Genomic DNA, 70,374 nt, shown 5'->3' on the forward strand with positions numbered 1-70,374 from the left:
TTAGCACTGGGGTTAACAGCCTTACTATTGCAAAAGGCAGTGAGGGAGCTGGCTACCTGCGTGCAAGCCCACCCGAGAGCCGGGGCACTTACTGGGATGCTAGTCCACGCTGCAGCTTGGGCTGCCCCAGAGTCACTGCTATTGGTACCCCGTCAGCTGGGTTCAAACTAGTTCGGGTTTGTCTGCGCCTGCAGCAATCGCACCCCGGACTGCAGTGTAGACAGACCCTAAGACGCGAGGGTTCTGGCTGCACCAGCACACTCCAGGATCACTTTTAAAACTGAAACGTAGCCTCTGTCAACCGTGGTGGCCAAACCATTTTCAATTCCAGGAATCAATGCCTATTGGCTACCGTGGGTCATCTCCCAGTGTAGACAGGGTTATCTGGATCCTTGGTGGCTTTGTGAACCCCCAGAGTCACATAACTAGGTTTGAGTCCTTTAACCCTTCATTTCCAATGTACAGGGCCAGATTCTGCTCTGTGTCACACAGGTGTATGGCTGACTGCCCTGAAGCCAACAGCAATCTCCACCCAATGGGGTGAGCCAGCTGCAAGGCTGGTTTGCACTGCAGGCATGCGGGCGTGTGATGCTTTCAGTGAGTCATTTGTGGGGGAGGGCTCCGCCCGCTTTTCCTGGAGAGGGTTGGTTCTTTGACTCCAGTCTGGAGCTGTCAGTCAGGATTGTGCTGTTTGGGCATGTGCCCCATGAAGGTTCCCCTAGGACTGGCAGCTGGGAGGGAGCCAGAGCCCCTCCCCAGGCCTGAGGGGCAGATGTCACCTCCCAGAGCCCAGCTAGTGGGAGGGATGGGCTCTGTGCCTGGGGAGCTGGGAGGGCCTGGGTGGCCAGAGGATCACTGGCATGGCCATGCCTGGGATTCACACTCCTGCCAGGCAAGGGCAGCGCCAGCCAGGCACCAGCCTGCCACAGCACCAAGGTAAGGATTTGGCCCACAGTGACCGGAGGGGAGGGGGGAATCCTAGGGAATCAGGCTCCTCGGCAGTTGCTAGTGGAATATGGAGCCACCTATCCACACCCAGCTCACGCTGGGGGAACAACTCTCTGCTGGCAGCTTGGTGGCCTCAGGATTCAATGAACTGGGCGGACTCCGGACAGCGTCTTCCGAGTAGAAAGGTGTGAACATTTAAAAAAAGAAAAAAACGTGGCATTAATGGGCCCCCCGGTTAGTTACTTTAGCATGCAGGGTGATCTAGTGGAGGGGGCAGTGGGCTGGGCACCAGGAGACCAAGGTTTTATTCCCAGCTCCACCAGGGGCTTTGGGCAACTCACTTCCTGTCCCACGGAAGCTCTTTGGGGCAGGGGCTGGCTCTCACTGCATGTCTGTGCAGCCCCTCGGGCACTGGGGCCCTGATCTCTCAGCACCACTGGAATAGAAATAATAATACAGAGAGGCCAGGGAGCAAATGGGCCCCAGTGTGACAGAGCTCCTGTAACAATGATCCTTTTGAGGCACTTGCCAGGGCAGCCCGGAAGCAGCTTGCCCTGGCATTGCCCACGCTTACTGCAACGTGGCAGCTCCTCTTTGGAGACAGGCCCCAGCAGCATCTTCTCGGCACCCGCCCGGCAGCTTCTGGGTTCCTTTATCAGATTGGATCCCCGCACAGCTGGGGAGCAGAGCGCCTGTGAGCGAGCGCTGTCTGTCTCCTCAGGTTTCTCCACGCACAGGGCTGGGGGGTTGGTGGTGATGCAATACGCTGCAACGCTGGAGGAGGGCTAGGAAGGGGCTGAGAGCAGCTGAAATCACCAGGGGTAAGCCGATGGCATCACAGCTGGGGAGAATACGGCCCTGCTCCTCACCAGTGCCTTGTTCCAGCTGCAACAGCCGCACATGCCCTCTTGGTTCCAGAGAGTCATAGGGCACAGGTTGCCTTATGTGGTGACCTATGCACAGTGAACTGGCCCCAGCCTCATCTTCTAACCTCTCCCGACAGGGGGTAGCTGGGAACAAGGCTGGCCTGGAAGACCCTCGACACCAGGGCACGGCTGCAGTTCCCACTGCTCCTTGCCCCGCTGAGCGCTGGTGCCAGGCAGCCTGCAGCAGCAGTGTTTGCATTGGAGGAGAACCCAGCCACCTCTCCATGGGCAGCCCCCCTCTGCCTGGGAAGGGGAGACAAAGGGAAATTCAGGCAGGAAGTGCATGGGGCATGGAGCATGGCAGCACAGTTCTCCCTTTGCTCCATGCTGTAGGCAGGTGCCTTGCCCATCTCTCCTCTCACAGGTGGGTACGTTTTCCCACGGAAGCATGGCCTACTGGTCAAACCAGAGGGCTGCCAGTCAAGAGATTTGTGTCCTGTGCGTGACTCACCTTGCAATCCTGGGGGAGTCTTGTCACCACTCTGTGCCTCAGTTTCCCCATCTGGAGGTGACAGTTATCTGCCCTAGGTGGGTGCTGGGAGGATGACTGTGTTAGTACCAGTGAAGCACAGGAGGGGAGGCCCACAAAGCCTCTTCTGTAGAGCATTTTGCTCTGCCACTAATGATCAAACTCCCCCTGCCACACAGCTGAACTTTTTCTTTTTAAAATGTACCCTAATTAACCCTGTGCTGGTGCAAAGGGGCAGAGCTGACACTGGAGAGTGAGGGTCACTCCCCCCATAACAGGTGTGGCCCCGGGGAGAAGCTTCCCTCACCTGGACCCTATCACTGTGCCTCCCCGGGTGACCAGGAGGGGAGAGGCCAGTCTGTGGCCTCGCAAAGGGACGCTGCGCAAAAGGACCCCACATAGTCACCCCGCCACAAAAACGTAAGGAGGGGGAATGCTGCAAAAGAACTGGGATCAGAGAATTACTGGGGCAAAGAATGCAAAAACCAGGCCGCGACAGGGCTGCTGGAACAATCTGTACAGTGCGGGGGCTGAGAGCCACTGAGCCAAAGTGTAAACCCTGGAGATGATGGAAACCACTTCAAGCCAGGGGTTGCCGCACCCCTAGTTCCAGCACCTGTGGGGAGGGGAGGTCAGAGGAGAACAATGAGGGCACGAGGGGGGGACACTGAGCAGAACCCTGGCCGCTGCTCCGAGAATCCAGCAATCGGCAGCTGTGCTGCCCAAAGTGGGGGGCAGCGGGGCGTGCAGTCCCCCATTGCCCACACTCGTTCCTTGACCTCTATGCTAATGGCAGGGCGCCGACGAGCACCCATCGGCGGTGGACTCTGCGACGTGAACGCCCGTCCTCCAGCAACTGATCTGAGCCTCCCCCAGCCCCCTCCCCTCCGGGTCCCCAGGCGGTCACAAGCCGGGGAAAAGCCCTGACAGGCCTGGCCTTGAGCCTCGAGGAGAACAAACTCCGTGCTCCGGCTAGGAATCCCCTTTGGGTCTGCCCTGCCCTGCACGCCAACTGAAAGGGGCAGCGTCACACACGGTCTTGGGCCTGGGCGTCGACTGGCCAAGCCCCACGGGGGAGGAAGGCCCTGGCCGCTTCGCTCAGACCACGCGCGCGCCAAGGTGGGCCTCTGCGCTCGCGTCGGAATTGCACCGGCTCGAGGGCAGGGCGCCCGGAAACAAGAAGCGCATCAGGAAGGGGCGGGGGGGGGGCCGGGCCGCTGTGCCGGCTCCGCACAGGACGTGAGTGGGCGTCAGCGAGGTGCTCCCGCTAGCCCAGCGCTCGCCGGAGCCCCGGCAGCTGCTTTCCTGGTAACTGCGGCAGCTGTGAGAGGGCACGTGGGGGGCCGTGGCGGGCCGGGGAGGGGAAGGGCGTGCGTGGGCGGGAGGGGAGGGTGTGGGTCGCGGCTGGTCCAGCGGCAGGTGAGTGGGAGTGGAGGAACGGGGCTCAGAGGAGCAAACAGGACGCCGCAGAGATCAGATTACTCACCTCCAGCTGCAAAGCGCAGCAGCTAATAAAAGACTGAAGCTTCCTGTTGTTCCCTCATTAACACCCTCCCCCCGGCCCCCCCCAGCCCCAATGTGCAACGCCAGCTGCAGCGAGAGAGACATGAGCGACAGATACACAGCCCAGGGATGGCGTATGCTGAGAAAGGCCTGGCCTTGGTGCCCACTTCCCCGAGCGGGGCCAAGGGGCATTGGCGGAGGACTCCGAGAGCCTGGCACTAGAAAGCAGGGGGTCTAGGGTGCTCAGCCCAAGGGGTACGCCTGGGACTGGCCCAGAAGTGCCTGCTGCATGCTGGTCAAGCTGCACTGGGAGGCCTACGACTCAGAAGGACCGAGCCACGTTGGTAGAGATCGAGCCGCACCTGCCACGCCTGGCCACTGCTATGGGTCTATCATCTTCCTCCAGGGCTTTAAACATTACTGCCCCCCCCGCACCCCCGCAACCCCCAAAGGGATTGGAGTGCCCGCTGCAGACTCAGATTACAGCAAGAGTTTAAACCGTGAAATTCTGGCTGCAGCACGAGCGGGAGCCCCGGGTCTACCTGCAGACCCAACACCTGCCTCAACTTGCCCGGCCCGAGGCAGCTCCAGAGGTGCCTTCGATGGCTGGGATATGGTCACCGTGTCAAAGAGCGCCCCCCCCGCAGCACAGCCAGGGCTGACATGGTGGGGGCCATTCCTCCAGCCTGGGTCAGCGCCTGGGTCAGCTGGCCTTTGGGGGCGGCCAGGTGTGGGAAGACAGGCCAGGTCAATGAGCCAGCCACAGCTGCCTTGCCATCCTAGAAGGCTACAATCAAACACTACAGCTATGGCGGGAGGATGGACTGGCAGTTTTCTAAGGAGCTTCCTTGTAAGCCAGGTTCAGAAACTAGCTCCATCTCCACCTCCCATGCAGCCAAAATCCCCGTTGCCCTTGCATCTCAGCGGCTGGGCTGGGAGGGCTGGGTCCATCAGCTTCCTGAGGCTTTCCTGGGAGAGACACAACCACACCCTGAATCGAAGTGGGTGAGGGGCCCCTCCAGACTCAGTTCCAATGCTGGCCTCATTGGACCCTCCCTCATTAATCTGGCAACACCCAGAGCTTCCAACCCATTGTGCTAGGTGCTGTACAGACACATGCTCCCTGCCCCAAAGAGCTCACACGCCACCAAGAAGACAGGCAGAGGGTGAAATAAGGTGTACATTTTAACAGCGCGGGGTAAGTCACCACTGGAACAACTGACTGCGGGTCGTGGTGAATTCTCCTTTTACAATCAAGATTGGAGGTTTAGCTGTGCTAGAAATGATTTTGGGGTCATTCTCTGGCCTGTGTAAGGCTGGCTGGTCCCTTCTAGTCTTTGAATCTATGGACCAGACAGAGGGAGGAGGTGATGTTTTCTAAGGTCAGAGAACAGAACCCAGGCCTCCTGACTCTCAGGCCTGCACCCCTTCCACTAGGCTACACTGTCTCTCCAGGCAGCCACCCACTGTTAGCGCCTCAGCTGTCCTCAGGGGAAAGCTTGGAGCCAGATCAGCGCGGCCCCTCCCTACACACAGTGAAACAGCCCAGGGGCTCTACCCACCCCTTGAGAGAGTGACATGCCAGCAGATCTTCCCATTGCTCCTCCTCGCCGCAGGCTCTGACTCACCCTCCTCCCATCTCTCGTGCACCTGTCTCTCTCACACACACACTTCCTGTTGTGAATCACCTGGAGTTTCCAACCATCATGGGGCGTTTTAGCTTCTAACCTCAATTGAGAGGCTGTTTTCCTGGGGCGGGCAAGTGCTCTTTTCGTCTTTAATTGAAAGGATGCCCGTCAGCAATTGTTCTGAACTGGTGGCAGGTGCAGAGACACAAGAGGAGAGAGACCCCAATGGGGAAAATGGACAAATTTGGAAGCCAAAGCCACCATGGAGTCTTTTTTAAACGACCCTTTCCAGATTCTGAAGGGACTCGACTGGTGCCAGACACCCGCCGCACTGACAGGGCAGATTGGGGATGGGCAGCTGTGCCCATAAGCCATAAAGCAAGGGTGGCCCAGTGGCGAGGGCACAACGCAGGAGGCCTGGGTTCAGTTCTCTGCTCGGCCACAGCCTCCCTGCGTGTGGCTTTTACTAGAAGTTAGGAGCCAGCTTACAGAGGGAAGGCTGGGGTGAGGAAGACAGTAAAGGCTTGGAGATGCTCAGCTGCGTAGGGTAACAGGGGCCAGGTGCGCTCTCCCAGCCGGGTGTTCGGATGGCCTGTAAAATAGGGCTGGAGGGTTTGGTACGATTTGGGGTATCGGGGAGATGGGAGGCCAGGGAAAAGGGGGTTTTGTGATTAGGGACTGTCTCACTAGTGCAGTGGGTCTCAAACTTTTGTACTAGTGACCCCTTTCACACAGCAAGCCCCTGAGTGCGACCCTGCTTATAAATTAAATGTACTTTTTTTTATATATTTAACACTATTATAAATGCTGGAATGAAGCAGGGTTTGGGGTGGAGGCTGCCAGCTCGTGACTCCCCATGTAATAACCTTGTGACCCCCTGAGGGGTCACAACCCCTAGTTTGAGAACCCCTGCACTAGTGCTTAATCTGCATCCGTCACTGGCCTCCTACCAGACACCCATCCCGCCCTGCTCCCCTACGCGCCCAAACTCCATTTCCCCCAAGGGTTCAGGACCGGGGGCTACCCAGGGTCCCGCTCGCTGACATTGGTGCCAGAGAAGCGTCGGTCAGTGGCCAGAGCACAGGAGCCCTGGGGTCTGCTCTGCCACCAACTCCTGGTGCGACCCCAGGCCAGCCCCCTCTGGGCTGCGTGCTTCGGTTTCCTGGCAAGTGGGGATGAGCCAGTCCTTCACTTCCTTTGTAAGTGCTTTGAGATCCAGCCATAAGGGGCCATCAGCAGGGGGGCTAAGCCAGTGTGTGGAGGGGATGGGGTGGGGTGGGGGGGCTGGAGAGGCCCAGCTTATTTACAAGGCCTGGCCCAGAGCAGGGAAATGAAGTGACGCTGCGATCGAGGCCGGGGCCTCACCGCCCAGCTAACAAGCTTCACAGCAGGAATTGAGCAACTGCAGGTGGGGACGAGGGAAGAAATCGAGAGCTGCCTTTGAGTGCACTGACGGCAGAGCCCCTCGGGCCCTTCAGCACCCAAGGGTGGCAGTCGGGCTGGGGCGGGGAGGGGAGTGGCAAGGGGGCTAGAGCAGAAAGAGCTGAACTCCAGCAAGTGCAGGGAAAGGCCCCAGCTCCCCGGCAATGTGAGCACCACGTCCCGCCTCCCGGGCTCAGGGACACTGTGGCACATGGGGCAGGTGCTGCCGGATGCAGCAGGCAGTTGGATGTCTGATGAGCCGATGGCCACCCCTTCCCTGCTCCCTCGAGGACTGGAGGGGTGGGTCAGGCAGCAGCCATCCTTGGGGCAGCCAGCACTCCCACCTGTTCCAAGAGGCAGGCAGTGGCCCCAAGGGAGCTGGCCGGGAGTCATAACACAGGCTCGAATGGCACCATGTTTGCATGTGCCAGACAGCTGGGTGGGGGGTGGGCCAGCCCCAAGGACATGAAAGCAGGGAGCAGGGGTCAGCTGGGCACGGACAGAGAAGCCCACGCTGCTGTGGACACGAGGAGAAGCCCACATGCCAAGTTCACTCCTGCTGTAAGTTCGCTGACTTCAGTGGAGGTGGCGTTTGGTTCACTGGTTAAATGCGACAATGGTCCTCATCAGACTTAAACTAAAGTCCTGGGAAACACCCTCCCAGGGGCTTTCCCATCTCTAAGGGCAATACCCTCCCCGCCTCCGCCCCATGGCTCCTCAGGCAGGAACAGAGTCTGGGATCTTTATCTCTGACAGCTTAAGCCTCTGGTGCTGGAGCTGAGGGAGAAATTCTACTAGCCGCTCACTGCAGTAGGCTCTTATCCTCTTAGGTGACTAGCCATTAGAGAGGGACATGAAGCTCCTACTAAGCCACGCTCCAATCATATGATGGAAATTACAGGCCCCTGAGGCCCTAGTCTATGCCGGTATAGTTAGGTCAGGATGGCGTATTCTCCAGTGCTTTGGCCAATCCATTCTTCAGCGTCCCAAGCCACAGCATGGCTGCTGAAAGACTGCACCTTTGGTCCCACTCAGTCTGGACATTCAGCCCCAGTGTCCCCTTTCTAAATGGCTTCTCTTCAGTGCTACTTGGTCCCCGTCCTAAATTGAGCATCGAGCTGGGAGTCAGGACGCCTGGGTTCTAGTCGCCACCACATTGCGGCGTGACCCCAGGCAAGTCACATTCTCTCTCCGTGCCTCAGTTCCCCACCCCGTAAAACGGGAATAATGATGGAAACCAATCAGAAATGGACAGCTCCCAATGCAATGTATTACTATGGGGAGCTATACCCCCTCAGACATGGGGTTCAGCAGTATTGGTTCACATATATCTTTTCCCACACACAGTCTGTTTTGGATGGACACCCTGGAAATACTTAAGCTCAGATAGTCACGCAGGTAGGGTGGCGGGTGGGGATGGGGCAGGGCATGTGGAAGGAGAAAGTAAAATCAACAGCTAAGATTAGCTGTGGCAGTTTTTACTATACCTATTATTATGATAGAATATCAGGGTTGGAAGGGACCTCAGGAGGTCATCTAGTCTCACCCCTGCTCAAAGCAGGACTAATCCCCAACTTTTTCCCCAGGTCCCTAAATGGCCCCCTCAAGGATTGAACTCACAACCCTGGGTTTAGCAGGCCAATGCTCAAACCACTGAGCTATCCCTCCCCCTGTAATTATGTGTATTACGGTAGCAGTGAGAGACTGAGCTGAGGTCAGGGTCCCGCTGTGCTAGGTGATACGCAGACACATAGTCAGAGACAGTCCCCGCCCCAAAGAGCTAGCCTCTAAACCACCGAGGCAGACAACGAAGGTGGGAGGGGGAATTATTAGGCCCATTTTACAGATGGGGAACTGAGATGCAGAGGATGGCCAACCTAGTGACGTCCACGGGGACTAGGGCACACAGACCAGCAGAAGGCAAGTGCAAAAAAAAAAACACAAACAAAAAAAACAACCACCCAGAATGCCGCCCCTGGAATTGTGCAGCCCCAAGCTTTGGTTGCTGGTGTCTAAAGCCGGTCCTGCCTGCATGGGATCCTCAGCCCTTGCCCTGGTCCCTGGTTGGCGGTGACAGAGCCAAAGAGAACATGAAGGTAAGTAACCCGGATGACACTTAGCATAATAGGGTCTGTAGACTCTGATTGTGCCCCAGAGGGAAAGCAAAGATGCCATAGAAGGAGCTACAGGCGGCTGCGTGGCCTAGTGCAATGGTTCTCAACTAGGGGTCTGGCACCTCTTGGGGGGGCCACCAAGCAGGGCCGGCGTTAGACTTGCTGGGGCCCAGGGTAGAAAGCTGAAGCCCCGCCGCATGGGGCTGTAGCCCGGTGCCCCGAGCCCCGCCACCTGGGGCTGAAGCTGAAGCCTGAGCAATTTAGCTTTGCAGGGCCCAGACACTGGTCTGGCTTGCTACCCACTAACGCCAGCTCTGGCTTTGATATGCAGAAAACCAGCTATTGTGGCACAGGTGGGCTGTGGGGTTTGTATAGCAGGGATATGTGTGTCAGACACAAAAAGCTTGAGAACCCCTGGCTAGTGGGTAAAGCGCTGGACTGGCACTCAGGAGACCTGGGTTCTGCTCCTAGCTCTGCTGCGGGCTAAGCTTAGGTAAGTCACTTCCCTCCCTGTGCCTCAGTTTCTCCATCTGCAAAGTACTTTGAGAGCCGCTCTAGATGAGCTAGGTATTGTCCTGTAGCGCAGCAGCTGCTAGAGCTAGGGAAAGCACACAGGCAAGTGCTGTGCAAGCCTCTGTCCTCCGGCAGAGCCAACACACCACCCTGCTGCCCTGCTCCAACCCTGCCCTTGGTGCCCAGAGCCCTTGGGGAGCAGAAACACTCCATTGTGCAGGAGGCTCTCGAGAGGAGACCACTGGTGGTGGGAAGCCAGGCTGAAACCCACCCAACTCCCTGCACTGGCGACCCACCCTGTGACTCATAGCCACAGCTGTGACATGCACCAGCACGGATGCAAACCAGCCCACACAGCCTGAGCGTCTACTCCACGGGGACTGCTGCACCTGCTGAAAGATAAATAACCTGATTAACCCTTTGGAGGCTACAGGGCCAGAGATACCTGTCCTCCCGGCCTACAAAATAGAAGCATTAAGAGCTCTTGGGGGCCAGGGGGACTAGCAGAGCTTTTAGAAACAGAGAGTAGTTGAGATGGGCACAGAAATCTGGCTGCGATTGTGCCCCGCATTAAAGCCAGTTGTAGATGGAAGAGGGAAACCCCTCCCTCCAGATACACGGCCGAACAATGTGAGTAGTTATCATTTTTATGGCAGACATAAAACCTAGGCCTGGATTCTCGGGCCCGCTGCTCAAGGATTCCAGGGGCACCTTCCCGGTCGAAGCCAGGCACACGGCAAGCTTTCACGCAGATGAGTTCTGAGCCAGCGGCTTCTGGGCCTATCTCCCACCCCCGCCCCAAATCAAAGCAAAACCCACTCCCATGCTTATCAGAATTCAGCTAAGAGGCCTCTATTAAAAGCCCCTGGCTCTTAGCCATTTTGCCACCTCCACAGCATGATTCACGGGCAGGGCGAAATCTCTGAAAACACCCATGTTTTATTTTGAAAGCCCTTCAATAAATCCCATCACCTACAAATGCTTAGGAGGGTCGGATGAGTTGCGTGACTTGCTAGCCGTTGCTGCATTGAGCCCAGTGGCTAGTGTGCCGACATCACCGCCACGGGGGACCCAACACCGGAGCCCAGATGAACAAGGCGAATTCCAGGGCAATGAACGGTTCAATCAGTTGCCCCGATTCAAGAGGGACAGGCTTGATTTTAAAACCTGCCGTGGCCACATTCCTCCCTCTCCAAATAATCCATCTTCACCCCTACTTCTCTCCCCACCCACTATCCCCATTAGCAACCTTTGCACATGAGACTGGAGCCGTATGACACTCCTGTGCAGACATGACCTTGGGATTTCTGCTGCACGGTCACAGATGGGGCCTGGAAAGCTGGCCTCAAGCAGAGGGGAAGATACAGGGGCAGGCAAAGAGGATGAGATCGACGCTGAGGTGCTGAGGAAAGAGGCTGGCCTCTGGCATAGTTTTGGGGGAGGGGGTTGGCCTGTAAGTCCCCCATTCTCCTGGAAACTGGGGCTCAAAGTCTAGGGGCAGCTGCACTGCAGTGGGGCTGGACGGCTGTAATTTACTAAGTGCCCTCCGGGGATGAAACGTAAGCCAGGGTGAGTCCCCTTTGCTGGGCCCCAGCCAAGGTAACTTCCACGGAGACTCAGGGCAGACAGGCTCCGCCAGACTTTGGAGGGAGCTTTGGTGGGTGGTCAGGTTTATGGCTCTTTTCCTCCTCCCACACACCAGTTCGGCCTCCCGGCCAAGAATCACAGCTCCTGGCTGCTGACAGGAAGAGCCGCAGAGGCGCGGTTACTGTGCAGGGACTGTACTGGGGAGTAGTGCCCTCTGCTGGACAGAATCAGAACTTCCCACAGGGCATCATAGATTCTATACTGCCAGTGATGAGCTGCCAAAATCTTAACAACCGGTTCCCTATGAAAAGTTCTGATGTAAGGGATGTGCCCCAGTATGTATTTTTTGTACCAACAGGGTTACCATACATCCGTATTTTCCCGGGAGGAATTTTTAAAATTTAAAAATTTCTCCCGGACGGCGATTTAAGAACCAAAAAGCCTGACCTATCCGGGAAAATACAGGTTTGTGTTAACCCTGCCTAAAGTTCTTTTTTAAAAAGATGGGCCTGAGCTAGAAACGAGCTCCGTTTCACATGTGTGGGGCCCCGCCACTCCCCGGGGGTGTGCTAGGGGGACCAGATGTCCTGATTTTATAGGGACAGTCCTGGTTTTGGGGTCTTTTTCTTATATAGGCTCCTATTACCCCCCACCCCCGTCCCGATTTTTCACACTTGCTGTCTGGTCACCCTAGGTTGTGCACATGTGTGGGTCCCAGCTGCTCCCTGCCCCCCTCATTGAAGCAGGTGTGCAGGGTTACTGCCCTAGGAACTGCAGGGCACCAGTGGACATGGGGCCAGCTGCAGACAGGGGCATGGGGCAGGGCTAGCTGGAGGCAGGCGGTGCAGGGCTGGCTGCAGGCAGGGCAGGGGGTGTGGAGCTGGCTGGAGACAGGAGGGTGCAGGGCTGGCTAGAGGCAGGACAGGGGCTGACTGGAGGTAGGGGCTGGCTGCAGGCAGGGCAGGAGGGTACAGGGCTGGCTGTGGACAGGGCAGGGGGTGCGTGCAGCAGGGGCTGGCTGCGAGCAGGACAGGGGGTGCGGCAGGGGCTGGAGACAGGGGCTGGCTGCAGGCAGAGGGTGCGGCAGGGGCTGGCTGCGGGTGCAGGGGGTGGCTGCAGGCAGAGGGTGGCTGGAGGCAGGGGGTGCGGCAGGGGCTGGCTGCGGGTGCAGGGGTGGCTGGAGGCAGGGGGTGGCTGCTGGCAGGGGGTGGCTGTAGGGGCGGCTGGAAGAAGGGGGTGGCTGGAGGCAGGGGGTGCGGCAGGGGCTGGCTGCGGGTGCAGGGGTGGCTGCTGGCAGGGGGTGCAGGGGGTGGCTGCAGGGGTGGCTGGAAGAAGGGGGTGGCTGGAGGCAGGGGGTGCGGCAGGGGCTGGCTGCAGGTGCAGGGGTGGCTGCTGGCAGGGGGTGCAGGGGGTGGCTGCAGGGGTGGCTGGAAGAAGGGGGTGGCTGGAGGCAGGGGGTGCGGCAGGGGCTGGCTGTGGGTGCAGGGGTGGCTGGAGGCAGGGGCTGGCTGCGGGCAGGCGGTGCGGGGGTGGCTGGAGGCAGGGGCTGGCTGCAGGCAGGGGGTGCAGCAGGGGCTGGCTGCGGGTGCAGGGGGTGGCTGGAGGCAGGGGCTGGCTGCGGGCAGGGGGTGCAGGGGGTGGCTGCAGGCAGAGGGTGCGGGGGTGGCTGCAGGCAGAGGGTGCGGCAGGGGCTGGCTGCAGGCAGGGGGTGCGGGGGTGGCTGGAGGCAGACCAGGGCAGGGGATGGCTGGAGGCAGGGGCTGGCTCCAGGCAGGAGGTGCGGCAGGGGCTGGCTGCGGGTGCAGGGGGTGGCTGCAGGCAGGGGGTGCAGGGGTGGCTGCAGGCAGAGGCTGGCTGGAGGCAGGGGGTGTGGCAGGGGCTGGCTGCGGGTGCAGGGGGTGGCTGCAGGCAGGGGGTGCAGGGGTGGCTGCAGGCAGAGGCTGGCTGGAGGCAGGGGGTGTGGCAGGGGCTGGCTGCGGGTGCAGGGGTGGCTGGAGGCAGGGGGTGGCTGCTGGCAGGGGGTGCAGGGGGTGGCTGCAGGGGTGGCTGGAGGCAGGGGGTGCGGCAGGGGCTGGCAGCGGGTGCAGGGGGTGGCTGCAGGCAGGGGGTGGCTGCAGGCAGAGGCTGGCTGGAGGCAGGGGGTGTGGCAGGGGCTGGCTGCGGGTGCAGGGGTGGCTGGAGGCAGGGGGTGGCTGCTGGCAGGGGGTGCAGGGGGTGGCTGCAGGGATGGCTGGAAGAAGGGGGTGGCTGGAGGCAGGGGGTGCGGCAGGGGCTGGCAGCGGGTGCAGGGGTGGCTGCGGGCAGGGGGTGGCTGGAGGCAGGGTGGTGGGTGCTCATGGGGAGCAGCCCGAGCAGCAGGACGCAGCCCAGGCCCAGCAGAGCAGCCGGGGACCCACCCAGCAGCAGCGGGAGCCTCAGGGCCGGGGAGCAGCAGCAGCACCAGGGCTCGTGCCCAGGGCCAGGCAGCAGCCCACGTGGCTCCCGCAGCGCAGCGCCCCCAGTGGCCAGAGGAGGAATTACATCACTTCCCAGCCAGAGCCCAGCAAAGCCTCAGCGCCCCCTGCAGGGAAGCGGGTTAACAACCGGTTCTAAAACGGCTTCAAAATTTAACAGCTGGTTCGCGCGAACCAGTGTGAACCAGCTCCAGCTCACCGCTGTACTGCTAACGGGGATCACCTCTGGCTCTAGTGGCAGGAGTCCGTGCTCTCAGGGCAGGAGGAACCCTACTGGGAAATTGCTAGTGGCTAAGGGTGCAGATATCAAGAGCTATCAAGGATTTGTTACATCTGAAGCCCAGTTAACTCCCCATTTCTCTACCCAAGCACGAAAGCCATGGGCACTTTACACTCATGTGCCGAACGGGCAACGGCTTGTAACTGCAACACCAGGTACAGGAGCTGTGAGCAAGCCAGCGCCTTTGGCTTCTGGAGGTCACTATGCACTCCCCCTTTTACCTTGAGCCCCTCTTACATCACGTCCCCCCTCCCCACATCATGCCCCGACACAGGCTAGGAGCTGCATCAGCACAGAGACACGACCACATACATCAGCCCAGACACAACACGAGCCCCTGCCATCAATAAATCAATCCTTTCATTTATTCAGCGCAGCCCAGGAGACGCTGGATCATTTCAGAGGATCAAAATGGCACGGGCCAATTAAGAACAAGGCCAGCCCCACCCGTGTGAGCATCAATTTAAACGCCACCTCTCTGCCCCGTGGTCTCCCTGCTGGTGCAGTGCCAGACTCTGTGCCCAAGAACTGACCAGACTGGGTGGTGGCTACTGCTGTCACGGGGGGCAGATTGCGGGGCTGGCCCTTTAAGGGGAGCTGGGCTCAGCCCCATCTGTGCCTAGCTATCTGCCTTCCGGGTGGTGGGTTTGGGCACATGCAGTGGGCAGGGCAGCATGTGATGGGAGCTCAGGGGAGCTTGTCAGAGGGAGCTGGCTGGGTTAGAAAGACCAGGGAGGACACAGGGCCAGGTAGAAATAGGAAAGAAGATGATCTCCTGCTCAGCTAGAGGGCAAGGCCGTGCTGGAGATCACTGCAGTGAGGGGCAGGAGCAAACTCTTCAGAGGGCACCAGCAGGCCCTGAGGAAGCAATAGACATGTACACGGGTGGGGGAACGGCAGGTTCCTGGGGAACTGTAAGTGAATTAAGTGGCTGGGGGGTGCTGCCATTGGCTGGGAATCCCAAAGCAGGGGTGGGACCCCTAGGACCATATGAGTTAGTGCAGCCCCAGGAAGGAGTGCGGGAAAGCCTTGGGCTAGCATCACTCTCCTTTGGCCAGCGGGGGCTTGGAGCAAGTGACTCCTCAGTGCTCCTGCCCTCACCAGGCAGTGGGAGAGCAGAGAGTAAAGGACAGGGTGCCCTCTGCAGCCAAGCAAACAGCAGCCTATGAGAGGTGTCTCCTCCCCAAACGTGAGGGGTGAGGCTCCAGCTGGCAGCAGGGGAGGGCTGCAGCCTTCCCAGGGTTGTCTAGCAAAGCCAGGTGGAGAGAGCAGCACGTTTGCTGGGCACCTCTGTCCAGGCCCTCCCAAATCCAGCAGCAAAGGAGGCTGAAAACTCTTGGCCTTGCCTTGTGTTGTGGCATTGAGGTTGCCCCATCCCCTGGCCAGTTCCGCTGGCCCATGTCTGACAGATGCTGCGGTGGCCGTGGCAACGGAGCGAGGAAATTCTCCAGGCGGTTAGCAAGCAAGTTACCCCCTCTCCTATGCTCCAGCCTCCCAGTGAATCGAGGTGACCCCAGAGGATGCTCTGGAGGGAAGGGGGGCATAGGTGCGAGCAGATCAGGACGAGGAGCCAGCAGTAGCTGGTGATTGTGTGGGATCAGCTCCGGGAGGCTTCCTCTTCAATCAGGGCCAACGAGATCAGGGCTAAACCCCCCCCAAGCCTGGAGGCAACGGCAAAGCTCCCAGGACCGAGGGGTGATCTCTGAACCCTGGTGCCTTGCCAGGGATCAGACCCAGAGCAAACCCTTGGACATCCCCAGCGCTATGGCAACTGCCCATTAACGCAGGGCAGGAAGGGAATCAAGGGGCAGTTGGCCCAGTGCAGAACCCATCACATCTGTGAATCAGGCTGTCCAGCTGGGTCCAGAGGTGGCTGGGAAAAGAAAAGCCACCTGCACTCCCAATAGTCATGTAAAATGAGGTGTGAGGCTGCTTCCGTTCCCATGGCAACTGCTGGCGGGTGTTGATCGCCATGGCTGCCAGACATACTCCCTTCATGACTCTTGTTCAGCTGCGGGGCAGATGGGACAGGCCACGCCGGTCCCCTTTTGGCCGCAGTATCCCTTGGGGGTCTTGTGCAGGTACTGCTGGTGGTAATCCTCTGCGTGATAGAACTCCCCGGCCGCCTGGATTTCAGTGGTGATGGGCCCCAGCTGCCGTTTAGCCAGCTCCTAAGGAGAGGAGACAGGAGGAAAGGATGTCAAGCTTAGTGCACCTGGAAAGGGAGCAAGCGGCATCACCAGCTGGAGCCAAGCCTCCAGGTTGACAGGCATTGGGGGGGAAGCTTACACGCTTCCCCACTGCTCCAGTATAGGACCTCGGGGCAGAGGCTGTGATGTGATCTGGGGAGAAGAATCTGGGGCATAGCGAGCAGATCGAGGGACGTGATCGTTCCCCTCTATTCGACATTGGTGAGGCCTCATCTGGAGTACTGTGTCCAGTTTTGGGCCCCACACTTCAAGAAGGATGTGGATAAATTGGAGAGAGTCCAGCGAAGGGCAACAAAAATGATTAGGGGACTGGAACACATGAGTTATGAGGAGAGGCTGAGGGAGCTGGGATTGTTTAGCCTGCAGAAGAGAAGAATGAGGGGGGATTTGATAGCTGCTTTCAACTACCTGAGAGGGGGTTCCAAAGAGGATGGCTCTAGACTGTTCTCAATGGTAGCAGATGACAGAACGAGGAGTAATGGTCTCAAGTTGCAGTGGGGGAGGTTTAGATTGGATATTAGGAAAAACTTTTTCACTAAGAGGGTGGTGAAACACTGGAATGCGTTACCTAGAGAGGTGGTAGAATCTCCTTCCTTAGAGATTTTTAAGGTCAGGCTTGACAAAGCCCTGGCTGGGATGATTTAACTGGGAATTGGTCCTGCTTCGAGCAGGGGGTTGGACTAGATGACCTTCTGGGGTCCCTTCCAACCCTGATATTCTATGATTCTAAGAACCACAGCAGGGACACCAGCGCCAAAAACCCAGGGGCAGCTGGCGGGAGAGAGAAATTAAAGCAGCTCACCAGGATCACTTCCCAGAGCAGGGGCAGGGGGCGTGGGGACTGGTGCTGGGCATACACAGCAGTAGGCCGGGAATCTGATTGGGGGGGGGGAGGGGCGGTAAGCATTTTCTATTCACTTCCATTCAGGGACACTCTTGGCCAACAAGTCCCAAGAGCTCCAGCCCCGGGCAACAGTTAAACCCTGCAGCACCCCTGGGAGGCAGGCAGCAGGTGTGAACCCTGGTTTACATTGGTATATGGCCTTGGACAAGTCAGTTGAAGGGCTGGGAATAGAATCCCGGAGTCCTGACTCCCAGTCCCCTGCTCTGACTGCTAGGCAAGTCCCCCAAAAGGAAGCCACCTTAAAAATAGGAGCAGGAACTTGAAGGAGTTGGTGAGGAAGAGACCTGCCAGCAACTGCTAGTCTCACTGGGAGACCAGAGGTGTTTGTGTCAAACTAGCTCTTTAGCCAACACAAACCCTACCCATCTAGAGCTCACACAGACCCTTCCCAGCGCCGGCCCAGCCCGGACACCTCAACAATGGGCCCACCCTGAACATGTGTCAGAACAATAGAACCAGAGCGGATGAGCACGATCCAGGCTGCCAGAGAAGAAACTTGGGACTAGGGCTTCACCCCGCACCCTCTTTCCTTAGACAGCCACTGTCATCGCCAAGCTAACAGACAAGAACCGGGTTTCCGAGGGGATCCTCCAGCCCCTGCTAGGACCACCCTGGATACCAATAGGAACTGTGCAGGGGTTGCAGTACACCAGACTGGCCACAAGGGGGCTGTAAGATACCCATTTCCCTAACGGGTTGCAAGCCTGGCTTGGCGGCTACCCGGCTAACACCCCCAAACAGAGGCATTATGTGAGCAAAGCCCCTGGTGCAGATCCATCACTCCAGTGTGTGTGTGAGGGGGGAGGCTGGGCTCATGGGATCTCAGCAGGGAAGGAAAGAGAGGGGGAAGGGCAGGGCAGGCTGTGGGGTGAGAAGGGAGCAGTTCACCCCCACCACCAACCCCCTCTGCAGGGTCTGAGCTCAGACCAAGCCAGGCCCCTCCATGCACGCTCTGCAAAACACAAGGTGCGCTGAGCTGAGAAAGCCACCTAGACAAGGCGAGAGAGGGGATCACTGGGGCACCCCCTCCAGTCTGCCAGGAACTAATCCCTCTGCGTCTCAGACAGCGCCTTGCCGAATGCCTGCTCCGCCACACGAGCCAGGCCCCTGCCAGCAGGAGTGGCTCAGCCAGCAGACGCGTGGCTTGGAATGGACAGAAGCGAGGAGCGCGCCAGGGTGGAAATGCCGCTGCTGAAAAGGGGGAGGCTAAAAATGAATCTGCACCTGCCCGGGGAAGGACTAGTTCTCGCACACCACAAACTAATTCTTACAGTGGCTCCCGGTGCCGAGGCGCTAAGGCCCCTGGGATACGCCCCCTGAAATCCTAGCACTCAGCACGGTCTGCTGGGTAAGCCGTAGGCACGACTCTGTACATTCGGCTCTGTGTGAGAGCCAGGAGAGGGGTATAGCCTCAGAGTTGGATACACTCATGGAGGCAGGTCTCTTACCGCGATTGCAGGGGTGAATGCGCACATCAGAACTGTCCCTCCACGTCACTGCCTGGGGACCTGGCTTCTCCTCCAGAGCCTGCGCTTCGGTGACCATGGGCAGGGGCTCCCAAGGCTGTGACTGGACCCTTGCTATGCTTAACAATTTCTGCTCCTCCGCTTTCCGTGTGTGATGGTGGGTGACTGGGGATTTCACAGTTTACATGCAATACCACCAGTCTCTAGTAATCCACCGTACACTAATGTTGGGCTCTGTCTCCCTCTAGTGGCTGGCCCACATCAGATGTTTATGAGTGTACGATTGCAGCTGCCCTTCTGACACAAGGGGCCTAGCCTTTAGCGAAGGCAAGAACGACTCATGTTTTTAAATCCAGAGGCCTTTGGTTCAAGCCCTGCTCTAAGAACCTGAGTGCCCCCCACACTCACTGGGAAGAGCTCAGTTCTCCAACAAAGGCTTATGTGGGGAAAGGGATGGAGGGGGAAAAAAAGATCACGAGAACCACTATTCTTCCCTTAAGAGAGAAGCGTGTCCTAGATCCATAGGGGAGTGTTTCCACATTAGATCCCCAGTATTCCAGCTGGCTTCCATGGAACCAGTAACCCTGCAAGGGCCACCGTCCTGGCTGTGCAGCTCTTCATCATGAACGATTTGCTCTTTGAGCACCCCTTTCATCCAAGGACTTCAAAGGCCTTTACTAAAAGGTCTTCCAAGCATTCTCTCTCTCTCTCTCTAGCGGCCACATCAGGGCAGCATCTGAGCCATCCCTGGGTGGGAGCTAAGGATTGTTAGTTTCATTTTACAGAGAGGGAAACTGACTTGCCCAAGGTCAGGCAGCGACAGAGTCAGGAATAGGACCCAGGAGTCCCAATCCTCAGCACCTACGCTCTGGTCAAACTCCCTCGCTAGCACTCAGAGGTCTTAACTTTGTAGTCTGCTGCTGTAACCACTAGATCACAGTGCCTTCCTGCCAGAGTGCTGGGGAGTCTGTTCTACTGCAGCAAAAACATACAACGTACAAAAACAGAAGAGAATTAGACAAATCAAAGCAGCATCATTAAGGAGGCAAGAGGGGCCAGGAGTCTAACCTGGGGACCTCTGTTAATTTTTACCAAATCCTCTTATAGAGCGTGGATACATCCAGGGGCAGCTCTGCTCCCTCTGAACTTTCCTGTTGCTTGTCTCCATAGGATATGTCTACACTGCACACGAAGCCTGGGTTCTCACCCACTTCGAGCCCAAGCCCCACTTCCATCCACACACAGATGTGTCTGACTTGGCTCAGCAAGCACTCGGGACCCAGGTCGTAGGACCCTGCTAGGGGGTGGAGAAGAGCCCAAATCCCACTCTTGACTCAGGTCTCAGGCCTGTCATTTTGCAGTGTGGACACATGGCAAGCCACAGACCCAAGTCACAAGCTCTGCACAGCGCAGTGCGGACGTGTTAGCATGACAGAGCACTGAGGTCGGCCATTGTAAACCCAGGTTTCCAATGCAGTGTGGACACTCTAGTGTGGGCCTGGAAACACCGAGTTTACAAGCCCGGGCTTACTGCGCATGTAGACATAGTCTCAGATTGCAAGCCCTTTGGGGCAAGGTCCGTACCGAACTATGTCCATACCAGACCTGGTACAATAGGGCACCCAGTCCTACTGGCTATTTGCAAAGGCTCCCTGGTACCATTATCCCCATTTGGCAGATGAGGGGAAACTGAGGCAGAGATGGCCCAGTGTCAGTTTATGGCAGAGACAGAATAGAACCCAGATCTCCAGCTGCCCTGGAGCCCTGTGTTCTAGCCCCTGGACACAGCTACCTCTGAAAGGGGTGAACTGGCTGCTCCAAGAAAAGGAGAAACGCCACTTGTCAGGGCCGCTCTCAATCACTCACTGAGCCAAGCCGTGATGGGCGGAGGTGCTGAGAAGGGGGTTTTATGTCAGGGCGCAGGTATCTACTAGGAGGAGGATACTGGGGAAGGGGAGGGGCTGATTTAGAGGCAAGTGGGGTTTGTCTCCAGTTGGGGAAAAGCCCCTTGTGGCTCCCATCAGCTGTCAGCCAGCTCTTTGATGTGGGGCGCATCGTTAATTGCATTAAAGGAGTCGGTGGCTGTGGAGACTTTCCAGCGGATGGAGGAGATGGAGGGGGGAGACTTGCGTTTCTTCGGGGCCCAGAACAATGCAGCTTATCGGCAGGCAGAGTTAATTCACATGTTGGGGGGGGAGGGGAAGACGCCGGGTGCGGGAGCCGATAAGGAGGCCCAGTTAATTAACTGGAACCCAGCAGGGCCTGAAGTTGGGGGAGGAGCCGTGGTGGCAACCGAGCGAGCAGCAGCCCCAAGCTACAGGCCACTGCAAATGAAGGGAGGGGGATTCGAACCCCCTGCTGGTGACAGCCCACGCAGAGATGAGATGGGGGCCCTGGAGAGCCACAGACTTTACCCCAAGAGCAGGGTACCTCACCCCCATGCCTCAGCCCTGCCCTCTAGAGCAGCACATGGCCATGGGATCAGTGTCCCTTTCCTGCCCAGATCACGTCAGACCCCTGCTCCTCCCTGCCTGGTTAAGCTTCCCCCTGCCCAAGGGCAGAGGCCAGCGCCTCTCTGCCTAGGTGGGGGCTTTGGGGATTCTTGCAGAGGAAATGCAGGTCAGGGAAGAGGGCTGAGTTTAGTGGCTGGCTAAGGGGCCAGGTAAGCTCTTATCTAGCACTTTTCATCCACAAAGCTCAGAGGAGAATGACAGAGGTGGTCAGGGGCATTATCCCCATTTTACAGATGAGGAAACTGAGGCACAGAGCAGGGCCGTGACTTGCCCCAGGTCAGAGAGCCAGGAACAGAACCCAGGACTGGGGAAGGCCGTTGGCAGCACACCTGTCCCCACAGCAGCTGAGGAAGATGCCACACGACTGTCCCGGGAGAGATGGACAGCGCTGCGCTGGGTGCTATTCTCATTCCAGTGGAGGTGGAATCTGGGTGGTGAGAGGAGAGAGAGCTATGGAGACAGGATCCCAGGAGGCACTTGCCAACCACGCTGCTCGGCTCCCTCAGTCCCATTAATAAATGCAAAGTTGTTGCTGTCACTGAGTGCAGGCCCAGGCTGAGCCTCGGGAATGGGGTGATGGAATATTTTCCCCCCTGCCCAGGAATATCTTTGCATGGCTAATAGGCTGCGGGAAGCCAAGCTGTTGGCACTGAGTCTCGTTACATGTCACCGGGGATTCCCGAGACATGGATGGATTCTGATCTCCGGCACGCTTCTGGAAATCCACCGTAACCCCCTGGAGATGGAGTGACTCTGGATCCGTGCCAGCATGGCAGCTCAGAGCTGGGCCCACTGTCACCGTGGAAACGGCAGGATTCAGCCCATCACCACTCAGGAAGGCTGTAACCGTATGGGTTGGATTTTCACGAGCACGGATGCTACGCCGAGCAGCCACCCCGAGTTCCTGGCGCTCCGCACCTCTGAGAATCAGGTCCTACATGGATCTATTTTATGGCAAGTGTCTATGTGGCTTAGCCATTAAGGGACCGATGGACAATTCTCCAAGGAGATTCCCCGGCGTGTCCCTGCTATAGAGAAGAGCCAGGACTAGGCTGTACAATAGAACAGGGGATTCTTTCGTGGCGGGGGGGCTGGTACAACCTGCGATTCCCTGACTAACACCAGCAGGAGTCAGCCCAAGTCCTGGCCTGGATGAAGCAGTTGTAGACGGCTGACGGGGGCAGCACATGCGGAGTGCATTCGCTCCCCGAGGTGCAGGGAGATTGGCACCCACGTTTGGAAGCACCTGTACTGCTGCGTGTGAATGGGAAACACCAGATCACCTTTGCTTGGAAGGATGAGCCCCCCCTCGCCCCCCGCCCCAGGGAGATGTCATGTGCTAGAGCAGTGCTAAGGCTCACGCTGTCTGGGGAGGGGGTAAAATCCCTCGCCTTGCTCTTTCCATCAGTGGATCCTGACCCATTTTAGAGATGGGGAAACTGAGGCACAAAGAAGCAGTGACTTCGGCCTTGTCTATACTTAGGTTTTAGGCCCTCGTGTGTCTGCACCAGTGCAGGCCCCTAGTGTGGACAGGATTCACATAGGTACAACACTATCTATACCAGTGTGGCTTTCCCCAGCATCAGTCCAAGGTGAGCTGCAGCCATGGCAATCGTGCCTGTAACTTTGTGCCAGTGGCTAAAATACTGGTTCAGACAAGGCCTGGCCCATGGTCCCCCAGGAGGTCCATGACACCTCCAGGTCTAGAACTTGGCTCCCCTGGCTCCCAGCCCAGTGCCCTGCCGCCGCAGGATTTTCTCAACCCACAAGAGTCTGCGGCACAGCTCTGTGCTCAGCAGCGATCGCAGGGGCCGCTGTTGCAAACACAGCCCCTTGATCTTGCAACGGACTAGCCCAAGGCTGCGCAGCCCACCAGAGACTCGCTCCACCGGCCTTGCCCGCAACCCATCATGATCCCCCGCACCCCACCCAGACACACACACGCGCCGCATCTGCCCGGCACGTGCAGGATTTAAACAGGTCGCCTTTAATTGTCCCAGCAACGGCGGCTGGGGGCAAACCGCTTAAGGCCGTGAATCATTTTCGGGGGATGCGGCACCTGTCTCAGTCAATGGCCTTCACCCCCCACATCCCACCCCCAGCCCCAGCTGCCAGTTGCCGTGGCGGCAGGTTGCCAAGGAAACTGGTATATCCCCCAGCCCCCTTCCTCATCAGAAAGGCCTTACCGGGGTAATTAACTAACTAGGCCTTGCCTCCCTTTTGTCTCCCCTCCCTCCCCACCACAGGACACAGCTCAGAGGGCAGAGCCTAGCCGCAGCAGGGAGGGGGAGCAGCTGGGAATGCGCCAACACAGCAGAAGCCAGGGTAACAGCTCCCCACCCCCTCCACCAGGGGAGACTCCCCAGCATTTGGTGCACTCACAGAGCCAGGTCCAAGGCAGCCCTGGCGAAAGAAGCCTCCTTCGGCACTACAGCAATGGCCCCAGACCCAGGGCAGGTGGTCAATACAGCCAGCAATGCTGCTCCAGCTGGGTTCTGCAGAATGGCAGCTCTCAGGGCTTTAACCAATGACATTTCTAGGCCCAACAGCTGCAAACAAAGCTTTTCCAGCCCTTTGGCAGGCAGCCTGAAGCAGCCGCTCTGAGAAGTGCAAACAGCTCCCTAGACACGTGGTGTTAACTCTGGAGCCTACTGATGACGATAGACATGGCAACATGGCTCACTATTTCACCGTCCATTTTAGCAGAAACATCTGGATACTCTGGGATGCTGAGCAGAGTTTGGGATCAAGGTCAGAGTTTGGATGAAACATCCCCCCACACTGATTTCCCATGCTGGCCCCCTGCCTTATTGTGAGCTGTAGATCTTTGGGGACAGTAAGTCTGTGAGAAGAGCATCCCCTTACACCTGCAGGTGAGTGGAATGAAGGGAACAGCTACCTGCCATTGCTCACTGAGGGACAAGATAACGCATAAGAGATGCTACGCAGCCTGGTTTGCCCCACAGGAACAGGCTCTGCTCCAAACCTGCCTGTTGATACATTGCCTTCGACTTCAGGGCAGCATCCCACTGCTGGGCTCCAAACGTGTGGATGACTGAGCGATACTGTGTGCCGACATCCTCCTCTTGCTGCATGCCTGAAAGACAACAAGCCACACGTTAGGGGACAGAGGGTGCCCAGTGTCCAGGCACTCCGGGATCGCCAAAGAGAGGCGCCCAAGCTTAACCTTCACCCCCCAAAAGAGCATTCACACTGAACTCAAAGGCTAACCTCATCCCCACTGGCACAGCCTGTCGGATTCATTTGGCTCAGGAAGGGCTGCTGATTTTCAATGGCCGCCTTCTGCTCTATCATTCAAACAACCCATGACCCTGTCTCAGCAGCCGGTCTCAGCATTATTATGGCAGCACCGAGATCAGGGACCCAGCTGCGCTAGGTGCTGTACAGATACATAACGAGACAGTCCCTGCCCCAAAGAGCTTGCAACTAGACAAGACAAAAGAAGGATCATTATCCCCATTTTACAGATGGGCAACTGAGGTCCAGAGAGATTTGACTTGCCCACGGGAAGTCTGTGGCAGAACTAGGAATTAAACCCAGATCCCCTGAGTCCCAGTCTAGTACCTTAACCACTGCGCCTTGTGTGAACGCTGCTCCAGAGATACAGCAGCAGAGGTTAGCGTGACTAGAGCACTGTTGAGTGGTGCTAGGCTGGCACCCCTGCCAGCTGCCTCCTATCCACAGAAAAGGGACATGGGCAGAGCCCCCATGAGTCCCCCTACCCCTCATCCTTAACTTGGAGGGCCTGGCCAAATAGACCAGCCATTGGTCTACCCTCATAGCCTGTCCCATCTCATCAACTGAAGAGCCAGTTATGAGACAGAATGGAGAGGTGGGCGGGGCACCGCTCGAGTGCTTAACTGACCACTGGGTAGGTCAGCATGGTCCTCGTGAGATGGGGGAGACTGAGGCACAGGGAGGGGAAGCGGCTTCCCTGACGGTGTCAATAGATGAGGCAGGATTGGAAGCAGGGAGTTCCCGGTGCTCATTCCCACTAGGGCCTGCCTCTCTGCAGGGGGAGGGGACACCCAAGCCAGTCTTGCCATGCTCTGAACCTCCCTTTCCCTCACCCCCCACCCCAAATGGGCTGCACCCCTCACAATGCTAGCGAAAGGGGAATGGAGTCAGGCTAAACAGGACCCAGGGCCACCAGGAGCTTTTCCTCCCAACCCAGCCCCTCTCTCCCCGAGATGGATTCTCCATCTCAGCCCTCCTCACCCTCTTCTTCCTCCCAGGTCCCAGTAGAGTATCAGCCATCAGCTCCGCTACCCCCAACCTCCAGTACTGGGAGGGGCCCCAGGTGCTCGGAGGATCCTGCCATAACCCACTTCAGAGGAGGGGAAATAGCGTTATCCTGGGGCAGAGCTCCACCGGAGTCAGTGGGGCCAGACACCCAGCTGGCGGGGCCAGACGCCCAGCCGGCGGGAACTGGCAGAGCCCCACCAGAGTCGGTCCAGACAGACGCCCAGCCGGCGGGAACCAGCAGAGCTCCCCTGGACTCAAGGCGGCCCCCACCCACTCCTTCCAGTGACCAGGAACTCCCAAAGGGAGAGCTCAGGCCAGGCCAGGAAGTCAATTCAGTGGCCTGGCTGCCCACGCCCCCAGCACAGCCATTCCAATTACTATTCCTGTCACGGGATGGGCTGTTAATCACAGCTGTACACAAATCTAAGGCACCCTCTGAGCTCCTTGTCAGCCCAGTGGCTGCTGCCGGTTATTAATCTGCATAAATTACGGTGCTCAGGTTTGCCGCTCACTGGGGATGGTGCTCAGTGCAGTAATGGGACACACTGGAGGGGGGCTAGGAGTTATTGTGGCAGAGGAGGGATTGGAGGCCCCATGGGCATCCTCTCAGCCAGGTGCTCCAGAGAGGAGGGGTCAGACTGGCTGTAGGGGCCCTCAAGCTGCCAGGAGGGGCCTAGGGAAGGCAGCACCAGGCAGTGCTCAGGCTCTGTTACCAGGCAGCATGGGGTGGAGGGAGATGTGATAGTGGAGCTGTTCACTGCCCCTGCTAGTCCAGCTGCCCCAGAGAGAGACCAGAGCCCCCGAGTTGCATGGGGAAGGGAATCAGAGCGGGGGGTGAGCAGGAGGGGCCAACAGTCAGGCTGGTGGTAGCTGGAAGGCTCCTGGCATCACACGCTAAGAGAGGGACATTCTGAGCCACGTGTGGGTATTAAACTCTCCCAGTGCTGGCGTGTCAATATCCCATCTCCATGGCGTGGCTGGGGGTGATCTGGTTAAACAAGGAAAGCCCAGTTCATCTAGGGGAAGGGGGAACCTTCCCTGCTCTGAGGGGGTAGGGGGGTGTCTGTGTGTATCCAATTGGTCCCCAAAGGACACGGAAAGAGGGGTGTTTAGGAGGACCCTGCCCAGGTCTGCCCGTCCCTCTTCACCTCTCTCCTTCTGGGAGGACTCAGCTTCCTTTGGTCCCACGGTGGGTGCTCCCCGCAGAGGCTGCAGGCAGGGGGCAGCGGAGGCAAGAGCCGGGGGTCATGGCACAGGGAGCACCTCAGACCCAGGTGTTGCTGGGCAAGTCTAGAAGCACCACAGATCCAATCCTTGGGATGGTACAATTCCCAACTCTACCATACATGTCCTTGGGCAAGGAACTGCACCCCTCTGTGCCTCAGTTTCCCCATCTATGAAACCGAGGCATGTGCACTTAGCGCCACGGATGAGCAGAGCTATAGCAAGTGGGGACACCGGCCAGGACGGGCTGTGTCAGGCTAGACGTGTCACCCCACACACCCCTTCCCCTGCAGCCCTTTGAGGCCAACTGCATCTTGTCCAAGGGCTTGTAAATCCAGCCCGGGGCCCGAGTGTTCCTTCAGAGGATTAACCAGCCTCCTCTCCCCCTCCACCCCAACGGTTTCAGGGCCCGACCCCACAGAGTCAGTGGCTGAATAGGGGAGCTGGTCTGGGGGACAAGCGCTGAGCTGTGAGGTGCTGTCCCAGGGGCAGCAGTCCAGCCAGAGGGCACTGGGCCTGCAGCCAGCAGGGAGGGGTGCTCATACAAAACCATATGGGAAACACCCTGAGCTAACCAAGGAGCCAGGCTAAGGGAGTGCAGAGGCCAAGGCAGCTGTTCGGGGCCAGAAGCCCTGGGGACCCCATGGGAGCAACTATTCAGCGCCTCCCAACTCTGGGGGAACGCAGGGCCCTGTTTGGGTAACTTGGGCGCCCGGGGGGATGGCTCAGCCCACAGCTGGTTCGACAGGGGGAAAGCGACCTCCCCCCCATGGCCTCAGCCCCTGGAGGCACCCAGACTGTGGGGGAAAGGCACGAGAGGGCATGGGACTGCCCTCTGGGACAGGCCTGATAAGAGCTTGGTGGGCCGGGGGCCCTATGGTCAGGAGCCAGCCAAGACTGGGCCATTTACATGAGGCATTAGAGGGTCTTGTGGGGGGAGGCAAGGGGTAAAAGGCACAACCCCCCCTCCCGCCCATGGACATAGATCAGGGACCTCCAGGGAGACAGCTTGGTCCAGAGCATAGGGCAGGGGACTGGGATTCCAGAGCCCTGGGATCTATTTCCAGCTCTGCAACTGACCTGCTGCGACCCTGCGGGCAAGTCGCATACCCCCAGGCCTCCATTTCCCCTCCCACCCTGTCGACTGCAAGCTCTGGACCAGGCCCTCTCAGAACACACCCAACCAGCCTCCCTCCAGGAGACTGCAGCCACCTCGCCCAGTGTAAAACCTGTTTTTTTGGCGCGTGCGGGGGGGGGGGGGCAGAAAGCAGGGAGGGTCCCTCCAGTGCTGCAGGGCCTGTAGGTGGCAGCGGCCGTGTCCCCTCCCCACTACTGCCCATCCTTGGTGCGGGCACACATTGCCCGTTAAAACACAAACACGCAATTAGAAGCCGGCCAGCGACGCGCAGAGACTGCTAATCTCCTCATTAAAATTATGCTTCAGTACAACAGGGGCCCAGCCCGGCCTCTCCCCCTCCCCTCCCCGCCGCCGACGTGATGCAGGTTTCAAACAGGCATTCCTCCCTGCCCCCTCTTTATTTCATACCCCCACCTCTGTGCAGCTGAGCCCCTCCCCCGCCAGCTTCCTGAGGGGCCCCCGTCAGCTGTAGCATCCCCATCAGTGCTGCAGAGCTATCCTGGGGCTGGAGGCATTTAAAGAGACAGAGAACGGGGGGGGAGGGGGCGGAGGCAGTGGGGAGCTGGATAGCGGCACCTGGTCCATGCAGCATCCCTCCTCTGTCTGCCCCTGGCCCCCCAAGACACGATGACTTCTAGCGGTCAGATTAGACGGTTGTGATGATCCCTTCTGGCCTTAATATTGATGAGCAGCTCTGGATCTCAAAAGGGGGAGGGGACCACCCAGCATTGCCTGGGGACCCACAGACAGACCCACCCAGCCCCAAGCAATGGCTGTGGGTCCCAGAGGATCCTTTACTTCCGACGAAGCCCATAGACGGAGAGCCAGCTCGCACCAGTCAGGGCTTGTGGGTAAAATACTGGACTACAGGAGATCTGGGTTCAGTTCCCAGCACTGTCCCAGACTCCCCATATGAGATCTTGAGCAAGGCATTGAATCCTTCCGCGCCTCAGTTTCCCCTATCTGCAAAATGGGGATAAAGATACTCTCTCACTAGGCATGTGCGCAGCACTGGGCACAACGGGGCTATTTCTCCAGGCAGCACCTCACCGGCCAGGCCTGGTGTAGGGCTGCCCTGATTGTGATTACACATGCCTCTGTCTTCCCTGCCCATGGAAGCAGGTGACATCCACCATGAGCAGAGAGAGTTGCTCTTGTCCCCAATGTGGACAAGAGTCACAGGGGCAGTGAGCTACATCATTCGGTGCGAATGGGCACCACAGCCCTTCATGCATGGCTTTGAGCTCCCATCGCCCTCTGGGGCAGGATCGAAGCCCCAAGACCACGGCAGAGATCCAGGCCGGTGGTTTGGGGGATGAAGACGGCTCACTTTCCGTCTCTGCTGACAACGGGGGAGGCCAGGGAGCTGCAGCCAAAAACCTGAGTCTACACAGGTGGTTACAGCGGCTGCATCTGGCACCACTCGCTGACCCTATGGACACAAAGTCCCTTAGCATTACCTTGGGTGGGGTCATGGTTCTCCCAGAAGGCTTTGAGGAGGGCCTCATAGCTGGTCTTCTGTGGGTCGTACACAACCCTGACCACTTCCGCGTGTCCGGTCAGACCTGTGGGGAGACGAGGGAGGTTAAACAGCCCTCTCTGCTCAGCAGCAGCTCTGCCCCCTTCCATAGGAATCCGTCTGCAGGAGGATGCTTGCCCCTGATCAATTAGCCCGAGATGCTGAGCGACAGTCTGTTCTGTGGTCCCCAAGCTTTGGGTTTCAAAGTAACCTAGGTTCAATTTGAACTGCGATTCATAGGCTCCATGGCCAACGGGGGACCACTGGGATCAGCTAGTCGGAGCTCCTGTACAACGCACGCCAGAGAACGCCCCTAAAATAACCCCCAGAACAGATCTTTTAGACAAACATCCCATCTTGAGTCTACAATTGCCAGTGACGGAGAATCCAAATCCACCACAACCCTTGAGAAACCAGTGGTTAATTGCCGTCACGGCTGGACACGGGCACCTTCTTTCAGGTCTGTGTCCATCTGGCTTCAGCTCCAACCCATTGCTCAAGCCTCCCCCCGCCCCCCACTCAAAAGGGGGACGCTGCTCGGCGGCGGTAAGGTGTGCCTTTCACACCCCACGCCAACTCTGGCTCAGGTGACAAGGAGTCCGGCCATTCTAGACCTAGAGCCCATCACACAACATGGTGTCATCCATGCTCACCACTCAGGAGGGGGCTAATGCTGGAGCAGAAGGTGGCCTAGAATGGTGGGGGGGCAGAGGGAGCTGTGTGGGTGGGAGACTGCACCTCGCAGGCCTGTCAGGCCCTGGCACCCAGCAATCACAAGACAGGGCTAAAAGGGAGGGGAGCACAAGGCCAGAGGAGATGTTAGGATGGCGGTACAGTGTGAAGGAGGGGACACACCCTCAAGTCTGCAGACAACAGCACATGAGAGGAACCCCCGCCCTCCCCCAGTTAACGGCACCACCACCGGCTAGATCACAGCAGCCCTCCTACGCTAGTACCTGTGCTGCCCCATCCAGTGATTCCATGTCACCCTGCTATAGCACCTTTCCTCCCAGGCACGGGACCTGCCTCCCAGCACCTGAGGCAGGGAGGCATTTGTCCCATTTCACAGACGGAGAAACTGAGGCCCCGAGCAGGGGAGTGACTCACCCAAGGTCGCACCCCAAGTCAGTGGCAGAGCCAGAATCGTTGCAGATCGCAGCGTCCCAACACCCAGTCTCCTCCTCTAAGCACTAAACCACACTGTCCTCCTGAGCAGTAACGGAACCCAGGAGTCCTGACTCCCAATCCCCCTGCTCTACCAGAAAGAACGCCCCCCTCCCCCCCCACAGATAAGAATAGAAGCTTCCTCTCCTCCAACCACTGGGCCATGCTCCCTTCGCAGAACTACCAAGAGGCCCGAATCTTGGTCTCTCCTCCCTCAACCACTAGACCGCACCCGCTCCTTTGTGTGGACTGTGCTCGGGACACTCAGCAGTTAAGGGTGGTAATAGTTAAAGATTGCTAATGCTGCATATGCTTCCTGATCCCTGAGAGGCTGGGAGAGGAAACTGGTCTCTTTAGTATCAGCCACCGGGGGGGGGGGCAGCATAGCAATTGGGGAAGGAATGGGTGCGCGGGGAGCCCAGTGAGGCAATGACTGCTACACAAACAGCCCAGTGAGCCGTGCGGGGACGAGCAGCAGCCATGGCCAAGGGCTGGTTTTGCAGCAGCTCCGTGGGAAGGGCACAAGTGCTTGCCCGGGATGGGGTCTGCATGCGCAGCATCAGCAGATTGCAGCTCTCCCAGACGTCCCTGCTTTGGCAGCTGCTGCAGGGCCGGGCAAAGAGGCAGCAGCCAGAGGCAGAGCTCCCGCTGGCTGCCATAACCTATTATCCAGCGCAAGCCCCCACCAAGGGCCACAGCCCGGGCTGTGCAAACCCCACCCTCCTGCAGCAGAGAGACCGACCGTCTGCTGCGCGCAGAAAAAGGGCTTCCCTTTTTCGCTTCTGTTGCGGCTAGCGAGTCTGCCCCAGGTGGCATGGAGGCAGCCCTGTCCAGGTGTGTGTCATAGGCTCCACAAGACGGAGAGTCTGCTTTAGATCAACTCATAGGGTCCAGATCCAAAGGGCAGGCAGTGTGGGGCTACAGCAGGGGTTCTCAACCTTTGTCTTTCTGAGGCCTCCCCAACATGCTAGAAAAACATGCTAGTCCGCCTGGGCCACAGCAGCTGTTTTTCTGCATATAAAAGCCAGGGCTGGCATTAGGGGGTAGCAAGCAGGGCAGTTGCCCCAAACCCCATGCCACAGGAGGCCCCACAATTCTTGGGCTTTGGCTTCAGCCCCTGGTGGCAGGGCTCGGGCTTTAGCTTTCTGCCCTGGGGCCCAGTGAGTCTAATGCTAGCCCTGCTCTCTGATTTATTTTGGTGGTCCCCCTGAAACTACTCATGGCTCCCAGGCCCCCAGTTGAGAACCGCTGGTCTACAGGGTGGAGCACTGAATTGGGACTCAGAAGCCCTGGGTTCTCCATCACTGATCCACTGTATGACCACTGGCAAATCACCTCCGTGTGTACCACTGATTCCCCTTCTGCCCTTTGTCTGTCTTGCCTATTTAGATTGTACAGCACCTTGCACAATGAGGCTAGTACAATACAAACCAGAGGGTCACATATTTTATTGTATAATATACACAATACAAAACTAAACCCCTTAAAATGGAAACAAAATGCTTTGATTTTGTCCAAACACTTTTTTCTTCAACTTTTCTAGTTTTTGCTCTGATTCAGAACTAAGCCAAGGCCTCAAAATCTCTGTGAAATGGAACTTCCGGCCCCTGCACAGCCCCAGGTACGGACATGGTTATGCCGGATGGTGTAAATGGCTGCCTTCAACCCGTTCTGTGATCTACCGACAATTACCGAAGTGGCTGAAGTGGATAGCTTTGCTCTCCAGGCAACAACTCCCCCGTTTTGCTACACCAGAGGGGGAAAACCCAGGCTAAGGCAACAGCTGAGATGTTGCGGCCAGCACGCGATGGCCTTTTCCGGTGTTTCTGACACAGCCGGGCTGGCGCTAGCTTTGGCAGTTAAAGCCGCAAGGAGCGCTCATCCGTCTCTCAAGTTGTCTATTAACAGGATCTCCCCATTCCCACTGGTGCTCGCTTTCCCCCACCAGCCAGAAGAGTCCACCTTCAGTAATAAACAACAGGCAGTGTTTACAGCTCTTTGAATCCTGGGATCTGAGTAGGCATCACAAAGCTGACTAACTTGTACTCCTGCACTGCAAATGGGGAAACTGAGGCACAGAAAGGTGGCGTGACTTCGCTAAAGCGACTCGGCCAATACCGCGGTGGCAGAGTCAGAAGCAGAAGCCAGGCCTCCTGACTCCAAGGTGCCCTGCATTTCACTACGGCTTTTTTGTTCCATAGCTCCCAGCTGCATGACTTGGAGCTCTTGAAGCCTGGTGAGCCACAGCCGTGTCCTTAGTGCCAGCCACAGAAGCCAGGCAATGACCCCACCCCTGCAAATGGTTTTTAAAACCAATGCAGCCCCTAGGCTGCCTGGCAGATACATTCCACCCAGCCCCACTTCACAAGGCTGAGCCCCCGACCCAGTTCAAGCAGCACTGGAAGAAAGGGGGAAGCCCGGGCTATGCTGAGATGCCGTTTTTGCCCAGCACAGAGATGTACAGAGGGAGGCCAACTCCGTCTGGTAGCCTCAGCCAACCAGCTGGCGAGAGGAAAAGCATCTCCAGGGAGAGATGCACAGCAGAGCCATGCCGGTGAGCTAGGGACCCGCCGAAGGCCACTGAGCAGCAGAGGTTTCCAAGTGTTGCAAAGCCAGGGAGGTGTTTGGGCCGGGGGGGGGAGGAACATCAGTACTTCCCTCCCCTCCTCCTGCCGGGCCAGCAAGGGCTGTTCTGCTCCGCAAAGGTCATTCTGAGCCTTGCATCTGACCGTACCTTCCTCAGGAAATCTCCAAACCACTACTTCGGGATCAGCCACTGGCTCTCCCTACAGGGGCAGGGCGGATGCCTCTCCACCCAAGACGACCATTCTAACCCACCCCACTTAGCTATCTGATGACCCTGTGGGCTGGACTCCTGCCCACTCTACACCGCTCCCCCCACCAAAATAATCTTCCCTCATCTTTCCCCTACTTCCTCCCTCCCTGGGCCAGGGCCCAGCATCCCCATGCACTGGGCAGGAGAGATGGTCTGTTGCACTGCTCTGCTCCTCCAAGCCAGCAGCAGAGCCAGCCACGTTCCCATTCTTTGGCAACATTCGGATTCCACTCCCTGCTCCAAGGATGGTGTTGGTGGGGGAAGAGGGCAATCGAATCACACAGCTGCAGCTAAGGAGAGCATCAAGATGACCCCGAATGACTCTAGTGGTTGTCCCACAGGCAAGTCCCTATGAGCCTCCTGCTGCTCTTACAGGGTCACAGAGACGTGCTGCCGGAGAGTGGCAGAAGTGGGTGGACACAGCACAAGGCAGAGCTGTGGTTGCTGTAAGGCAAATGCCCCATGGGCAGGAGCACTGCACATCACTCCACCGCCTACCAGAGGGTCACGATCCACTCGCAGGAGCATCAGCTCTCTCTGCTGACGGTTACAGCACAACTGGCCCTCAGGCTAAGTGGGCCCAGCAAGGCTGGGTTTCCTGGATGGGAGTCCCAACATCCAGCAGCGCAGTTAGCAGGTAAACAATGCATCTGGCCAGGACCAGTTGCACAAGTTCACTGCCTTTAGCAGCTGGGAGGCCTGGAGATCTTTGGCTAGAAAGTGTTAGAGAAGGGGAACAAATTAGGGGATTTGTCTTCCCCTTCCACAGCTACCAGTACAGACAAAGCCTGAGCTTGGAAGTTGCCTGGAAACTACAGTTCATTTCCTTGTGGCCAGCTCATCGTAGACAGGGGCTAGGGTAGAGATGGCAGAGCATGAATGCCCCCACCAGATTTTACAAGATCGGAGACACTGGCTTACATAAACCCTTATGGGGAAAGTCCTAACTGATTTAACAGGGGAGAAGTCATTAGGATGCTGCAGAAATTACTCTAAAACCTACAGAGTTTAATGGAAGATGAGATCTTTCCCATAGGCTGTTTCTTTTTTTAATCCATCCTGTAGAATTTCTAACGTTCTATTCACTTCGATGGGGGACTTTTCCCAAAGGGAATATTCCCTCGGCTGAAATTAACAAGCGGGTGAGTTGCAGAAAAGGTGCTGGATTGACAGCCTTGCAGACAGAGGTTCTCTTCCCCCACAAAGCAGACAGAGCAGGGACAGGGGGTTGTTCCAGCTTCCCTTGCAGCACCCCACCCCACCCCGCTGTCCCCCAAACTCCAGCACTGCTACCAAACCAGCCTGCCCTGCCATCACGCTTTAATGCTGGCCTGGATCATTCGACCTATCGAACCTTTAACCTGCCAACAAGGTGTTCTGGGAGCCAATGGCACCCTTTGCAGTGGTGGGTTTTGCAATCTCAGCATTCACCCCGCTAGGAACTGGACTGAGATCTGGCAAACTCATTTCACACGGGCTACCAAAGTGCACCGGGCAACAAAGATTTGCTGACCGTCTCCAACCTGGCCTGGATTGGCAGCAGCAGCCTGCACATTCACTCACACCAGCCCCACCAAACTCCCGCCAGCGCCCCTGTGCAGTCACATGCACCCGGGGATGCTGCCTCCACTCTGTGCAGTCGTTTCGGTCACTCCTTACGTGCGGGGGGGATAAGACGCTCTCTCCCCCATTGCATTATGTTAATACCCAGAACCGAGACAACAGACGCGGATAATATTTCTTGCAGACAAGTAATCCTCCGCGCCAGGGTGCGGAATGGTTTTGCAGATAAGACATGAAACAGTCTGTTCAGATTTCTGAGGAGTTGGGGGGGGGCGGAGCTGGAGAGAGAAGGGGAAGTGTGTGTGTGCGTGGGGGGGGGCGCGGGGCGGATTAGCCTTCATAATAAATACATTAGCACACTGTTGGAAGCCATGCCAGGCCACACTGCAGTACCTCTTGCTGTTCATTAACAAAATCCCCCTCAATGTCATGCTAACAGCTGCTCTGGACAGTGGCTCTAGAATCTAGTGGAGGTTCTGGGTAACACGGGGCTAGGCAACCTATGGCTGGGGAAAGCCATAAGCAAATCAGAGACTGGGTCAATATCATTCCCACTTTACATATGCAGAAACTGAGGCATGGAGAAAGGTCACACAGAGAGTCATGGCAGAGCCAGGAGTAGCACCCGGGTTTCGTTAACTTCTTAGCTCTGCTGTTGAGTGGATGATGCTCAGGGGAGGGAAGAGGAGAGAAGTCAGTGAGCTGAATGGTCAGATTCCAGTCATTTTGCAAAGGAGACCACCAGAAAGACACCTCCGCCCTCTCTCCCCCTGCGCATGGAGTTTAGATTCCATCCAGTCAGCCTGATTCCAAAGCCCAGTGTTGGGTACCCACTTCCAGGGTATTGTACACAGCGATCTCTGGACCTCAGAACAAGAGCGCCACGGCATTTCCCTGAGCCTCCAACTCACTTAAACACTGGGGGCACACAGTCACCAAGGGGACATGCTAATCCCAAAGGGAGCAGCCCTGAGCCTGGGGCGTAGGTCCTACACTCAGCTTCCCAATCGCACAGTCCGGCCCATGGATGCTGACTGCTTGATGAGCTTCAGAGGGTGCTGTCTGGGAACGGGGCCTGTGGCTCAGAATCCGGCAGGCACCACGGGATTCAGCGTGGGGGTGGGGATGTCTACTGTGCAGCTCCTTCGAGCCATGCCCTGGATCCGATCACCCCGGGGATTTAGGAAACGTCATATCTGGACCCACCCCTATGGCTCAGCCCCATCTGTACTGGGCCTAGGGAGAGCCTGGCTCCGTGGTTAGAGTGGGTTAACATTAGCCCTCAGCTGATGGTCTCATCAACTGGATAATCAAGCCCTTATTAACACAAGCTGAGGGAGCTTGAGTGGCTACCTCTCCCCAGGAGAAGCCAGCTCAGGCTGTGTCTCTGTCCCAGTGGGAAGCATCCTCTGACCCAACCCCCAAACTTCGGAGCAAGCCCCAGCAGCTCCAGACCCAACTACCTCCTGTGTCCCAGGCCTTTCTATTTTGGGTCACTCCATCAGATCATCTTGGACACACACACACACACACTCCCCCCCTCACCTGGCTGGTCAGCATGGGCTGGCTTAGCTGGGCACCAGGCCCAGCCTGGCTTCGTGTTTGTGTATTGCTTTACCGCATCCCAGCTCCTGTTTCCAGAGGACAGGACAACGGCCTGCTCTCCCGGCTGCTCCTGATAAACATTTCATGGCTTCCTAAAAGGATACATCTCTCGCAAGAGGTATCCCTCCGCCTCTTAAAAAGACGGGACACTAAGGGCGAGCAAGGCTATTATCCCTCTGCACAGCAGATGAAGGCCAGCATTGTCCCAAAGTGATGAGATAGCTGGGCCCTGAGAGGCTGCATTTCGCATTAGGGTTGGATAAGCTGCTGGGGAGGGGAGCAAAAAGCCACAAACTGGCCCCGTTGGACTTCACTGAACCGAAGTCACATTTGGGGAAATGGGCGTGTGGATGGTCAGCGAGACGGTATCCCACCGGCTCAGAGGAGACTCACGCACTGGGAGCTCAGAAGGGATGGCTGCTTCTCCTGCCACCTACACGCCACCCCTGCAGCATGGGCTCTGACAGCCTGGCATCACGACTTAAAACACTACCCTTGTAGTTCTACCACTCCGGAGCCTCCTTCCCCCATCAGTTCTCATATGCTCAGCCAGCTTGGGGCCGACCTGAACACGCACAGCAGATCTCCAAGGGACAGCCAGGTGCTGCAGGAAGCAGGGCTGGCAATTCATTAGATAGCACTTCCTCTTCCAAGTCTATGCCCTCACTCTAGGTGGCACTGCGCTGCCATCTTTAAGGCAGAAATCCTGACATGCACCTTCCACTACTCACGCAATGATCATTCAAAATCCTACCACAGGGTATAAACCCCTATGTCCCAACCAAACCGAACGGGTGAATTCCATTTTAACTCTCTTAAGTTCTCACTGCAATTTCAACTGAATACAGCACTTTACACTGCCTATCCTGAGCCATCCCATTGCTGCACACCGTTAACAGCAGCCATGTTCTACCCCAGAAACAGCTGCAGTTCAGCCATAGCTGAAGCAGTTACTGAACAATTGGTAAAGCACTGAGACAGATGGCATTGTATAGACACACGTAGGATCATCAGTAAGTCTTGGAACACGAGGGAAGTTCCAGAAGACTGCAAGAAAGTTACTGTGGTGCCAATATTTTAAAAAGTTAAATGGGATGACCCAGGAATCACAGGCCGGTCAGTCAGACATTGATCCTGGGCCACATGATGGAGCAGCTGATATGGGACTCGATTAACACAGAACTAAAATTAAATTAAAATAATTAATGCCAATCAACGTCCGTTTATGGAAAATAGGTCCTGTCAAACTAACTTGATATCTTTTTATTGGGATTACAAATTTGGTTGATGCAAGTAATAGCGTTGATGTAATATACTTCAGACCTCTGTAAGGCGTGTGACTTGGTACCACACAAAGATTTGATTAAAAAATTAGGATGGTATAAAATTAACCTGGCACACATTAAATGGATTAAAAGCTGGCTAACTGATAGATCTCAAAATGTACCTGTAAATGGTTAATCACCATCAAGTGGGTGTGTTTCTACTGGGGTCCCACAGGGATCGGTTCTTGGCCCTATGCTACTTAACATTTTTACCAATGACCTGGAAGAAAACATAAAATCCTCACTGATAAAGTTTGCAGATGACACAAAAATTGGGGAGTGATAAATAACAAAGAGGACAGGCCACTAATACAGAGCAATACGGATCGCTTGGTAAGTTGGGCGCAAGCGAACAATATGTATTTGAATAAGTCTAAATGTTGACATTACATTGAGGAACACAGATTGTAGACCGTCTGAACATGATGGAGGACTCTATCCTGGAAAGCAGCGACGCTGAAAAAGATTTGGGGAAGGGGGTAGATAATCAGCTGAACATGAGCTACCAGTGCGATGCTGTGGTCCAAAGGGCTAATGCAATCTGTGGATGCATAAACAGGGGAATCTCAAGTAAGAGTAGAGGGGTTATTTTACACCTGTATTTGGCACTGGTGTGACTGTGGCAGAAATCCTGTGTCCTGTTCTGGTGCCCACAATTCAAGAAGAATGTTGATAAATTGGAGACGGTTCAGAGAAGAGCCACGAGAAGGATTAGAGGATTAGAAAATATGCCATATAGCGATAGACTCAAGGAGCTCAATCTATTTAGGTAACAAAGAGAAGTTAAAGGGGTGATTTGGTCACAGTCTATAAGAACCTACATGGGGAACAAATATTTGCTAATGGGCTTCTCAATCTAGCAGAGAAAGGTCTAACACGATCCAGTGGCTGGAGGTTGAAGCTAGACAAATTCAGACTGGAAATAAGGTGTAAATTTTTAATGGTGAGAGTAATTAACTGCTGGAACAATTTCCCAAGGGTCATGGGGGATTCTCCATTACTAGCCATTTTAAAATCAAGATGGGATGTTTTTGTAAAAGATCTGCTCTCGCTGAACAGGGAAGTCCTGCAACCCATGTTATGGAGGAAGCGAGACTAGATGGTCACAGAGGTCCCTTCTAAGCTACGAATCTCCAGGCAATTAGAGTCCGGGCAACAGGAACTCCCATGGCAAAGTGAAGCTACAGTTCCCCAAGTAGAAGAGAAGCGAGGTGTTACCTGTACAGATTTCTTTGTAGGTGGGGTTTGGGGTGAAGCCTCCTGCATAGCCCACCTGGGTGGAGAAGACGCCCGGCAACTTCCAGAACATCCTCTCGGCTCCCCAAAAGCACCCCATGCCTGGAAAGAACAGGGGATAGAGAAGGTGAATTTAATGCAAAGAGCTTAATCTGAACCCAGGGAGCATCAGTTCGCCCTCAGCCCAACCCTGCCAGGACACAACCTGCTTTGTGGCAGGTCCCTTTCCTGCTCTCCAGCTCACTCATGCACAACTGCCATTGACTTCAATGAGCACTCCATGCCCAAGCCTCAGGGCCGGGATTGGTCCCTAGTTCAGCATGTGGCTTTTAACACCGCAGACACCTACGGGGTCTGGAGAGGAAGTGAGTGGATGCTGCGTGCGACCAGCAGGATGCTATAGAGTCTCTGATCAGATCAAATTTTCCCATTGATCTGAAGGTGCGGGACGCACTTGGCCCTTAATAGCCTTCAGGACTGTGAACAGTGGAGCCCGCCGGTAAAGGGCTGTTGACAGTGGGTGGAGGGGCTGACCAGAGGTGATGAATGAAACTGAGCAAAGGACAGTTGCCTGCAATAGCTTATCAGCAGTGAGATCTAGGCTGTGGAACAGCATCCCCAGGACAGAGGGGGCAGACAGGGGACAGCCAGATTCTGAGCAGGGTATTGATTATGGGGGCCCGATAGCTCTCCCTCTCCATCTCCCACCTCAATGGTTCATCCTCCATACGGCCCATTCTGGTCCAAGTTCTAAAGGGAAGGAGGAGGGGCAGCCCGCACTCTCACCCAACCAATGCCCCACCACCAAGTTCGAGAAGGGAGAGGGAACAATCCACATACCAAAAATGGCCATCTGCATTCCCTCTGGGAACGGTGGGAGCATCGCATTCCCGTTGACAGCATGTTTGGCTGCAGGAGGAGAGACAGACATGGATAAGCCCCTTTGCCAAGTCTTTAATAGCCATAATCCCTAGTCCTTATACAGTGCGCTCCATCAGAAGATCTCAAAGCGCTTTACCAAAAGAGGTCAGTATCTTTATCCACATTTTAAGGATGGGGAAACTGAGGCACAAGGAGGTGACGTGACTTGCCCAAAGTCAATCTGCAGGCCAGGGGCAGAGCCAGGAATAGAACCCAGGTTTCCCCGAGTCCTAGTCCAGTGCCCTAGCCACATCAAATTACTGAAAGCTTGCCACCAAGCTTTAGCTGCCTGCCAGAGAGGAGCACCTGGAATCCCCATCCCCAGCTAGACCCAAGAGTCATGTCAATCTGGGAAGCCAAGACCAGCAGTGGCTGATCCCAGACACGTCAGCGCCATTCATTGTGCTGCATCAGGGGTTCTCCAGCTTCTCCCAGAGATGGCCTTGCGGACTCCCTGCACCTTGATCCGCCCCCCACAGGTCCCCACAGAGCTCTTAGTTATTAGGCACAAAGCGTATGCTCAGCCAGGTCAAAGAGATGTTTGGGGCCTGGCCCATCGTGATGAGCCCACCGACTAAACAGCCCCTTTCCTTAGCTGTTTCCATACAGCTTCTGGTGCCCTTGTGCTGGGCGTGTCTGGGGTGGCTGCCAGCTCTTCGGGGCAGGGGCCACGGCTCTATCGTCTGCCCCTGCCCCGCTTGCTCGTGGGGTGGATCTGAGCAGTACGCTGTCTGCACTCAGATTTGCTCCACCAGGAAATCTCAGCTCATTTCTTGCACCTGGTGTTCAGGGAGGGCCCCCCATTCCCTGCCTCCTCCCCACTTTCCCCAGTCTCCACAAGGTCAAGGAACTCTCCCTCCTCCAGGGGTCACAGGCAGAGCAGCAGCAGCTCAGCTGGCCTGAGAGCCCAGGAGCCGCCTTTGTGACAGCGACTGGACCACACACGCCGGGCCGTGGGTACACAATGGAAACCCAGGAAATGCAGCACGGGGCCCTGCAGCAGCTTCTCTTTGCCTGTCGCCCAGGCTCCATTGCACACATGATCAGCCCCTCAGGCGGCATGAAACTCACCCCTCAAGCCCCGTGGGGAAGGCGTAAGCGGGACTCAAGATCTGGGCACCCCCCATGCTGGCCCTTTGCTGCACAGGGGTGAATTTCACCTTCATAACTCAGCTATTCCTAGAAGGTCAGTGCCCTGGAATGATCCCAAGAAAGCACAGAAAAAATGGAGCCCTTCAGAGTCATCTAAAGCCCCGAATCCCAGGGCCTAAAAAGCAGGCAGAACCATGGGAAGGGGAATCAGAGGTTGGAGGCTCCTAACGCTAGTTAATTCCATCAAGGACTCAGGGGTCTGAGCCTTTAGTCCCTTCTATCTAGATGCCCCATTGAACAGAGTGTTTGGAGAGGGTGTAGTGCAGCCCGCCATCCATGCCACAACTGCTGGATCCCTGGCCAAGACTTCCGGAGAGCCTGCGTGGGGATAGCACAGGCTGTGTTAGCCAAGAGCCAGAGAGAACCACAGGGTCTGTCTGGGTCCAGCAGCTTCCAAAAGGAATCCTCTTTCCATTCATTACAGCAGAGCCCTGGCTACAGAGACATCCCCATCAGAAACATGATCTGCCACGAAAGGGTCCGAGTACATGGGCACCGGGGGTCGGAGAAGATCGTTGGAACCACAGGACCAGAAGGGACCTCCTGGGTCATAGACTCCAGTGCCCTGGTGTGGCAGGTCACCCCATCCACAAATCAAGCTCCTTCTATCTTAAAACTAGTTAGGCTGCTTGCCCGGATGCTGCCGCACAGTGCATCAGCCCCACAGCCCCAACTGCCTGCTAATCCCCAGTCCAGGAGCTGACATGTAATAGGGTTATCCAATGCCAGCTGGGGATTAGGCCTGCATGGCCCCGATCTGCTCCTTTGTCTCTTCCCCAGGTCTCTATTTTAAGCCTTTGTATCTTTCCAGGGCCTCGTGTTCACTCGAGAAGCGAGAAGCCGAGACAGCTTGTGCAGAGAGCACTCCCCCGCCCCCAACAGATGGGAAAATCTATGTTCCCCGACAGCCTGGGAGAGATCAGCTGAGCGTCACAGCCTGGGGTGAGGGAGGAGCCCGGACAGCCCTGGCAGATGAACGCAGCTCAGCTCGTGCACTGTAAATGGGATGAGGATGGCACATAAGCCAAAAGCTCCTCCTAGCACGCAGGAGACCACCATGCTTAATGGCCTCAAGCCTGCTGCTTCGGTTTTAACAGAGGGGCTGCTCCCAGAGGCAGGAGAGCGGCAGGTGTTCCATGGGGTAGCGGGGAGAAGGGTGTCTATGGGGCTGCCCGGGGAGGCAGAACCGGCTTCTCTCCCCCCAGCTGCTGGGGCAGGTCGCTTCTCGGAAGCCGACTGAAGGATGCTCAGATGATTTATGAAGGTGCCTGTACAAGGCAGAGAATACAGCTGCCTGGCACTAGATGGTGCCCATGTGGGCAGACACCATACTGCCTTCCCACACACAACTCTGTGATGCGCCTCGATCCTGACCCGCAGCCCACTCTGCTACACCAGTCCTGGCCCCCTGCCCCACCCTCCCCACATACAGAGTTCTGCCAATGCCCCTGTTCCCAGCCTGCAGCACCTGGTTATTCCAGTCCAGTCCCCCCATCCCCCAAGCCCAACCCACAGCCCCCTTCTTTTCCAGTCCTGTCACCCCAGCTCTGCCGGTGCCCCTCAAGCCCAACCCACAGCTCCCCATCACCATGCTAGTCCAGGCCCAGGCTCCTCACACAGGCAGCTCTGCAGCGATCTCTTTCCCCAGGCCTTCCCACTTTCCCAGCAGCGCGTCTCCACAGAGGTTTCAGAGTAGCAGCCATGTTAGTCTGTATTTGCAAAACGAAAAGGAGGACTTGTGGCACCTTAAAGACTAACCAATTTATTTGAGCATAAGCTTTCGTGAGCTACAGCTCACTTCATCTCTAGCTCACGAAAGCTTATGCTCAAATAAATTGGTTAGTCTTTAAGGTGCCACAAGTCCTCCTTTTCTTTCTCCATAGAGGGTTTTCAGAGCTGCTCTAATTCCATAGGAATGATCTGGGGGCAGTTCTCTGGCCTGTGTTATATGGGGAGGTCAGATGAGATGATCACAGTGGTCTCTTCTGGCCCTGGAAGCTATGAATAGCACACTGCCATTCTCGCAGCATGGATGCCCCTGAGTGGGTGACGCGGCAAAACACTGAGCACTGTCAAAGCAGTTTCACTTGTGTCCTAGTGATCAGACGCCAGGTCTGCAGAGGCTATCGACTGGCGAGCATGAAGTCCAACAGGGCTTGCTGGGTGGAGTCTCCTTCCCCCCACTCCAGGCAAAGGATCAGCCACTGAGCTGCTGCGGTCACAAGGCAGAGCATCCTTCTCCTAGACCTAGGTTTTCTTTTTCTCTGGCAGTGTCGCTCACAGGGAGCCACAAGCAATTGCCTGCTCCACATCCAAACCCACGGAAGGCATCGCGCCTTCATTAAGAGACGGCCCGTCTCCCGCCAGAGACGTGTGCCTCTTGGAGCCAGATCTTCAGGCAGCAGCATGCATGGTACGGGCACGGTCCCTGACAGCCCACCTGAGGTTAGAGCCGCGTGGGGACCAGCTGAAGTGAGACTCTTTCGAGGAATGGAAGAAAGGGATCTCCACCGGGAACAGGGAGCCTGGCCTGGTGCCTGCCTTGGTTTGGTCACTACAGTCAACACCAGCCCTGCCTCAATCCCACTCAGTCCAGAGCAACTTGCCCAGTCCTTGTCTCCCTGATCCCACTCTGCTTACAACCTCCTCCCTGACCCTGCTCCAATACACCTCCACCTTCTGCTCCAAGGCAACAGACTTCTCCCACCCCATCAGGGCTTAACACCATGCCTAGGTCAGGGCAACACAAGAGGCATTTTGACCTCCCCACTCAATGACATGGGCTTTCCTCATCCCGCCCCACCGTCCCTGCTTTGTCTCGGCGGTGGATAAGGTCTAGGAAGCAGACAGACAGTCTTATTGATCTGCAAAGTGCCTGCCACTCTGCTGGCACAATACGTAGGGAAAGATTGGAGCCTGGGGACTGCTAGCTTTATACCAGCAGAGGATCTGCCTCCCAAGTCCTACAGAGAGCTGGTGTACACAAGAGGGCAGACCGTGAAAACTAGCAGGTGAAGAGATGTTCAATACACAGCCAAGCAATCAGCGATCCGTCAACTGCAGGCAGGTGAAGATGGATGAATGGAATCCTGCCACACCAGTGAAAAGGGCATGCATGTTAGCATGGCACAGGAGTGCCATATTTCTGGAGATGATGTGTCCAGACCTCCCTATATGAAAGGGGCCCCTTTTACTATGCGAGTCCATGTTTGATTTCAGAGGGATAATATGTAAGACGCAGGTTACTCATGTAGCATTCACACAGCATGTAGTTTGTCCTACATGGGCCCATGGTAGGGACAAATTAGATGGGGAAACTGAGGTACAGAGCATTTCAGACCAACACTTTCAAAGGTGTCCCACTAGTTTTGGGTGCCTGCCATAAGATAAATGGGCCGGATTTTTCATCATGTGCTGAACAGCTGTTACAGCTGATGGAAGCAGCATGTGCTCAGAAATCAGGCCCAAGGGTTCTCATGTTGGGCACCCAAAATTATGAGACCCTTTTGGATAGAAAGTGGCTTAAGCGACTTGCCCCCGATCAGACAGTGAGTCAGTGTCAGAGCTGGGAGCACAACCCGGAGATCCCTGCCTCCCGAAGCAGCGCGTTCCCCTCAGGACCGGCCTTCCTTCCTTCCATCCAGTAAAGGGCTGGAAGAAAAGACCTTTGCCTTAAATGGCTCCTCCTCGCCAGAGCTCATCGTTCTCAGATTCACACACCCACACGCAGAGCTCTCAGCAACCTAGCAGCTACGCAAGCAATTCTGCGTGACGGGGAGACTGCTGCCAGCATTCACTTAGCACCAGATCCCGGCTTATACTGTATCCGCCTCAGTCTCACATGCTCTCCCAACAGACCTTCCGCCAGAACCTGCGAGCCGAGTGGGGCGGTCTAGGGACCCCCCCCCCACTAGGGAATCATCACTAAGGGAGGCCTGCTGCCCACCCCCCTCCCGTCAGCTCCCCGCTTCTGTGCGGTGGCGCGGCAGGGTCATAAGAGCCAGCTCCAGCACACAGTCCCACCCCAAGGGAATAACCCAATCACAGCCCCATCCCTCCCGGGGCCGTGCTCACCAGCAGCCCCCAAGAGCGACCCCAAACGGCCAGCTGGGTGCAGCAGTGAGAGAGGAATGGCTCGGTGGGCCATACAGGGCCATCTCTACATGGAGGGGGCCTTACAGAAGGCCGGCAGGCTCAGAGGCTGAGCTCTCAATTGACCTGAAAGATCCCCGACGCCGACCGCTCCAAGATGGGTTTATCAGATTCTTCCATCCTGTCCCTGCTAATCATGGAGCCTCCTCCTGCCCTCCCGCACCCCGCAAGGCTCATCTGATGAGCCCAGTGTCTGCATATTCCCCCACCTGTCCAGTCAGGTGGAACAATGACTCTCCATGGTCCTCATCCCAACCTTAGCAGACATAACGCTTCCCAGCTCTAGCCCCGGCCTCCCACGCCATGCCCCCCACCACAGCAACACTGCCAGGACACAGCCAGGGCGGCTCCTAGACCTCGGAGCCCAGTCGATCCCAGGGCAAGGGCCACGCCGGCAACTCCAGGGGCCTTAAGATCAGGCCGAGTGATCACCACCCATTGCACGAGGGAGCATCCCTCCATATGTAAGGAAGATCCTGACTTCACGCAACCCAGCCCCTTACAAGGAGGCCCAAGCCCCGTTCCCCACCCCGAGCCCCAGCTCCCCCAATCACATACCCGGACTGGAGCCATTTTATTCTGCTTCCAAAACACATAGCTGCATCGGAGGTGGGGATCTCGTCCTGATTTTCCTAGCTGCCCTTGGCTACCTGCTAAGGACTCCAAAGGTTTAGTAGCCAAATGTGAATAGACTGGAGAGAGTTGGGGGCCGGGGAAGGGAATAGACACAAAAGCCCAGAGTTGGGCTCGGGTCTGCAAGACGTTTCGCTGGCAGCGCAGCCGGGCAGCTTGGCAGCTCGCAGACGATTCCTTCCCTGGCTCTCTCCCCTCTTCCGAGGAGGACAGGCAGGCTACATAATTTCCTTGGCCCGGATTCAATTCAATCAGCACAGGAGCGGGCTGCACTCCCCAAACACCACTCCCGGCTCCGCGGAAAAAAAAAATCACACACAGCCATTGACGGCTACCAACAAGATGTGGGAAGGCGAGATTTGTTTGTATCATCTTCCAAAAAAAAAAAAAAAAAAAGCAAAGGCTTTGAGCCCCCCCCCCACATCCTACCCTCGACCTCTCCTCCCATTGTATTCCCCCACTCCCTGCACACCGCACCATCAGCCCCGAGCCACCCCAGCCTTCCCTGGCATTGCTGCCAAGCAGCCTTGGCAGCCCTCCAGCCTGTGCCAGCTTTATTCTCTCTCCCTCTGTCTCACGCCTTCCTTGCCAACCTCCATCCCAACTCCTAGTGTCTCTCTGTCCCACAACCCCCCCTTCCCCCCTCCCCCGTCTGTTTCCCCTGCTTTGCAGATCCAGGGAGTGAGCCAACAAAGTAGGAAGAATCAAAAATTCACAGCAACTAGTTTACTTTAAAAAAAAAAAAAAAAAGAGAGAGAGAGAGAGAGAAAGAAAAGCAGCAGTTTACCAACCTCTCAGCGCGGGCCTCCCCCTACCGCGCGGGCCGGTGCCAGTCTGACCCCTCCGAGATGCCCGCCTTGTGCCCACCGCCTCCGGAGAGCTTCCGAATGTTGGGAAGGGGGCAAAGAGAGGGGGTGGGGCAGGAAGAAAGAAGGCGACAGAAGACCAGGCAAGGAGGAGGCTGACAGGAGCTGGAGATCTCGCATCTGAACGGTGCCAGGCTCTTCCCCCCTCCTGCCATCGTGAGAACATCCGCGGGCAGCAAAAGCAGCCACTCTTTTATATGGCACCAGCCTGCTGAGGTGCAGAGCATCATGGGACAGGGAGAGGGGGAAAAAAAGAGGGGGTGGGGGGAGAGGGAAAGCGAGAGAGAGAGACAGAGAAGGAATGAAAAATGACATGCAAGTTTCACCTCTGAGGAAGGCCACTTGGTGACTTCTGAGAACAGGGCTCAGACTCACCCATGGGATTTAAAGAGAGGAGAAGCCAAGGTGTTGCCGGCCTTTCCTGGGTGAAAGGAGACCAAGGCAGGAGCCCGTGCTCACCACAAGACACCAGAGCTCACTTCCCAGCAGCCCCGTCCTGCCGCAGCCCCACTCGCCTCCCAATTTGGAACTGGTGTTGACAGATTCCGCGGTCTCCCATGAAGACGACTACAGAGATGGAAGCCATAGGTCCCAGACACCGAACCCTTCGCTTTCCCTGCAGAGCATCAAGCCACGCAGCTCTGAACGACTGTAGCCCGCTCCACAGGCAGGAACAAAAGGCCCCATTTTACACACACACACCTTGAGGGGAAGGTACAAACTTTTTGGAAGAGGAAAACAGCAGCCAGTCTAACTCACCTGCGATTCATCTTAGGAGGGACACTGTTTGTGAAAGCATCTGTACTGCTATCTAGTTACTATCCTGCTGGCCTTATTAACAGCATTGTCTGTTATTAAATAAAAAAGGATTGTAGCCAAAAACCCAAACAAACAGGGCCTGCTTTTCCAGCTCTGCCATCTGCTTGTATTTCAGGGAGTTTAGAACTAGCCTGGTCAGTTTTACCCTGGTGGCTACTTAGTTTCACTTGCCCCAGCCCAAGGCAGTTCTAGAAGCCCATTTTCCCCCAAAAGTGAAAAGCCATGAAAGCTTTTGCATTCATTGCGGGGCTGCAAGTTCAGGGCTAATACTTTGGCCTTGCAGAACTTGGCAGAGTCCTTTCATCCCCAGCCTTCCTGTATTCTCACCTGTTGGCCACGTTATCCAGCCCCTTTTACCTTCCCATCTCTCACCAGCTTTTGGTTGCAGTGTTGACAACTCTCATGATTTTATCACGAGTCTTTGCAACACATTTGGTGTTTCTTCTTAAACCCACAGCTCCTGCAGTCCTGGGATGATGTGAGACTCTCTGCTCTCGCTAAAAAAGTGGTTTCTAGCCCTCATAGGTGTGGAGAAAAGATTAAAACTATGACACAAACCAACACTCCAGTGCCGGAATGCAAATAAAGAGACCTCCTCCATTTATTAGGTTTTTAATATTGACGATTTTTAAAGCCTAGTTCGTGATTCTGGAGGGGTCTGGTGCATCGTTCTTCAATGCTTTGAGTTGGTAATGCTGCGACTGTGTGCAAGATGGGGTTGGCAGAGGACGGGAGTGAAGACTTGAAAAGCCAACTGACGAAAAAGGGGCAGAAATGGACATTTACGTGGATTACGAATAATGATCGCTCTGGATATTTTTATGAGGATAAAATTTGGGGAAGGGATATTAAACCTCAGGGCTCTCCAATTACTAGGGATTAGGATAAGACCTAATGTAGGGGGTAGATTGTCCCATACCTGCCTGTTGTGGGTTGCTTATACCTTCTTCCGAGGCACCTGGTGCTGGCCACCATTGCAGACAGGACCCTGGGCTAGGCAGACCTCAGCTTTGACCCAGCCTGGCCGTTCCTATGTTCCTGGAAACGCACGGGGTTGCAGGACAGCGACAAACAGCCTGAGTTGGGGGAAGGGGGAAAAGCAACCCCCCATTGCCAGGGATACAGTAATCAGGGCACAGAGCATCACTGGAACATTCCCCGGCAACCAGTCCAGAGCCCACATGAGACAAGAGGCAGATCCAGATCATGGCAGATCCAGCCTCGGAGAGACACGGCCAGAAGCGTAACACTGTCACTGCCCCTTCTGGCCAGCAAAGGTGGGGTCAGGGCACCAGCCTGAAGGGCGCCCGCAGCGCCGGAGGCCCCTCAGCCAGGCACCGCCACGCCCACCCTCATCTACCTTCTCCCTGGCTGAGGAGATTCCCCTATTCCTGCTGCCTGGTGTGCCAGGGAGTGGCCTTGGCCTGGTGGTTCTCTGACATGGGCGAACATCTGCGAGGCAGAGGGGCTCTGTTCCAACGTGAGTCCCACGCGAAGCCCCTCCAACCTTGCACCAGCGTCGGAGCAGGAGCCAGCCCCAGGGAGGGGGTGGGGGGCCACCGACCGCATTTCCCCTTGGGATCACAAGGGGAAATGCGAACAGAGGTCTCCAGGGATGGAAGGCCAGCGCCCAGCCCGCCCCTCCCTCCACACCCCCACCTCCATTCACGGGAGTGTGATCGAGGGGCAAGCCAGCTGTTCTGGGTCAGTCCCCAGCCGCGAGGCACTGAATGGGCCTGCCAGCCCACCACTGGGATGTGATTAGCCACTGGGGCAGCAGGCCACAAGGACCATCCCACACCGAACAGGGAACCCGCTGCAAAGGACTCCGGGCCGCTCTCGGGTCTCATCACTCATGGAAGAGAGCAGCAGGGTGGAGACACTTCCTGGGTTTGCCTTATCCTGCCCTCACCCTCCATTCACTTCCAGCCCACGGCAGCAGCCATAACTCATCTGACTGGAGGGTCGGGTCGGCTCAACTCCCCTCCCCCCACCCAGACACCTGGCCCACAGCTCTCTGCTGAGAGGCCATCCCTTCCTCACCCCCATTCCCCACTCGCATCATCAGTTCCCGGCCAGAAGCATCAACTAGGAGGCTCCAGAGCCTAACAGGTCCCCTGCGCTGGGAGGTACAGATCATTTACTCTCCTACCTAAGTTGAGCCCTTCCCAAATCCCAACGGTACCTATTATCCTATTACAGTAGTCCCAGCAAGAGAAACCAAGGTTCCTTTATGTTAGGTGCTGGCCATACACACTAGAGTTAATCTGACTCCCCGTGGGGTGCCCTACTCTGATGGCAGGCACAGGGGGATCAGTCTGCTCCCCTTTCTTCTGATTTAACAAAAGAGGGGAAGAGTAGAAAGAGCATCACGCGGAAGAGGGTGATGGTGGGGGACTCGCTGCAGGGACCAGTTTATAAGGGGATTGGAGAAACTGCTGATGGCTCCCTCGAAGAGGGAGCCAGGCTGGTGCTAGCCCAGCCCCTACCCTGCTGCCCTCTCCTCATTTGCTAGGGAGAGGGGAGGGGACTGGGTAAGGACCCCACCCCAGAACCAGTGGCTCCAGCCGGGTAGAGTTCCTCCCACTCCAGGGAGCAGGGCTGCAGATGCCACAACGTTCCCCCAGCCACTGCCACAGACCGAGGGCAAAGCTTGGGCGAGGATCTACCAGCTGCCATCTCTGGTACTATACCACTGTCTGCCCCATGTTAGCCCCTGCTGCCAGCTTGGAGAAGTAAACCCTCTTAATACCCCACTAGAGACCACACAGGAAGAGGTCGACTCAAAACCTGCTGCTTAGCTTCATGACATACCTGCCTGACCCTGCCCAGTCCGGGCATGCCCAGGTGGGGCCTTTTGCATCTACACACAGCTGGGTGGGAAGGGCTTTGACACATGCCAGGCTGGGGCTCCTAGCTGGGGATCTTCAGCATAGTTAAGTCATTATCTGCATTTTACTGATGGGGAAACTGAGGCACCAAGGCGGGGGATGTGACTTGCCCAAGGTCATCCAGCAGGCCAGTGGCAGAGCTGGGATCAGAACCCACGTCTCCTGAGACCCAATCCAGTGCTCCTTTCACCAGGCCACATTTCCCCTCTAATTATAACGTATGTATTATTAATAAGCTCACCAGCGACCTAAGATCACATTATACACAAGCCAGGTTAAGCCTTGCCTACCTCCTGGGATGTGGGGGAGGAAGTTCACAGTCAGCATTTGCAGATGGGCAAACTCCTCGGGCAAAGAAAGCAACAGGGCAACATAGCCAAAGCCTCCCAGCAAAACAGTCCGTCTTGACCAGGATTGGAGGGAGGCTGTCAACGGGACATGTTAGCGAGTACCCTGCATCTTAATGCCTAGCGTAGCAGCCCCGATGTGAAGCTTCACCTTGACCAGCTCTGCACGCATCAGCGTCGATGCTGGTTCCCTGTTTGCCAGCACGGGCCAATGCCCCTTTGTGCCCTAGTTGTGCCAGGCCCTGACACCAGTTCCTAAGGGTTTCTTTCCTTGTGCCCCCTGCCTGTCTGCACCTGCCATCTCATCTCACGCATATATCATTAAGCTCTTCTGGTTCTGCATTTGTGCGGCCCTAGTACAACAGATTCCTGGTCCAGGACTGGAGCTGCGAGGCACATGGGTGAGACATCTAATAAACAGCGTGCAGCGCCCAGCACACTGAGGCCCGGGTCCATGACTGGCCTTTCTAACGCTACTGCAATACAAACAGATAGTAATAATCTGAATAGCCTACTGGGGTAGGAGGCCAAGCACCCTCACACCTGGGACAGAGACACAGTCCCAGGGCACGCCGCCAACATCTCAAGTGAAGAAATCAAAGCCACCTCGCTTGCAAGGGGACAGAGATCACCCGGGGCCTGGGAGACGCGCCCGGACACGTGGGGGAAGGGCACAGTTTTAGAACCGCCCCCTGACGCTTTAGGAATGGCCTCTGGGCATCGTTAACCTGCAACCCCCCACCCTGCCCCTCGGGGGCGCGGCCAAGCTCCAGTGTCCTATTGTCCCCCACATGTAGCACCCATTTCATGCACCGAACAGAGCCAGATGCCACATCGGCACAGGGGCCCGTTCCCCCAGAAAACCACAACAATAGGGCTCCACGGGCACTGGTGGGCAGCACCCCCTGGTGGCTCTCTCGTACACCCTCCCCCCCTTGTGCTCCCACCATCCCTCAGCCTGGCAGAGCCCATCGGCTGGGCTTGCCAAGTCTCCTGAATGGTCTTGTTCCACAGACACTTGGGGAGCACTGGGGAGGAGATGGCGGAGGGGGCAGGGAGGAAGGCTTCTGGGCATCCCTCTCATCCTTTCATTCCTCTGCTGTATCCTAGCAACACCATCTGTTGCCATGGCAAGCACAGCCCACCCTCCTCTCCTCCCATCAGCGTGATGGGAGCCCTGTTGGCGGCGGGGCCTCATTCCGCAGCACAGCCCTCGGCACAAGCCTAGAATACAAACAGGGGGTGACTGAGCGCGAAGGGGTGGGGGTAGGAGGAGGACACAGGAAGCAGCCTCTGTTGCATGGACGCTCAGGGTGAGCTAACAGTACAAGGCACATCGGACAGGCCCCACCGCGCAGGGGGGCTTCAGTGGGACACACACCCCAGGGATCAGCGCAGCCGGGAGCATCCTGCCGGTTCCTTCCCCCCAGATATGCTGTCTTGACAATCCACTGCGGAGCCGGTCACTGGGTTCCCAGACCCCCAGAGCCTTTGGGAGGGTACAAACGTGGGGGAGAGCCCCCTCTCCCTAACCTACTAGGGAGGGGATTGCATATAGGGCCAAAGAACCACTTCTGGCCATGGCCTTGCTTTCTCCGACCCCCGCCCCGCTCTGCCCCAGCCATGCCTCCCCATGGGGCTGACTGGCTCTGCTCCTGCCCCACACAGCCAGCACTTGTCCCCCACAGGTCTCCCCCATGGATAAGCCACAGGGCACTTGTGGGTGGGAATTCAGGATCCTTCCCTCACAGTGAGGGAGGGGGAAAGCGGATGGCCCGGTGGGGCTGCTAACGGGACAGGGAGCTGGTCAGATGGATTGTGGTGCTGGCCCCAGACAGATCACCAGCTGTGGACAGAGTCCAAGGCAGAGAAGTCCCTGGCACAGGAGGAATGTAAGGCTGCCGTAAGAGGGCCTGCACTCGTGGGGGGAGAGGGGAGCAGGGCATATCTGTAGCACTTCAGGCTGCAGAGCTGTCCCCAGGGAAGCTACTGGAAGTCAAAGGACGCCCCGGGATGCTCTCACTCCCACCAGGGTCCCACCACACCCCCCTGCACAGGCAGCAGCTGGGCACACAGCCACCTTTGCCCTCCCCTCCCGCTGGGCTCCCCCATACCACACCCGGCTCCCAACCCCCAGCTCATTAGCAGCCCAGGGCGGTTACCAGCCAATGGGGCTGATATGTGAAATGAGTTTCAGTGGGTCTCAGCCAGGGCCCAGCAGCCAACCACTCACCACGCAGAACCCTCTTCCCCCATGGGGCACCCCCGGGAAGGCGCCAGGGAAACAACCAGATTCAGCGCTGCTCTCTCTTCTCCAGCTCTGGCCGGGGGCCCAGCGGCACAAGAATGAACACTGGCACTGGCCACATGGGACCCTGGCCCATGTCACCCAGATCAGCCTTTGCTAATTACACTAGCAAAGGCTGATCTGTAATTTCCTGGGGGCGGTAGCCAGCGTTGGGGCTTTTCCTCTCCAATCAGGCCTTTCATTGTTAGATTCCTGGCTGCCCTGGGCCCTGGCAGGTCTGATGCAGGGAAGGCTGCAGGCAATGGAACAGGTGCAAGGGTAGACTCCTAGCTACGGCCCTGCCCTGGAGAGGAGGGCTGTTCTGGGGGGCACCCGAGTGCCAGAAGCATCGGTTTTCCAAGCAGATCCTAGCACTAGAAAAGGGAGCTTTTCGCTCTGGGACGAAGCCAGAGCCGAGTGACTCAGCAAGGCCTGGACTCCTGGCCTGCCTGCCAGCTTTCTTGCCTAGCCTACGAGAAAGCCGGGAAAGGGCAATAAAAGGAGAGTGGGGGCAGCGTTCATCCTACCAGGCACACGATATGAACAAGACTCATCGCTCTCCCGTTGTTGTCAAAAGCCTCAGCAGGGCCCTGTGGCTCGCCCGCTCCGGCCCAGGGATGAGGAGCTCACACTGCGTCTTTCCCCTACGGCTCTGGTATAGAAACAGCCCCAGGCATCCCCTCCCGCCCCCATCACCGTGGTGGCAGCAGTCTGACTGCACACAGCAATTTAGGACGGGAAGTGAAGAATGGCGCAGCCAAGCCACACGAGGACAGGAGGGCGTTTTGAGAGCCAGGATGCCAAGCCAGCCCACTGACAGTAAGTGTTCACAAGTCTCCCCAGCAATGTATATGGAAGGTGGGCACTGGACTGGCAGTCAGGAGATCTGGGTTTAACTCCCAGCTCTGCCAGTCTCATTGTGTGACTGCGGGCAAGTCACTGAATCGTGCTGGGTCAATTCCCCCTTTCTTCCTCCCACCCTTTGTCTGCCTTGTCTCTTTGCAGGGCAGAGACGCTCCCTCAATCTGTATGTACAGTACCTAGCGCAACGGGGCCCACCTCAGCTGGGACCTCTAGCTGCTACTGGCACACACCGAACTGATCCTGCCAGGATCACAGGGCCACCCCAAGGCTTCTGTGGGGGAGGCGTCAGTGAGATGACTCTATCGAGTCCACGCCAAATGCAACCGCCTCATTTTACGTAAGCCAGGCACGTTTCAAATCTTGCCGTCTCTCCCTGCCCCAGCCGCTAAATCAGAGCCCCACTGCTTGATCCTTTCAGCCCTAGGATCTGTTTGAATTCCCAGTGTGCATCAGGAGAAAAATGGCTAGCAGCTGGGTCATGGGGCGCCGGAGTGAATGAAGGAATCAGAGGAGCATTAGGGGTTGTGAGGCCCTGAGCCAGAGCAATTGGGGGCCTCTGCCCCACTCCTTCTGCCTGCAGTCATGTCGTTGTCCCCCGGGTTGCTGCCAGGGCTTGCCCTGCCCCACCTGGTGCGCCCCTGTCCCTGGCAGGAGCGCCAGGTGGGCAGAGTGGGGCAAGCCCCCAAACCCTGACCCCACTCCCCGGCAGGAGCGCCGAGTAGGTCGGTGTGCGGGGCCACCCATTTTTCCAGGAGCCCCACAATTGGCCAGGGCCCCTAGACACGGGCCCTGTTGGCCCAGTGGCTAATCCGCCACTGGAAGGTAACTGGGAACCCCTTCCCCCTGACAATTCTTTGCATGGCAATCTTATGGGCCAGCAGCTCACAAAGCCCAGTCCCTTGGGGCATTTCTTAAAGGGGCCCTGCAGAGAAAGTTACATGGTCTTGTGCACCTGTTTTGCTTATGTTGGAAGCAGTCAGAATTGTTCTTTTAAAAAACAGGGATTTTTTTTCTTTCCTGCTTGCTTTCTACCCTAGAAATATCAGGAATGGCAAATCGGGTCTTCTCTGGAGGACTCATTTAATGGCATAGAGCTGGAATTGGTGAGCTCTCTCTGAAAAGATAGGGATGATGAATTTCTCACACTTTTTCTAAGGCATTGGAGTTAAACAAAATATTTTTACAAGAATCAAAAGAAAAGCCTCACATCCCTTCTCTTGCATGACACACCAGATGTCCAGTCATCCACAGAGTCTTCCAGGAGTAGATAAGACCTGAATTTTTAGTGTTTAAAAAAACCACCCACAAAAAACAAAACAAAACCTCCTCTGCAGACCTTCTTTGTACATCATCAGGAGAAAAGCGGGGGGGAGCAGGAGTGTGCGTGGCCAGACTTTCTGAGCTGGCATACAACTGATCCAGAGTTAGGTCACAACAGGAATATTGATGATTACCGTACAACCCTCCTGCAGTGGAGACTCCCCCATGCAGGGTTACATGCTGGATTGCAGGCTCCTTGGGGGCAGGGATCATCTTTTTCTTCTGTTTGTACAACGCTACTCACGTAGCTGACTGCACTCACAGTTCAATAATTAAAATGTTCATGAGACCAAATAACCAGCGTAGCCAATTTACCGCCGACTAACCAGCACGATACAGAAAAGGGGACATGCAGCATGTTCCGGAAGCAATTCTGACCTTGCAGCATGTTCACCTCACACAGTAGGTTTGCTTTGAAGATCCACCCTTTATAACCAGGTTGCTTACAAGATAAAAGCACTTTATGCTGCCCCCATGATCCAACCCACAGGTTCCTACCAATTCCTTCTCTCTTGTTTACCACACTCCAAAGCAGCTGGGTGCAGAGGTACTTCCCAGCCAGGGCAAGGACACACCATTCATGCCTCTTGTCTTTTGACACGTTTCCTATTTCTAATGCCAAAGCTGACTTCAGCTTTGCAAAGTGTAGTGGGATACCTGACGTGGGTGAACAGAATTGTGGGACGAGCACATGACATGCAGTCAACAACTTCCCAACATCTACATATGTACACAGCTGGGTGGCCAAACTTACTGACCCACCGAGTCGCATATGACAACCTTCAGAAGTTTGAGAGCCGGGGCGCACCTACCGGGAGTCGGGCCTTCAGCCCCTCAGGATATGCCTACTGGGGCTCGGGGTTTCAGTCCTGCTCCTGCTGAAGCCCTGACAGGCACGTCTTGTGGGGCTAAAGCCCTGAGACTCCCACATCCCTACTGGGCAGAAGCCCCTACCCCACCACCCTGCTGCAAGGCAGAGGTCCCAAGCTCCCTCCCACAGCGGGAGCCACAGTTAGGCCACCCCTACATTACAGGAATACCAATAATAAACCATCATCATAAAAAAAGGGAGGGACACCTAAAGGGCGTCTACACAGCAAAAAACCCAAACCAACCCCAAACTATGGCAGTGAATCTCCGAGCCGGAATCAACTGACCCAGAGCTAAAAGCTGCAGCGTAGCACCTGGGCTCCAAGACCCTCTCCCGTCACTGGGTTTGTGAGGCCAGGCTCCAGCCTGAGCCCAAATGCCAACCCTACTATTTTTGGCCCAGCTGCAGGAGCCTGAGTCAGTTGAGCTGGGCTCTGAGGCTCCCGTGTGTTTGCCTTGGGTTTCACTGTTTAAGGCTACCCCTAAACAGTGAAGGGACCCAGCGCAAGGCTAGGCCTGGAATCTGGTCTGTGCGGGCAGAGACTGCAAAGCCAGTGGGCTCTGCCTGAGTTCAGGGGTCCAATACAACAGGGCCCTAGTTATTTTCAAGTCACCTTTAAACCAGACCAGAGAATAGGAGACACAGTGCTAAGACACTGTCTGGCCCATATCTTTGGAAGTGGAAGGGGCTCTGAAACCCCACCTCTTAGCAGGAGAGCAGGGATATCTCCCCCCAACCCCAACAAACATTACCAGGCCTATCAGCTGAGGCCCTGCAACTCGGTGCACCCATTTGCTTACAAAGATGAAACGTGTTGCACAAAGTCATACTAACCCCCTCCCCTCCTGGAGCCCACTCCTCAAAGACAAAGGGAAGTCTGGAGCTGCCTGTAAGTATAAATATGTGCACTCAAGCACCACAACCCTGCAATCAATGGACGGGGGACTGTGTGTGTGTGTGTTGGGGGGGCACTTGTTGGGGAAGGGCAGTGTATCTTTAAAAGAACATCACAAGCACCCCCCCACACACACACACCTCCTTCCACACAGGACTGGGCTGAGTGAATAAGTCTGGAGGGAGGGGGGCATGGAAGGAAGCCCCTGCTCCCCAAGATCCACTTCCCAGCCATAGAGTGTGAACTTGAGACAACAAGGCCCTTAACACATAGCCACACCCACCAGCCATGCCTTGGCCTTTACACTCCCCTCGCACCCCCCAGCCTGCCTCCCTGAGCCCACATCCGCCCCTGGGCCCCCAGGTCACAGCTTGCACCTCCTTATTACCCCCTGGAGGAGCCAGCCTTGCAAGACAGGAGGAGGAGAATTTCCTTTCCCTCTCCCTGCTCCCATATACAACTGGCCCCCAATACTGACACCCCTCCCCTCACAGCAGCCCACGTGGAAGGTACCTGACACGGTGAGTCTCTGCGCTCTGCCTGGAAGCGCTTCCTCCCGGCTGGGGAGCGCGGTTTTGCCCGGCATGGCTGCAGCCAGGCAAAGCTGCGCGCAGGTGACCGGGCTGCCCCTTGTCCAGCCTCCGCGTGCAACTAACTAGCCAGCAACTTCCTAACCCGGTGGGCGTGGCCAGGGGAGGAGCTAGCACCGGGGGGCGGGGTTAGGGGGCCCCATGGAAAACTCTGAGGAAGGAGCGTGGATTTGCACAACGAATCTAGCTGATGCACTGTGTTTTCTCCCCCTAAGGTGTGTCACTGGGGGAGATGCAATGCAACCGAGGATCTCTGCTGCTTAAGATTTGCAGAAATTAGCGGGGGGGGGGGGAGTGGGGGAGGAAGGGAAGCTCATGAAGTCCATACAAAGATCCTAGGGGGCCCATGCAGCATAGGGCCCCAATCCTGGCCCTGGATCCAGGTGGGTGGATCCTTGGGGTTGGGCATGGATCTGATGGCAGGATCAGAGTCTAGGGGTGCAGGGTATCACCCTGACTTGGGGCGATTTGTTGAGTCATCCCTAGAACTGGGTCAGAAGCAGAGACTTTCATGATATAGAAAAATGCTCCTGAATTGAGACAAAAAGTAAAAATCCTGGGAAATCTTCACCAACGGAAAATCTGAAGAAATACATTGGTTTCGGTCAATCAAAATGTTTTGTTTTGATCCTTTTGAAATGTTTCGATGTTGACCAATTTTTTTAAATTTTTACTGTAATTCACTTCGATTTTGAACTGAAAAGTCGCTTCAAAGTGAACAAGTAGGCGTTTTTTCATTTAGAAACAAAACCTTTCAGCAATGTCAAAACTTTTTTATTTCCCCCCCAAAATGCCAAGAATAAAACCCTTCACCGAACCCCACTCTTTCCTGCAAACAGTTTTGGTTTTGATGCATCGGCATTTTCAGATGAAAAAACCTGATCAGCTCTGGTCACACCCCCTCCTTCAGAAGGGTGAGGAATTTCCAGGCCCATGAGGCTATGGGCTCAGATGAGATTTTCAAAAATGACTAGTAATATTTGCAGCCTCATGGTTTGGATGGCTAACTTGAGACACCTTAGGGGGGCCTGATTTTCAGAGGTGGATGTCCAGTGTTGTTTGACAATCCCTTTCAAGAGTCTCAAGTTGCGCCCCCCCCCCCCCCCCCATCACAGGTCACTTATGAGCATCTCAGTCTGAAGAGCCTTAGATTCAAATATATTCTGTTTTTCATTGAGCTTGTGACTGGGGTGGGGAGCCAGCTGTGGTCACTCAATTAGGGTGAATTGCAAAGAATGGGGTAGACAATCCCCCAAAAGCTGGTGGATATTCCAATACTTAGATTTACCCAGACAGCATCAAACAGCTTCTTTATTACCTTACCGGTTTCTCAGAAGTCCAAACAACACAGTTCCCTTAAAGTGATCCAGCATCAGGCCTCCATCCAGATACCTGAGTCAAATTTGATGATTTCTGAAAATCTCATTTCATCATAGAAAAGAAATCCCAAAGGATCAGACACATTACCTCCCAGGTTATTGAATATTCCAGACCTTACCCAAATATATGCTACAGACAATTCTTATTAACTACACTAATATTTATTAAAAAACAAAAGAGAATATGGTTACAAAATCAATATACGTACAGACATGAGTTTAATTCATTGAGGTTCAGATTCATAGCAGAGATGGTGAGCTTTGTAGTTGCAAAGAGTTCTTTCAGAAATAGTTGATAGGTTATAGTCCAATGTCCAAATATCATATTCAGGGCATACCAGCATAACTGGGACCTCAGTCTTGCGACTCAAACTTCCCCTGATGAAGCCTAAGCAGATCTGAGATGACAGAATCAGGATCCAAGGATCTTTTATACAATTTCATGTCTTTTGACGAGTTGGCGTTCAAAAGGTTATTAGCATGACTTTGAAGGAGGTCCATGACTGGTACTTAGCTATAGAATTAACATAAGGCAATTTGCTTGTTCCTCCACCATTCACAGATTATTTGCTGTACATTTCAAAGAGAGATGAATCCTGAGATATCATGCGTTTACAATTCATTTAAATGATAGGATGTTCTTTTGACCTCTGAATTATCAGAATAGAGCATAGACAGGGACTGTTGATTACATTGTCGACCCTACTCATACACATGTAAATACACAGAAACACAAACATTCTCTCCCCGCATGTCTTTTGAGGGTTGTTTATTTTGCAGGATGTTTAACCCTTTCTAGCCATGCGTCACAGAGCTATGCTTTTCAATTTCAAGCACACTGCTGGAGGTATTACTAAGAATGATCGTGTGATGATGGCTGCCCTGTTGGCCAACTCACTGGGGACCTCCAAAGCTAAAAGCATGAACTAAAGAGCCAAAGCTGTGTAGCTAGGGACTGAAAAAAATCTCATATCCTCTGAGGATGGGCCCAGAGGGGGTCTCATATCACACGCTCACCAGAGAGTTACAATAGCGCCTATGCAGAGCGTCATGTGTTCGTGGGAGGGTAATGAGCATTATGTAATTATTCCTCACAGTGCAGACAGGCAGGATCACCGTTCCCATTTCACAGATGGTGCAACTGAGGCACAGAGAAAGAAGGTGATCTGCCTGAGCTCCCACAGCTAGTCAGTGTCCAAGCCAGGATGGGAACTCAGCCAGCATTTTTGCCTCTTGACCAAAAATCTGTGACATCTTCCTGACATCTGTATGCTATAGCACCGTATCAGGGTATTTACTCATATATTCTGCATGCAGTTTAGCACTTTCTTGGGGGCGGGATGTAGTAATGTTAGATTGTATAGGAAGGCATGACATAAACCTGCTTCCTGTTATTTGTATGCATGCTCAGAGAATGGTTGATTGGTATAAATCCACACGCTGGTCCTAACCCAGGAGAAGGGCTTATGGCTCAAATGTCCTCTTTTAAATGAGCCTGTCTGCTCTGGCGGCCTACTGAAGTAATCATAAGCCTGTGTTGGTGACATAATCATCTCCATGGCAACCAACAGTGATGTCACCAGCAGAGGATTATGATGTGAGGTGGAGGAAGAAGCAGCAGAAGGAGCTGCAGATAGACTCTGAAGGAACAAAGAGCCTGCTTGACATGCCCATATCCCTGCTGGGAAGGTGGAGGGAAGGGAAGGTGCCAAAGATAGACACAGTGCTTAGCACTTTCAAAAGCAGTTTACTAGCGAGCTGGTCTAACTAATGAAACCTGCTCTAGCAACTGAACAGAGAAGCGGTGTTACCTAATGGTTAGAGCAAGGAGCCAGGACTCCTGTGTTCTGTCCCCCTCCTCTTCCTCTGTCTTTCTGCTTGGCATTGGGCAAGTCACTTCTCGTTGGGCCTCAGCTCCTCCCACGTAAAATGGGGACAACATACCCACGTCCAGTGATCTATGGGTAGATTAGAACTAATCTAGATTCTTTGCAAGGGATTAGATCAGCTACCTACCTCCCCGGGTAGTGTGAGTTTAATTCATGTTTGTGAAGGACTTTGGGTCCTCTGCATGGATGGCACTTAAAATTAATAATTTCCCCTCATTAAGCATCAGCTTCTCTTTAAAATCAGCCTCTGGCATGTCAGACTAAACGTGGCCTTAATTTAATTCCTAGCCCATGTATCAAATACCAGATGAGGTCCAGTCAAAATAAACAGAGATCTGTTCGTGTTTTGGTGGAAAAGAAACTGCTCTGTTTTAACACCCATTCCCAACAGGCGAGATACCAGGGACTTCTGGAGCTACAAAAAAACAACAATTGGTGGATCCTGGCAGAATTTCAGTGCACCGGGCTTATCCCAAAATAATTTACTCTAATGATGCTGTATTTAGCCAAGTAATGGTTAGGATTCTGTTTCTGTGTCTTGCACCTTTAAACCACTAAGAACTCTCTCTGCTGGCTGCAGAGTCCGACAGCAGTGTTGCATTCATTTCAGAGCAGTTACAGAAGCCCACACTGTGCTTTCTCATTCATGGAGACTTTACATTCGTTCTTTCTTGTGCTGTTGTTCTTTTAATCTAAGTAAAAGCCATTAAGACTGAAAGCATCTGTTTGCTCTAATGCAAACCTACAAGGATTATTCCTAGATCCTTGATTCTTTAGAAGCAGATAAATAAAATAAAATAAAAATAAAAATACATTTGGTGCCACTGAGGTTTTTTTAATGTAAATTTTGCAGCTCAAATTTCCCCCCTACATCAAATGATTTAAATGTGTAATTTCCCTAAAAAACAATACCCTCTCAAACACTGGCAACTCATTCCCAGTGGGTCTGGCTGGCTCAGATGCACCAATCTAGCCCAGAAAAGTAGTGAGCAAAAATCACACCCATCTGATGCCTGGTTGGTGACTGATGTGAAACAAGTTGGGTGGGTCTCAGTTGAGTTTTTGCTAGCCAGGTGTCCACACCACAAAGTGACAATGGTTCTAAGGGCTTGATCCTGTAGGATGCTGCGCACCTGTAGTCCCCAGTGGGGCCTGCTTTGACCTGAGAACCAGGCCTGGCCCGAAGTGCCGCTTTCATGCCTACGGGATCTCAGCACCTTGTGTGATCAAGTCCTAACTGGCATCCCTTGGTGGCTGCTTCAGGACCTCGTGCCAGGGACTGGCTGCCCCCTGGGGGCTGAGCTTGGAAATGCTCTGTCCAGGACCCATTGTGGGGAAGCAGCAGCATCTCACCGACCCCGTGACCAGTCAGGAGCAGGATTCTGGGGGGAGGCAGGGGTATTCTGGGAAGGATTTAGTGCTTTATCCCATAGGGGGAAGGTTTGATTCCCACCTAGGCCTCCCACCAGTGATCACTATCAGGAGGGCACCAGCAGCTGTTCAGCTTCACTCTCCAGCAAGCAAAAACATAGAGCCTGGAGACTCAGTAACCATCCCCGGGCACTTTTCAATCATCAACGAGGCCATGATCTGAAGGGGTAGGGCTGAGTTCCCCAATGCTCTTACCCAGCAGCTCAGCCAGACAGAGGTTACCCTTGGACTTTAGTGTCAGCAGTTTTGTTTCCTTCTCCGGATTTCGTAACCCATTAATTCCCAGTCCGGTTCAAACTCCCTCTCAGCCTCTAGTCCTTGTCCCTCCCTCTTGGCCTCCTGCCCTGTTGCCTCCCCAGTCCGGCTTTGCTGTTGGCTTCCTTATCTTACCATTCAAGCCCTACAGAGCTCCCCCTCTGCCCCCACAACCATGCACGACTTATTTTCTACTAGCCATCACTGGTACCAAGAACAATTTTAATCTAATGCCAGCTCCCCCCACAACCGTATCCTGGCAATGCCAGCTAGCGCTCCAGCAGCGTGAGCTTCCTCCCAGCGGTGCCCTCGTGTGGCACACTTCCTCCCAGCAGTGCCATGCCAGTGACTGACCTAAGCAATGCAAGCTTTGCCACAGCAGTGCCCTATGGTGGGGAACTTCCTCCCAGCAGTGCCCTGATGGGGGAGCTTCCTCCCAGCATGACTGTGCTCATGCCATCCCTGCCTCACTTTCCCCGCCCGTGTTTCAACTCCAGGGCACAGTGTTGCTCAGACAACAGCCATTGAACCCAGGCTGTTGTATAAACCTGCCCTCTTTTTTTCTCTCCTCTTTGTTGAATTTCCCCGCAACAGTTGCGCTTGGTGGCCCAGGCTGGGTTGTCACCTGAATGAATGAGTGTAACCGTGTCCTATAATTTCCTACTTGATGTCGAAAGGCGATTAATAAGGTTTCTTTGTGAGTGCTTAATAACACTCTGCTGATGGAGAGAGAGACCCCGGCGCAGCTTCTCTCTTTCTTCCCCATGTGCTCTATTAATTGCATGTGTAACGCCTTTGTTTCCATTTAATTCTTTTTTTAGAAATTAAATGAAATCTTGGAGAAGAAGCCCAAAGCCTTGAAAAGACAAGTCCCAGCTGGTGCATGGGGAGAGTGGGCCAAACACAGCCCTGGCGTAAGTGGGAGCAATCGCTTAGGTTGCCACGAGCTACCCAGGTGGTGCTGCAGGGCGACGGCCCAACATTCCTGCTCAGCAATTCAGTGGCAGAACATAGAATGGGGAGAACTGACATCAGCGCTCCACTCCAGCCATCTCTCTGGACTCTGGGCATGCCCCCACCCCCACACCCCAGCCAGCCCCATGGAGAGGTGGGGGCTCTAAGACCCAGCCAGCCCCCCGAGAGCTGGGATCGCCACTCACCACACCCCAGCCGACCCCACGGAGAGCTGGGATCTCCGCTTACCACACCCCAGCCAGCCCCACGGAGAGCTGGAGGCTGGCGAGGGAATGAAATTGGGACACTCGCTATTAACACACACAGCTGCACACCCTTGGAGACAGAGACACTCTCGTGTTGTGCATGCTCCCAGTCACACACAGACACATACAAAGCCTCCAGCGCAGTCAGAGAAACACACACACACACCCTACAGCTCCACACAGCCAGCCCCATCCATTCCTTCCCCTCTCCAAGACATACACACACACAATGCCACAAACACCAACCCAGCTACAAAGATGGACACCCTCCCCTCTGCACACCCAATGGGCCGCTTTAGACTTAGGGCCTGACCCAAAGCCACTGAGTTTTCACTGACTCCAGTAGGCTTTGGATCAGTCCCCAAAGGGAGCGTGCCTGCCATTAGCGGAGAGTCAGCCCGGGTGTAAGAGGATGCAGAGGGCATTAAAAATGTATTTGCTGACTGCAGGGTTTGGTTGCAATGCCCAGGGGAGAAGAGCAGGAGAAGGGAGGAGAAGCTGGACAGCTGAAAGGGCTGGACTATTTATACCAGCGTCTATACCACACTATGGCGGGGCCTCAAAACCCAGGGTGCAAAACAGAAGCAGCACGAGCCCTCGCTATACACTATCGTGGGAATCAGCGCAGGGTGTCCACAGTGATCTAGTCCTTTCTTATTAGAAACACGTGGTTGCAGAGTGGAGGAGGCTGATCCTGATGTAAATCCAGAGCGTCTGCATTGAGTTTACTCTGGATTTCGACCAGGGCTGAGAGCAGAACCCGGCTCAACCCCCATTGCAGCAGAAACTTTGGGTGCAGGATTGATCTCAGAGGACTCTGAGATTCCTATCTTCCTTTGCAAATGCTTCCTCCTTCCTTCACTCCCACCACACCCCCAGCGTTGTTATAACCAAGGACAAAGAAAGAAATGAGGAAAAGAAGCAGATAAATAAAATCAGGGTGCGGAGAGAGGTACCGAGAAATCAATTTAAAATAAAAGGAAGGAAAGACAAAGCGGTTGAGGGGGAAGGGGATGAAGGAAACGGAGGAGTGCCCCACACAATGGAAACTAAGCCAGACAGCTCCAAGTTCATTAGATTCTCCAATAATATTGAAATGACATGAAAAGCATAAAGGCCGCTCGGCAGGGGGGGTCTGGGGGAAGGCTGTGTAGCGGGAGAAACTGTGTCATTAAAGGAGCCATCAATGGGAAATTGCATTGTGGATTAAATTGCAGGGTAAAAGTGTGTGTTAGGTGGTGGGGGGGGAGGAAGAATCTTAAATTCAAGTGATTATTGCAGCTGAGAATGAATTAAAATCCCAGTGCAAGCAATTTAGGTCACAAACAATGTGCTCAGAAAGCAACACAGAAGGAGCAAACGCGTGTTGGGCTCAGAGGACCGTATATATTCCTGGGCTGGGCACCGTACAGCAATTTAGGGCCTTTATCAAGCTGCCATCTTGCACCTCTGACTCTCTTCCATTCCCCCTCCCTTCTTCCCTTTTCACTCTCCTTTCTTTCTTCCTTTCCATTCCCCTTCTGCCTTCTCCTGAGACCCAGCCACTCCCAGTGTCTCCGGAGGGTCGGGGGTGAGGAGAAGGAGCAAATCCCGATTGAGGTGGGATGCATTTCGATCTGGCTCTACATTTCCCCCAGAAGCAGGATTTTGTGATCTAGGGCTTTCCTTCAGCCTTCTTGAGAGTGCAGTGCCCAAGCTGGGATCAGGTTGCAGACACAACTAAACAGGAGGGCAGTTTGATTCAGCTCCCTCTTTCGCTAAAGCTAAGAACAGACCAGGAACTTCCCTGGGAAACCTGAACCAAACCCTGCTCGGGATCCATCAAATCAAAATTTTTCTGCTGGCTCGTTTGCTTCCCGCTGAGGCCAGAAGCAGAAGCCATCAGGAGAGGGGTGTGAGCCTGTATTCCTGGCCTAGCTAGGTGCAGAGGTCACATCTCCAGCTGCAGGAGCATTCTCAAAAATTCACACAGGCCTCCCAACTCTGAGGCATTCACCCCCAAGCAAACCGCTGAACCTTGTGATAAGAGCCCCTTTCCAAGTCTCTGGACTGGGGAGCCATGGAAGTGGGTGCAGAACTGGCTTCCTCCTCCATTCAGAGCTCTGGGGCCCGAACAGCAGACAGGGAGCTCGCCCTGGGCTAGCCCAGGGCTGAGCCTCTGAGACTGGAGCTGTGCTAAGGGGTTGATCCCATTAAGGTCCATGGAAAGACTCTGGTTGATTTCAGTGGGCTCTGGGTCAGTGCCTAAGCAGGGACAGCACAACAGGTCCTTGGTGTTGGTTTAGCTTGAGACAATGGATGGAGCCACCTGGGCACGTCCAGAACTCAGGGGCCACAGCAATGCATTCTGGGACACCGATCTTATTGCATCCAGCATGGTCACAAGGAGTAGGGGCTCTTGGGCTCTCTATTTCCAAGCATACGGGACTGCCTGGTGGGATGGCGTTGAGAGGATCTGCTGTGTCTCTGATTTACACCAGCCCACTGAATCTAGACAAACAAACTCTCACAGGTACCCGACCCAAGAAGACCCACTGGAATCAGTGGAAAGATGTTGAGACACTTTATAGATCAGGGCCAGGATGATCCAGTCCACCTTCCTGTTGGTGTGGTATTGTTCCCTACTGGATAGGACAGAGATCTCTCTCCCCAACCCCTATCCTTTTGAGGGTTGACATGATCCAGAGCACATCACTGACCACCAGGAGACCCATGTTCTAGTCCTAGCTGTTCCCCTGACCGCCAGTGTGACCTTGAGTGATTCGCTGTACCGCTCTGCATCTGTTTCCCCTCCCACCCTTTGGCTATCTAGACTGTACGTTCTTCAAGACAAGGACTGTCTCACTCCATGTTTGTACAGCACCTAGCGCAATGGGGCCCAGATCTGTGGCCTGTAGGTGATGATAATAACATCACCATTTTCGCAGGGGCAAGCTCATTAAAAACTTAGTCCCCTGGTAAACAGGGATATACCCCAAAGGCTTATCCAGACAGAGAGAATACACTATCCCATGGTGTTTGAACTGAGACCTGGGAAACTCATGTAGCATGTGAGCCAAGAGAGCTTTCAGCAGCCTCTTTGCTTTTTCCCCTCCCCTTCAGGACCCAAATACTGCAGCCTGGGTCTTGCTTGGTGTGAGAGAAAAGATACTGCCGGCAGCTGCTTGTCACGAACTGGTTAAATTTACACACACATCAAGCGGGTGTGTGGTGGGGTGGGACCCAGCAACGGCGGTGGCCTCATTCTGGCTCGAAAGGCAACACTGACACCCCCGTATGTCACCCATCAGCTCACCGCTAAGCTCGCTCTCTCACTTGGGCTTCATTTGTCTGCATGCCAGCCGCCTCCTCCCTCTCTCCTGCTCTCCCTCTCTCCCCCTCTCTCTCTGCCGGAAAGCAGCAGCTTGGCGAGTTCTGCAGTTCAAACATTAAGGTAATTATGATGCAGTGGGCGTTGGGGAGGGGGAGTGGGTGGGGAGGTTGCGGAGGGGGGGTTGGGAAATGGCTATACACTGTCCTGCAATGCCCTATTGTTTCAATGACTAGATGGAAAATTTGGAAAGCAGGGTGGGAAGGGAGGGGGAAATCTAATGGGATTTTTCTGGGAAGGGGCTGATGCAGGAGGGGCTCTGATCTGGCTTCAAGTGGTAAATGGGTACCTGGTGGTTATGGAGATCTTCATACGGGGAGGGGCAGCTGCATACCTATAGACACACCTATAGCCACCTGTACTCACGGACCCGTCAGGAATGGGTTTGGTAGCCAAAGGGAACCAGTTCTCTCCATATGTGCGTCTTATTGTCGTTGGATGTTATACCACCTTGTGCTCTGTAATTTGTGGGTGCCTTGTCCATATCCCGGCTATTCACAGCCTATACCTATATATTCACTTTATGTCCCCATGTTCATTCTGCCCTGATGCCTCCACAACCTCTTTGCACCCTCAGACATTCTGCCCCTCTTCTCCTACCCCTCCATTGTTCTTCTCTGCCTTGCCGCTATACAGCCCTTCCAGAGACCTATCCATGCGGTGTAGCCTAATCGACCTGCATGCTCTACCCCCAGCCTTCTATCTATACAGGATCTTGCACGTAGGAGAAGGAAGAAACCTATTGAAACCATCCCCCCCCACAATGGCTTGCTGATCCTATTGTTCAGCTGAACAATATCCATCCCTCTTTCCATATTCATACTACACCGCTAATTCTCTGGATGCATCCTACACATCCCATTCTGCCTATACGCTGGTATTACTATAAATGCTCTTGTTCTATGTATCCATACCTGTACATCCAGCACCTCTGTATCCTAGTCTTTCAGCAACATTGGGAGTGGCATGGAGGGGCTGGGAACTCAGGGGAAATACTCCAGTTCTCAGGGTTTCTTCTTCAGCAACTTGAAGGAGAGACAAAGACTCCCTTAAGAAAATGCCCCTGCCTCGTAAGCTACCTCTAAGGTGAAGCTGGTTGTGAATTTGTGTCAGCGGGATTTTATCCTGCTTCAGACATGCATGAAAGGGGCTGTGGCAGGGAACGAGTCATGAAGATCTGGCTTTGCAGATGAGAATCAATTTCTCTCCTCTGATATGCCATTAGGTATATTTTGTTCAGGCAGTGGCAGGTCAACATAAAGACACAGATCTGTGAATGAAGAGAAAAAGCTGTGCAAAGAATGCACCAAATCTAGAACAGAAGGGTACTCTGTGACCGAGGCATGAGTGCCTAGGTTAGGTCTGATTATTATTATTAATAATAATCCAGTAGCACCTAGAGGCCACAGCTTAGATTGGGGCCCCATTATGCTAGGTGCTGTATGTCACACCCAACCCCATCCTTGGGCTTCCCAACCCCCCTGGGACCAGGGAAGGTGGGGGCCTCCATTTCCATAGTGCCCCAAAATTCTTTCATCTGGCCCTGGGAGCAGCAGGGCCTAGAAGGGAAGCTTCCCTTGCTGCAGGGAGCGGGAGGCGGGGGAGGGCCTGGATCCCCATGGGGCAAAATGGGCCCATTAGACTGAAAGGGATGAAACAAAATGCCAGTAGAATTGGCCAGGAACCTCCTGCTTCCCCCTTTGCTGCCTGCCTATTAACCGGCCCTGTGCACTTTCCTGCACCCTATGGCTCTGCCCCCCACCCCCTCTCCTTTCCCTCCCTTTCCACTGGTCTCCCGGCTGCCCCATAGCCTCACCCCTCTCCATCAGAGAAAGATGGAGGTTATGGACCTTGATCTGCTGAGCCCAGTGCTCATGACCACTGCTGGCTCCTTAGTGACCGCATCTGCTTCAGGAAGGGCCCAGCCAGGCCAGCACCATGGAGAGCTCCTGGCCTGGCAGGTACCGCCAAGATTAAATTTAAGCAGCAATTTATTGTTGTGCAGTCAGAACTCTGGGAACAACCCTTTCTCCAGCCTCTCTCCCTCCACCCCCACCTCCTCCCCCCAGGCCCCCTGCTAGTAGCACTGGGTAGAGGCAGGCAAGGTGGACAGAGGCCTTGTGAAAGCCCTGCCCCCAGACCCCTTTCTCTATCAACATTCCTGATCTCCATCCCCTGGGCTTCTCACATCCACTTCACTGATGTCCCTCGGTCCTGACCTGCAGCAATCCTGCTGCTCTTACCCTGGGTCCCTCTAGAACAGAGACTGCTGCGCACCCCAACTTGTCTCAAGTTCTACAGGGGTGTTTCAGGGACATGGACAAACTCCCACTAAGAACTAGGCTGAGACCACCAAACTCACATCATATTTGGTGCAAGCAACAGCGAACCCAGATCCAGCATCTCTACTTTCCCTTTCCCAAGCTCTTTTCATGGTCCAGTAGCTCAGGTCACAAACTGGGACTCAGAACAGCTGGGTTCTATTCCTGGCTCTGCATGACCATTAGCAAGTCTTTCCCCACTCTTTGTGTCCCCCTCTTTGTGTCCCCCAAACAGCGATGATGCCATCTCCCTAGCTTTGAGATCCATGGATGAAAAGCCCCCTCTGCCAGCCCTCAGCCTTATTCCTTCCTCTGCTCACAGCAAAGAGGATTTTCATTTATTTTAGTCTATTCTTAGCTCTGACCTTGAAATTCACCTAGAGGCTTCTCCAACCCAAGAGGGTTTGATTTGCACACAGTCAGCACATGTCACATTCACTGTCCCCAGGGAACAGTTAAACAAACAAACAAACAACCCAACACCACCACACAACTAACTGAAAACCCACTGAAAACAGGGCTGGCAAATTAGATGGCCAACAATGAAAAAAGAATTGGCAAATTTAGAAAAATCTATTTGTTCCTAGAGTTTTGCTGATGTGGGGAATAATTATTTTTCCCAGAAAAAATATCTTGCACCCTGATTTTCTACCATTTCCTGCCCCAGCTTTGACTTCTCTGTGAAATGCAATTAACTTGGCCAGTTGTTTGCTGCAGAAATTCCAATGTCTAAAACCCTAAAGCCAGAGAGAAGGAAACAGGGAAACCGGAGATGGTGTGGCAGGGGATAGGGAATTCGGTGCTGGGAGAAAAAGGGGAGTAGGTGAGTCTGAGGGAGAGGATCAGGGGAAGAGGACAGGAGGAGGAAGGGCAGCCTCACTGCTTGGTAGGTGAATCCATCCCCCTAACATTCCCTGTGACATTGCCACACATTAACGTGCCATGGGGGACGTGTGTGCCTACTCCTTCTGTGAGGTGTAATTAAAGCCAGCATGGCTGAGAGAGATGAGGCTGGGCGGTACTGGCTTGGAGAGAGCCAGATTAGTCTTTGCAGAGCCATTAGTGCTTTTAGCGAATGATCCAGAGAGC

At 55.3% G+C, this 70,374-nt stretch overlaps 1 protein-coding gene across 3 annotated transcripts; it reads right to left on the minus strand.

Annotated features, from left to right (window-relative positions):
• Positions 1-14,186: 14,186 nt before the first annotated feature.
• LOC311533092 (mitochondrial peptide methionine sulfoxide reductase-like) lies at positions 14,187-57,480 on the minus strand. Of its 3 annotated transcripts, none has more exons than XM_084652201.1 (6): positions 57,344-57,480; positions 39,653-39,721; positions 38,795-38,914; positions 29,025-29,129; positions 23,927-24,033; positions 14,187-16,014 (listed from the first exon to the last, which is right to left on the minus strand). In XM_084652201.1, exons 1-6 carry the CDS (start codon positions 57,414-57,416, stop codon positions 15,838-15,840), a joined length of 651 nt encoding a protein of 216 aa, XP_084508327.1. In that variant the 5' UTR covers positions 57,417-57,480; the 3' UTR covers positions 14,187-15,837. The 3 variants fall into 3 exon arrangements, with proteins under 3 accessions (XP_084508327.1, XP_084508329.1, XP_084508328.1); XM_084652203.1 differs by lacking the exon at positions 57,344-57,480 and adding an exon at positions 45,596-45,807; XM_084652202.1 differs by having other exon boundaries at positions 15,921-16,014; positions 23,836-24,033.
• Positions 57,481-70,374: the final 12,894 nt, after the last annotated feature.

Source organism: Lepidochelys olivacea (assembly GCF_965140295.1).
Source record: "Lepidochelys olivacea isolate rLepOli2 genome assembly, chromosome: 19".
Lineage (NCBI taxonomy): Eukaryota > Metazoa > Chordata > Testudines > Cheloniidae > Lepidochelys > Lepidochelys olivacea.

Coding starts and splice junctions, on each gene's coding strand:
- LOC311533092 (XM_084652201.1), bottom strand. CDS start 57,416: ATGCCGGGCAAAACCGCGCTCCCCAGCCGGGAGGAAGCGCTTCCAGGC. Junction 38,915..39,652: donor AATGCAGATGGCCATTTTTG/GTATGTGGATTG, acceptor TGTTCTTTCCAG/GCATGGGGTGCTTTTGGGGA. Junction 16,015..23,926: donor CGAAGGCAATGTATCAACAG/GCAGGTTTGGAG, acceptor TCCTCTCCTTAG/GAGCTGGCTAAACGGCAGCT.